Source organism: Apodemus sylvaticus, chromosome 11, assembly GCF_947179515.1.
Source record: "Apodemus sylvaticus chromosome 11, mApoSyl1.1, whole genome shotgun sequence".
NCBI classification, from domain to species: Eukaryota; Metazoa; Chordata; class Mammalia; order Rodentia; family Muridae; genus Apodemus; species Apodemus sylvaticus.
Genome location: NC_067482.1, coordinates 92,343,575 through 92,415,663, shown reverse-complemented (window position 1 = coordinate 92,415,663; position 72,089 = coordinate 92,343,575). Strand labels below are relative to the sequence as shown.

At 40.9% G+C, this 72,089-nt stretch overlaps 1 protein-coding gene across 2 annotated transcripts; it reads right to left on the bottom strand.

Annotated features, from left to right (window-relative positions):
* Positions 1–41,245: 41,245 nt before the first annotated feature.
* Positions 41,246–53,547, bottom strand: C1d (C1D nuclear receptor corepressor). Of its 2 annotated transcripts, XM_052198920.1 has the most exons (6): positions 53,462–53,547; positions 49,470–49,989; positions 45,842–45,988; positions 44,949–45,015; positions 44,586–44,641; positions 41,246–41,948 (listed from the first exon to the last, which is right to left on the bottom strand). In XM_052198920.1, exons 2-6 carry the CDS (start codon positions 49,809–49,811, stop codon positions 41,784–41,786), a joined length of 777 nt encoding a protein of 258 aa, XP_052054880.1. In that variant the 5' UTR covers positions 49,812–49,989; positions 53,462–53,547; the 3' UTR covers positions 41,246–41,783. The 2 variants fall into 2 exon arrangements, with proteins under 2 accessions (XP_052054880.1, XP_052054881.1); XM_052198921.1 differs by lacking the exon at positions 49,470–49,989.
* Positions 53,548–72,089: the final 18,542 nt, after the last annotated feature.

The following is a 72,089-nucleotide window of genomic DNA, read 5'->3' as shown; positions in this document are numbered from 1 at the left end:
AAGAAATTTTCATCTGTCTCCTAAATCATTATCACAATGCTGGCCTATTTTTTTGCTTACTCAGCAATTCATCTCATTCATTCATTCATTCATTCATACATTCATTCCTTTGTTAACTATCATTTCTAAGGCTTTTTAGCCAGGCAGTGGTGGCGCATGCCTTTAATCCCAGCACTTGGGAAGCAGAGGCAGGCAGATTTCTGAGTTAGAAGCCAGCCTGGTCTACAGAGTGAGTACCAGGACAGCCAGGACTACACAGAGAAACCCTGTCTTGAAAAACCAAAAAAAAAAAAAAAAAGACTTTTTTTGACTTGGTTTGTTTTATAGCTTATTTTTAATTTTTAGTTTGAAATAATTCTTAAGATTCACAATCAGCCTCAAAAATAGTACAGAGACTTTTTTATGTACTATCACCCAGCTTCTCTTAATGGTATCATTTTATATATCTTATCAAAACCAAGGAATCTACACTAACTCCACACAGTTAACCAAAGTACTGGCTCTCCTCGGATTTCATCTCATTTTGCACAGACTATTGTTATTGTGCTTTCTGGCATACATTGTTTTCATAAGTGAGGTGGCAGTTATCCGATGTGAAGTGTGTGGCCACACCTTTCATCCAGATATGGCACCTGTCTGTCCCCACAAAGGAATTTGTTTGCCACCCCAGTCCCACCCTTGGTTCAGCCATTGCTTGAGTCCCCATCTCTGTCTCCTTCATCGCTCTGGTATGTTACATGAGTGGAATCATCCAGTCAGTGGCATGTGTTGATAGATACACTGTTCAGTTTTATACTCAAGAGAAATTGGCTGCATCTCCTGACTCTGGGGGTTTTTAATGGAAGAATATCTTGATTAGTTAGTATTTTTTACTGGGGAGAATAAATTTCATCTTCAGGTCACATGGAGAGTTTCACTCATGAAGCTATTTGAGGACTCAAAAAAAAAAAAAAAACTCTAGAGATAAAAGATTAACATCATAATTCATTAAAAGGCTGAAAAGAGTCCCTGAAGTGTGGCACTGGACAGGAGAGAGGTGATGATCCTCTGAGTGGCAGGGGAGGTGGTACCCCAGCATCCCAAGGGGCCAGATGTGAACTCTGTAGTCCTGACAAGAGCCTGAACTTACCCTCTACATTAACAGTTAATCAGCTTGGAAGAAGTATGCCTATAAACGTCAGAGATAAGATCCAACTACTTCTGCTAATCCCTCCTACTCACAGCTGACCAGAAAGAGAGACTGTTTAAAAACTGCTCAGCAAGCCAGGAAAACCAGCTGAGAACCCTTTCAATCAGATATTTTGGAAGGAGCAAGTCGAAAATAACTTTCGCCAAGTTTCTGGATGGCTCCTTTGTATACTCATTTTTAAAGAGTGTCACAAAGCAGTAACTGGAAGGGAAACATGTTTTTCTTTGTTGTACAATAAAGTCTTTTGTCCAGCGAGTAGAGGTGATGCTACCACCATGTTCAGTATGCCCCACTACTTCTCCAAAAGGGCTGCAGTCGGAATGTTTGCACCCCAGTGCAGCTGAAGGCGCATAAGGAAGGCTGAGAAAGCCTGCCTTTGGGCGTTTCACCCCTTCTTTTGTTTGAATTTACTTCTCCTTTCCCACCCTGTCCTTGGCACCAAGCACAGTTCAACAAATCCCGTCCAACTGGCATGGGAATGAAGTCAGCAGGAGCTGTGCCAAGTGCCTCTTGGGCTCTGCTCACCCAGGCTCTTGCAGACCAGCTCTCCACAGAGGACAGCTTGGCTGCTCTCAACGCTTTGTGCTCATGCCAAATAGCTCTGGGGATAGCTAAAGCAGAAACCTACTCGCTCTCATTTTACCCAGCCCATCAGAACAACTTTGCACTTTAGCACCTCCTCCTTCAATTCCTGTAGAGGCGTTAATTCTGAGGCTGTTTTATAGAAAGGAATTCTAAATGAAGAATCTTTGAAAACCAACGATAACGACTTCTGATGGTGGGCAATCTACAATCTCCAGTTTGCTTAAAAAAGCCCACACGTATAAGTTATAGTTTTCTAAAGCAAAGTACATAAAAGTATAAAGACATATCCATTGATATTTCTCAGCTGCAAGGCCACACACATTTACGTCCCACAACCTTGAGTTAGAGTCTCTCCATGGCTCTTAGCTTAAAATTGAAATGATTTTAATCTCTCCCCCCAACAGATACTTAGTAATATCTGGAGGCAAGTTTGATATCCTCAGCCTCTGAGATCCCTTAAGTAAAAGATTGTGCTGTCCTTACACATCCTGCAAAGCATGAATTGGCCTCTTACATAGTACTAAGACTAAGACCCTGACTAAAGATAAGCATAGACTATGAAGTCAGAGGTTCTGAATCTAGATCTTTCCTTCATCGTCAACTTAATCTACTCTCCCATGAGCCACAGCGTCCATTGCCATTCCCTCTTGGTTCCTGACCATGGAATCAAATCCTAATTCTCCCTTCCCTTGCAAACATTTCCACTGTGCCCTCCATAGTAAGATGGTCAAAGGCCCATGGCTCTCTTATATTGATAACCAGCTGTTAGGAAACACAGTTCCTAAGAAAGTCCCTTGCAGGTGGGGAAACTACTTCTTGTAGCATCATGTCAGAGTCAGGGGCTAACATCATCTCCAATGTTACTTCAAATGTTGACTGTTCTTCCTGTAGCCCAAATCCCTTTCCACTTAGTAACTATCTCACCTTCTGGACTTCTCTCATGTATGTGTATCCTGGCTGAAAATACTCTTCACACAGTTCTTTCTGGATTTCCTGATGATTTAACCACTACATGGGATTTCCATCCAATTTTCTATGTTTTCATTACCTGGGACAGTCCACATTTCTCACTTCTAGTATCATAAAGAATGTTGTCCCCCAGTGTAAACAGAGTCCCCTTCAATCTTTCATTACACGCCCTATATAGACTTATATAGTGGCTCAGGGTCTTTACTAATCTCCACTCATCTCAAGCTGAGTCAACACCCCCCAGGTATACCCCCAGTATCACTGAAGCATACAACTCCTTTCCAATCAGTTCCTCAAATATCTTCACAGTAATACTCCTTCTCTAGAGAAAATGATGAAATCATTTCTACTTTCTGTCCATTCCTTCTGCTTCCATTTTTTCTTGACAAGCGTCCACAGTCTACCATTATTCTCTGGTTAATACCTGCCATCTGAAGTTGTCTTCAATTTTTCCATGTGACTAGCAAAGCCCCATCCCCAAAGGAACCCAGTCACCTGCCTTCCCAGCCATCTGTATCTCGGAAGCAGCATTCCAGAGAAAATCACAAAACAAAAAAGACATGAATCAGATACAACACAACACCTGCCCCTCCCCCATATCCCATGTGCCCTCTGAGTCTTGTTTTTCCATCCCTCTGGTCATGTGTTCTGGTCTCTAACTCAAGGCCCCCAGTAAAAGCTATAGCTGTAGCAGGCATACTGACTATGGAAATAGCACGCACTGAGCTATAAAACATGAACATCAAGTTGCTCCTTTCTCACTGATCAAACCTCTTCAGTTATTTATATATGTTATTAGAATACAATCAGAAATTCTTGCCATCAGTGTTAGATGTTCTGGCTTCCCCTGCATTGAAAGGACTTGGGTCTCCTGTACCTTTTGTCTGTGTTGTCCAGTGGGCACCTTGAGCTGTTTTCTTTTTTTTTTTTGGGGGGGGGGTTGGGAGTGGTTATTATTTTTTTTTTTTGTCTCTCAAAGTACCCCTGATCTTTTAAGTATGGAAAGCCTCCATTTAAGAAGTCCCTTCCATCCACAGTGACCTTCCATGGATTACCCTCCTCAACCCTGTTCTCTATCACAACATCTTGTCATCAGAGTCGCTGTTTCTAATCTTTCTTTTCCCTCACACTATCCACAAGGTAACAGTACACTGACCTATGACCTCTTGATATATACTTTTCCTTCTGAAACATTTATCACAAACACTATTAGTTTTGCTATTAATTGTTTATAGTATGTTTTCTGACCAGAAATTAAGTTCCATGAGGAGAAACAACTGAATACTTTATTCAGGGTTGTTTCCCAGATGCCTTGCAGAAAATAACTGCTCATGAATATTTGATGGACATCAATTAGTTTCTTAATGCCCTGGTATGATAGCACACAACGTAAATCCTAGCACTTGGAAGGCAGAGGCAGGCAGATATCTGTAAGTTTGAAGGCAGTTTGATCTATATATTGAGTTCCAGGTCAGCCAAGTCTACATAGTAAGACCTTGCCTCAGAAAGCATAATAGATAAATAGATAGATAAATCACTGAATGAATGTGAATATAAACTTGTCATTAAAAGATAAATGGAAACTAATGAAAAGAAAGGAAGGAATGAAAGAAGGAAAGCACAAATCAATGAACAAACAAATGAACAGAGAGAGAAAGGCAGCAAGGAAGGAAGGACTTTTTCGTCAAGGTATGAAGTGTGGGTGTGGATGGCCAGTCAGTATTTATTAAATGTTCCTGTATGCGTAAGCTTTTGGTTGTTGGGTAGGTATTTGTATGTAGATCAAACTCATAAGGCAATGTAAGGACTATCCAGGTCCTGTATGTAACTACTCTACTATTATTTTGTTCATATGGGTTCCAGGACATGTATCTATGGGGAGAAGAATGACAGCATGGTCAGTAGCAAACTAGCTCTCCATATTGTTCACACAGGAATAGGTGTAACATCTCTGTCCAGTTCTACAGCCAGGCAATTGCAAACCAAACATAACATAAACCACCAGCTCTGGAGGAAAGAGTAGTCTCTTAGCTGCCCATACATTAACCCAGTATGAACACACATGACGGGATACCATTTATCTTTAACTGAGAGTGACACAGAAGGGTTTTTTGGAAAGTGTGTATGGAAAACACAGAAAAATAACAGGAGCATTAGTAGTAAAATTGCAAAGCAGAGTGACTATACTGGACTCAAGTTTTGTTTAAACAGCAGCCATTGTCCTCTTCCCAGATGCAGACACTTTAAAGATTTTCATTGGGTTAATTTGTCTTTCATCATCATATTTCTACACAAGCTCACCCAGTGACTGCATCCTGAACTTCATCGTTCTCACACCAGCAGGATCATTAGCATGACCATTAGAGTATCTAATACCTGGCATAGTGCCTGTACAATAGCAAATAAGTTTTGGGGTTTTGTTTGTTTCGTTTGGTTTGGTTTTTTTACCACAGGGCGTCTCTGTGTAGCTTTGGCTGTCCTGAAACTCACTCTGTAAATCAGGCTGGCCTCACACCCACAGAAATCAACGTGTCTCTGAATCTGGAGTACTACGTAAGGCATGCACCAACACAGCCCAGCTATGGTTTTTAATATCTTGTGTATAGCTGAGAAGGACCATAAAATGTGAGGCCCATGTAGGTTAGAGATAGTCTTAAATATTTACTAGCTGTGAAAATCTTAATCAAGTCATTTTTTCCTTTCAAGCCCAGTTTTCTTACCAACGAAAAGAGATATTAGATTTTCTCTAGCTGTGTCCTATGGCTACTATAAAAGTTAAGTGAGAATCTGATTGAATGCATAAGGCAAAAATTTCATAAGGAGAGTTATCCTTGGGAAATTCTTAAAGCATCTATAAAACATATCTCACCTAGTTTTATATACATAGACTTAAAACTATTACTCCTTTTACAATGGAAGTGGAAGGTGACTGAGCAGCAACCAAAGAAAGAAAGCCAAAGTCTGCCTTCACCTCTAAGAATCTCCAAGAGTATGCACAAAGCTTTGCTTTTCAGATAGTGTCCACTCTCGAGCAAACTTTCTCCTGCTGGTATTTGGAACTGGATCATTTTTGGGTTTTGTATGTTTGTTTGTTTTGTTTTGTTGTTTTTCAAGACAGGATTTCTCTCTATAGCCCTGACTATCCTGGAACTCACTCTGCAGACCAGGCTGGCCTCAAACACAGAAATCTGCCTGCCTCTGCCTCCCAAGTGCTGGGATTAAAGGCATATGCCACCACTGCCTAGCTTGAGAATTACTACAATATTCACCTTTGAATACAAATATATTCATATTTTCCTATGGTTCCCCTAGCCATGAGTTACAGTAACAGGCATGAATTTATTTCTGTGGAACAGGTTCTAAATCCAATCAAGAGAACAGTTGGTTAGCACCATAACTGCCATGCCACTATTGCACCAGTGAATGCATCTTCCCTAAAAGGTTAGTAGTGTAGCATTCAGGGTCCATTATTGGATAAAAAATATCCCAACAATCTATATAGCTTTCCAGTGCCAAAAAAGCTAGCAAGAAGGGGGCAGAGTTTCTTTGTCAATTCAAGTCCTGCAACAGAAGTAGGTGGTCTCTTTATTAATAGGGTTTTACCATCAGTTATGATGGGCAACCAAGCGTAACAGCAGACCTCAGTGAACAATAATGTAAGAGAGGCAACTCTAGCCTGGTACTGAGATTTTTGTTTGATAACTCATACACTCTCAGAGCAGCACCATTCCCATGCAGGGTATGTCTTGAGATTTTTAATAATAAATTTAAGTCATATTTTCTTTTTCAGTAGAAGTATTTACAAATGTCAATAGACAATGGCCTGTTGTGAGGCTTCAAGTAGAATTTTCCTCCATTAGACTTGTGATGGGAACACTAACTTGATCCCAGTATATCACAGACAGCAGAACACTATCTGCAACAAGGATAGGCACGCTATGAAAAGATAATGATTGTGAACTAAAAACTATGCATCCCCTACACATGAACCCTTTCAGTCTGTAAAAAGACACAATAGTACTGTGTATTAGTGTTTTGGTTATTATGAGTTGAAAGAAAAATAAGATCAGAATAATCTTGTTAATTAGAGACTGGAGAGATGGATCGGCCATTAAAGGTTAGGCTCACAACCAACAATACAAGATTATTTATTAATACTGAGCTGGAAAACAGAAAGCACAGGAAACTGATTATAATAGAAGCAGAAATGTAGATATTAAAAACAGGAGGACATGCAAGAGTTTAGGATGAAGGTACACTGAGAAGGAATAGGCAAAGATGTACGGTCAGATGGCATAGAGAGGCTCCATCTCTGAGGGGTCTGATCCACATCCACCGTGAAAGCAAACAAACAAACAAACAACAGCCCAGTCTCAATTCTTCGGCAAGACAAAATCAAGAACACATCAAAAAGATTATCCCTTATAATCAACTAGGCTTCATTCAAGAGAGACAAGGATGACTTAAAATACATAAATCAATAAATGTAATTAATCACATTTTGTCCTAAAGGCCAAAAACAAAAAACAAAACAACAACAACAAAAAAAAAAAAAAAAACATGATCATCTCCAAAAATGAAGAAAAGGCCTTTGAAAAAAACCCAATATCCATTTATGTTATTTAAGAAAAGAAAGCTCCCAGGAGACTAGAGTAGGAGAAAACATAGTTCAACCTAATAAAAGATACACACTATAAACAAACACCACAGTAAACAAGGGTAAACTCAACACACTGCACTAAACTCACAAATAAGAAAATGATGCTCACCAAGCTCACTCCTACCCTCTCTAATACTTGAAGTCTTAGTTAGACCAGCAACTTAATACAGTTAAATAGAATTTATATTCAAGATATATTAAAGATTCTACCAGAAAACTCCTACAGCTGATAAATACTTTCCACAAATTGGCAAGATACAAAATTAACATGCAAAAATTAATATCTGGCAAGCATAATGCACAAGCCTTTAACAGCAGCACAAGTGAATCTCTGAGTACAGAGCCCACCTCTCCTGTACAGTGTGTCCCACTGTAGACAGACCTACATTATGAAGCCCTGTCTCAAAAGATAAAGTCAATAGCCTCCTTATATACAGATGCTGAACGTATTGAGATACCATTCCTGCTAGTCTCAATAAAATAATAAAATAAAGGAGATTGGAATAAACCTAACCAAGGAAATGAAAGGCATTTTCAAAGCAATTTTTAATTTTGCATATTTATTTATCTGTATGTTGTGTGCACATATGCTCACACACATACAGACAACAATGGTACACACATGTGTATGTCAGAGAACAACTTAATGGAATCAGTTCTCACCTTTCACTGTGTATTTCTAGGGTCATTTCTGTGACTTGCAATGAAAACTTTAAAAAAACTAAAAAAAAAAAAAGAAAAGAAAAGAAAAATCTCTTCCAACTCAATTCTTCATAGAGTTAAAAAGAACAATTTCCAAATTCATCTGAAAGAACAACAACAACAAAAAAAAAACAGAATAGGGAAAACTATTCCAAACAATAAAAGACCTTCTGGTAAAAATCACCATCCCTAACCTCAAGCTATACCTCAGAAAAATCATGACAAAACCTTCATGGTACTGGTACAGTGATAGTCAGGTAGTTCAATGGAATAGAATTGAAGACCCAGAAATAAACTCACACACCTATAGTCATTTGATCTTTGACAAAGGAACTAAAACCATCCAGTGGGAAAAGGACAGTATTTTCAACAAATGGTGCTGGTTCAACTGACAGCATGCAAAACAATGCAAATTGATTCATTCTTATCTCCTTGTACAAAGCTCAAGTCCAAGTGGATCAAGGACCTCCACATAAAACACTGAAACAAATAGAAAAGAATGTGGGGAAGAGTCGCAAGCACATGGGCACAGGGGAAATTTTCCTGAACAGAACACCAATAGCTTATTCTCTAAGAACAAGAATCGACAAATGGAACCTCATAAAATTGCAAAATGCAAAGGATACTGTCAATAGGACAAAAGAGCAACCAACAAATTGGGAAAAGATCTTTTCCAATCCTATATCTGATAGAGGGCTAATATCCATTTATACAAAGAACTCAAGAAGTTAGACTCCAGAGAACCAAATAACCCTATTAAAAACCATGTGGTACAGTGGGGCTAGAAAGATGGCTCAGTGGTTAAGAGCACTAACTACTCTTCCAAAGGTCCTGAGTTCAAATCTCAGCAACCATGTGGTGGCTCGCAACAATCTGTCATGAGATCTGATACCTTCTTCTAGTGTGTCTGAAGACAGCTACATTGTACTTACAAATAATAATAAATAAATCTTTAAAAAGTTTTTAAAAATGGGGTACAAAGCTGGGCAGTGATGGCACATGCCTTTAATCCCAGCACTTGGCAGGCAGAGGCAGGCAGATTTCTGAGTTTGAGGCCAGCCTGGTCTACAGAGTGAGTTCCAGGACAGCCAGGGCTATACAGAGAAACCCTGTCTGGAAAAACAAAACAAAACAAAATCAAAACAAAAAAATGTGATACAGAGCTAAACAAAGAATTCTCAACTGAGGAATACCGAATGGCTGAGAAGCACCTAAAGAAATGTTTAACATCCTTAATCATCAGGGAAATGCAAATCAAACAACCCTGTGATTCTACCTCACACCAGTCAGAATGGTTAAAATAAAAAACTCAGAAGACAGCAGATGCTGGCGAGGATGTGGAGAAAGAGGAACACTCCTCCATTGCTGGAGGGATGGCAAGCTGGTAAAACCACTCTGGAAATCAGTTTGGCAGTTCCTCAGAAAACTGGACATAGTACTACCTGAGGACCCAGCTATGCCACTCCTGGCATATACCCAGAAGATGCTCCAACATGTAATAAGGACACATGCTCCACTATGTTCATAGCAGCAATATTTGTAATAGCCAGAAGCCAGGAAGAACCCAAATGTTCCTCAACAGAGGAATGGATACAGAAAATACATTGTACATTTATACAATGGAGTGCAACTCAGCCATTAAAAACAATGAATTCATGAAATTATTAGGCAAATGGATAGAACTAGAAAATATCATCCTGAGTGAGGTAACCTAATCACAAAAGAACACACATGGTATGCACTTACTGACAAGAGGATATTAGCTCAGAATACCCAAGATACAATTCACAGACTACAAGAATCTCAAGAAGAAGGAAGACTGAAGTGTTGATACAAGAAAGTAATCTTCTTCTAACAAACCCAAAAGAAGCTAACCACACAAATATAAAAATAACAGGAAGCTACAATCACTATTCCTTAATATCTCTTAACATCAATGGATTCAATTCCCCAATAAAAAGACATAGACTAACAGAAATATTTTCATGTAAATCTTCAATTTTATCAGAACATTTTTTGTAATTCCTCTTTCAATTCATTTAGTAATTTTTTATGTCTACCATTTATCTGCATTATTTTTCATGATAATCTTCAATTTTAACATGTTTTTCTATATATTTTTTTATTTCATCAGAAATGTTTTCCATGTAAATCTCTGATTTTATCACAAATTTTTTTAATTCAACCTTCAATTAATTTAGAAAGGCTTCTTTATGTCGACCATTTTATCAGTATAATTTGCCATGAAAGAACCAATTTTAACGTGGTTTTCTATATATTTATTGAATTTTATCAGAAATATTTTCCATGGAAATCTTCAATTTTACCTGAAAATGTTTATAATACCACTTTCAATCAACTTAGAATTATGTTCATGCCTACCATTTTATCTGTATAATTTTCCATAATAATCTTCAAATTTAACATGTTTTTCTATATATTTCTTGAATTTTATCAAAAATATTTTCCATGTAAATCTTCAAATTTATCATAAAATACTTATAATTCCACTTTCAATCAACTTAGGAATACTTTTATGGCTACTACTATTACATCTATATAAAATTTTCCACGATAATCTTCAATTTTAACATGTTTTTCTGCATTTTTCTACAATCAGAAATATTTTCCATGTAAACCTCCAACTTTTTCAATAGAATAAAATGTTTCTATTTCCTTTTTCAATTAATATAGCAATGTTTTTTATGTCTACCACTTTACTCTTTAATTTCCATGAAAATTATCAATTTTAATGTGTTTTTCTATATATCTCTATTTTATCAGAAATATTTTCCATGTAAATCTTCAATTTTATCATAAAATATTTTTACTTCCTTTTTTAATAAAAGAACATACTTCTCAAAAAAAAGTTAACGTATAACTTGCTTTTGTAGACACTGAACTATGACTTTCTGGTGACATAGCTATATGAGGTGGTTTATTTTTTCAGAAAAATAATGGGTTTTGAGGAAAATAAAAGGCTTATTTATGAATTATTGCATAAGAAGGAAGTATGTAATCAACAACTGAGGTAACCTCAGAGAGAAAACCTGAAAGCTGTCTCCAAGCACAGCTTCAGAACGAGTCACCTGTTAGCCTGCACCTGCATAAAAAATAATAAAATAAAAATAGAATAAAAAAAAAGTATACAAATCGAGATAACTTCAGCCGTCTGATTTTTGTCGAAAATACACACTACAGAAAAATAAAGCAAATTCAACATATTGAAAAACTGAATGTCCAGCTGTAGATGGGTGAAACTAGATCATTATCTCTCACCCTGCACAAAATTAATCTCTGAATGGATCAAAGACCTGAACATGAGACCTGAAATTCTGCAACTGCTAGAGGGACAGACGGGGGAGTGGCCTACCGAAATACGTGTTGTCTTAGTTAGCGTTTCTATTGCTATAATGAAACACCATGACCAAAAAGCAAGTTGGGGAGGAACAGGTTTATTCAGCCTACACTTCCACATCTAAGTCTGTCACTGACGGAAGTCAGAACAGGAATGTAAGCAGGGACGGAACCTGGAAGCATCAGCTGATGCAAAGGCTGTGAAAGGAGCTACTTATTCACTTGCTTCACATGACTTGCTCAGCCTGCTTTCTTTTTTTTTTTTTCTTTTTTTTTTTTTAGATCTTTTTTTTTTATATCTTTTTTTTTATTCGATATAATTTATTTACATTTCAAATGATTTCCCCTTTTCTAGCCCCCCCACTCCCCGAAAGTCCCGTAAGCCCCTTCTCTTCCCCTGTCCTCCCTCCCACCCCTTCCCACTTCCCCGTTCCGGTTTTGCCTAATACTGTTTCACTGAGTCTTTCCAGAACCAGGGACCACTCCTCCTTTCTTCTTGTATCTCATTTGATGTGTGGATTATGTTTTGGGTATTCCAGTTTTCTAGGTTAATATCCACTTATTAGTGAGTGCATACCATGATTCACCTTTAGAACCTGGGTTACCTCACTTAGTATGATGTTCTCTAGCTCCATCCATTTGCCTAAGAATTTCATGAATTCATTGTTTCTAATGGCTGAATAGTACTCTATTGTGTAGATATACCACATTTTTTGCATCCACTCTTCTGTTGAGGGATACCTGGGTTCTTTCCAGCATCTGGCAATTATAAATAGGGCTGCTATGAACATAGTAGAGCATGTATCCTTATTACATGGTGGGGAATCCTCTGGATATATGCCCAGGAGTGGTATAGCAGGATCTTCTGGAAGTGAGGTGCCCAGTTTTCGGAGGAACCTCCAGACTGATTTCCAGAGTGGTTGTACCAATTTGCAACCCCACCAGCAGTGGAGGAGTGTTCCTCTTTCTCCACATCCTCTCCAACACCTGCTGTCTCCTGAATTTTTAATCTTAGCCATTCTGACTGGTGTAAGATGAAATCTTAGGGTTGTTTTGATTTGCATTTCCCTAATGACTAATGAAGTTGAGCATTTTTTAAGATGCTTCTCTGCCATCCGAAGTTCCTCCGGTTGAGAATTCTTTGTTTAACTCTGTACCCCATTTTTAATAGGGTTGTTCGGTTTTCTGGAGTCTAACTTCTTGAGTTCTTTATATATATTGGATATTAGCCCTCTATCTGATGTAGGATTGGTGAAGATCTTTTCCCAATTTGTTGGTTGCCGATCTGTCCTCTTGATGGTGTCCTTTGCCTTACAGAAACTCTGTAACCTTATGAGGTCCCATTTGTCAATTCTTGCTCTTAGAGCATACGCTATTGGTGTTCTGTTCAGAAACTTTCTCCCTGTACCGATGTCCTCAAGGGTCTTCCCCAGTTTCTTTTCTATTAGCTTCAGAGTGTCTGGCTTTATGTGGAGGTCCTTGATCCATTTGGAATTGAGCTTAGTACAAGGAGACAAGGATGGATCAATTCGCATTCTTCTGCATGCTGACCTCCAGTTGAACCAGCACCATTTGTTGAAAAGGCTATCTTTTTTCCATTGGATGTTTTCGGCCTCTTTGTCGAGGATCAAGTGGCCATAGGTGTATGGGTTCATTTCTGGATCTTCAATCCTGTTCCATTGATCCTCCTGCCTGTCAGCCTGCTTTCTTATCGAACCCAGGACCACTATGGAAGGATAGCACCACCCACAGCGGGCGGGGTGGAGCCCTCCCCCATTGAATGCAAATTAAGCAAACAAAGGAAGCTGGAGATTAAGGAAGCATTTTCTAAATTGAGGTTCCCTTCTCTCAGATGACTTTAGCTTGGGCCAAGTTGACATAAAACTATCCAGCACACACACATGCATGGACAAGGACTTCAGTGACTCCAAGGTTCAGGAAACGTAGTGGACAACTGGCAATGGCACCAATGAAACTAAGAAGACTGTACATCAAAGCAAACTCTCCACTGACTGAGAGGCAGCTACAGAATGGGAGAAAATATCTGTCATCTATACAGATGACAGAAGGTTAACATTTAGAACACATAAGGAACTCAAAATATCTAACACCAAAAGAACAAACAACATAATACTAATGAGTCATTAGTCAAAAAAATAAAGGAATACAGATAGCTAATAACAGGGTTTTTAAGTGTTCAATAGCATTAGCTTCCGGGAAAATGAAAATTAAACTAATTTGAGATTCTTTGTGACACCAGACGAAGAACAAATGACAGCAAACGCTGGCCAGAGGAAGGTATTAATCACTGGTACAGCCACTGTGAAAATCAGTGTGGGGGGTTCTCAAAAAAACTAAAAATATAACTGCCATATAACCCAATTACAGCACTCGGACACACACACCCATAGGGATGTTCCTACAGGGAACATTCACATTCATTGCTGCTGCATTAACAACAGCTAGGAGGTGGGATCAGCCCGCATCTATATCCACCCAAGTGGATAATGAAAATATGCTATATTTACACAACATAATTTTACTCAGCTGTAAAGAAAAGTGAAACTATGGTAATTGCAAATAAATGGACAGAACCAAGAAACACACTGAGTAAGGTAACCCAGGCAAAGAAGGACATGCTACACTTGTGAGTCCTGGCTCCTATCTCACAGATGTGTGTAGATAGCAGTAAAAGCTTCAGCTAGGTATGAGAGTAGGATGAAACAAGGGAAGGTTAATAAAATACAAAGGATATATACAAAAACCAAACAGAAAGGGACTATTTTGTAAGTCAATTAAAAATATTTTTTAAAAGAGAGATACCCTGCATGCATGTATTATGTTGATCATAATAGCCAGGGGTTATTAAACAAAAACGCTAGTTCGAGGTGTGAGGTGTGAGGTAGCACCTCTTGATTTGCTAGTGAGGAAAGCTTCCAAGATCCCCAAAGCAATACAGGCTCTTGCAATTCATCTGGGTTGTCTACTGGAATGAGATGGTAATGTCCTACTACTGAGGACAACACACAACTGTGTAGCTCTATAGACCCAAAAGGTCAACACACAGTTTAGCTCTACAGTCCCAGAAGGTACTATTCAGGCTGTTGGCAGAGAAAAGATATCAGTAGTCTTCTTTAGCTGTGGTTGCTGAGAATCAGGAACACTGGCAGGCGAGGCAAGAGGCGCCCACCTGCGCAATAGCGGCACAACTGTTATGGAGTCAAACAACTCACCTTTTGATCTGATGTGAGCCAGCTCCACGAGAGGGAATTTACATCTAAAGTCCATGGATGGAGAGGTCACAGGCACTAAGGGGAAACCTACAATTATTCTTCTGCTAAGTGGGCATGTTGTCAACTTCTTTCTAAATATGTATATTTATGTCCATAGATAAGTGCTGCTCTCAGCACTGGTCAGGGAAGCTTCTCTATACAGTGGGCAATATTCAATACACAGGCACACACTGCTCAATGTGCTTTTAAAAATAAATGTTGAGTGTTTAATTCTAATAGAACATCTGTATTGCCCTCTTTAAGGCCCAGGAAACACCTCAGAAAAAGGATCAGAAAGAACATAAGAGCTGGGCTGGAGGACGGGAGCATCAAGGCGAAAATGTAGGTGGCAGAGACCACGCTTCAGGTGGCGAATCCATTTGGATCCGCTAGCGGAAGATTTAACTTGGAAAGGCTTATAAATTAGGATGCTAGCTGTTGCGCCCAGCAATTAAGAACCCGTTGATTCTGAACTAAGTTTGTGTGGTGTTTTCCTTCACGCAATGGCTCAACTGGGTTCCAGAAAGAAGGGTACAGTGGCAAAGCGTGGGTTTGCAAGAAGTGCACCCCAAAAGGCTGTGGGAATTTGGAAACGTGGGGCTGGCGTAGTAGTGACCTACCAGTGGGAACTTAGCAAGTCGGGTACTGAGATATCCCTGTCAAAGAGTTCACCAAAGATGAGAACAGGGTCTGATGGTGCCTTGTCAGAGGAGGCATGGATTGCATTTTTTACTATTTCCCGCTACAGATGACATCCAATGTGGCAGAAAGGAATCCACTAGAAATTTATGATTCTTAGCCTATGAGTTAGAAATTTAGTTAGAGATTTGGAAGTTTGGTGAGCAGAGTGGAGTCAAGTCACATGATTCAACCCCCCAGGGAACCTTGAAACAAAGAAAGAGGGCTCTGAGGTCCCTGCTGTGAAAAGAGACAAGATGGCGGCTCTGAGTCAGAGAGCTGGGAATGGAAGCTTCCTACTTCCTGGAGCAGAAATGGATTTAACTGTGAATTTATAAAATCGGGATTATTTGCTTTTAGGATAGATTTATATACAGATTTTGTCTGAATCATGTGGGGAATTTTGCCCGCAGTTGGTTCAGAACTAGGATAGGGAAAATTAGTCACTGGCTTCAAGTAGAAAGCAGCGATAATTACCTGCAATGAACAGGTATTGATGGAAGTCTGTGGCTCCAGGTAGAGAGCGTAACAGGTAGATGGTGTATTAAAGTCTACAAGACACTCTTATTCTTTGTTCATGGGTTCCAGGGGAAATTTTGGGTCAAAATCCTGGTTTGACTAGCTGCCTGCTTATTATGAACAGGTATTAATAGAAATGTGATTGAATTTTTTTATAGTTAGAAGAAGAAAATACAGACTTTCAAGATGAATAATTTTTTGTTTGTTTTATTATTCCTCTGGAAGAGAGGGAAGGATACACGCTTTACTGGTTGCTGCCTGAAGGATATGCCGATTTGGAGAAAGGTTTTGTCTTTGCATTTTTAGAAAAGGTGACTAGTATCTATACACCTTCCATAATAATATGGATCAGATTTGATAAAGGGAGAACTCCACCCCCCAGAGAACAATATTCCATAGAATCAAACAAACAAAAAAAAGTTATCTTGATGATACTAAAGTTCTGTTTTGAGATTTGTATATTACAGAATATACAGCCTTGGTGAGACTCATCATCAGACATGGTGAACTGACCTGCTTAAACTCCTGATGTCTTAGACTTTCAGCCAGATCCAGTCAGGACACAGATATCAGAGACTAATACAATCATTGGTGTGGTCTTATTAAGTCCAACCAACTCACTCATTTTCCCTACCCTTCCCACTCCCCTTCAAAGTTTTCTCAAAGCCCATATTGAACATGAAGAAGTTATGAAGAGTCGTCACCCCAGTTCTCCGGACTTGAGGGTCTAGTAGTCTTCCTGGGGAATTTTGAAAAGGCCATAATTTGAACAAGGAGGAAATAGCTAGCATTTATTGTGCAGCCATAATCTATTTTGGTAGAAATTTTTACAATAGTTACTAAGTTGAAGTCATAATTTCTATTTTGGTACAGAAATTATTTTGATAGAGAATCAAGGTTTTCATTGGTATAAATTTCTTCTACTGATACAAAAAATTTAAAAGTACTAGGCCTGGACCCAGTCCTTCTATAAATGCCATTACAAACTGATCTGAGATGTTTAAGGCTGTGAGTTAAGGGCCAGATAGCAAATTCCTGGATCTGAGTTTATTGTTAGGGTGTTTTCAGATATTTTAATTATAAATAACTGAGGGTAGTTCATGGACAACAGTCCAGATTATTTTACATAAATAGTTGGTTTTCAAAAATGTCAGAAATCCACAGAATGTGACATCTAATGTTATTTCTTCACGTGTTGAGACTAATCTGCTTCTAAGAGCTCCCCATTTGTGGATTCAAAGAAGCATCTGAGCATCTCTACCTCCAGGTGAGGATGGGCATTGTGGCTAGGTGGCCGCTGGGCAGAAATTGCTTTTTCTCCTGCAAATCTGTACCATTCTTGAGAGGACACAACAGATTAGGATGGCCTAGTTTTGCTGAGACAGAATAAGCTAGTCCTTAATAATTCCTGTTTTTCAAGGTCTGTCAGAATATCCCAGGCCAGAAGGCTGAAGATTGATGCTCCAACTTCCTGACTTACTGGGTCTGTATAGATAGGCAGCTGTTTCTATGATTTGTCTCAGTTCTGGAAGCTGTGTTAGGTTGCCTGTATTTTCAGATAACATTGGTTGTTCTCGGATTTCTGACAGGGTTGAAAGACTACTTATAGTCTCATAGCCAACTTGGCTATTTAGCATTGAGAGAACATATTTGAGAAGATAGCTTTCAGATACTATACAAGTTAAAACAAGGGCATAACAGACATGGATTTATAAGCCTTTTTAAGTCAGAATAGATAGCAGAATCTTCTGTTTAATTGTCAAAGATGAAGAACTGGATGTTAGGTGTATCTTATACTTTATAATTTACAAAATGATGATACTTGTGTTCAATTTATAGTTGAGAGGGGTCTTTAAACTGGACAGAAAGGGGGAAATGTGGATTGCTGTCTACACGCAGGTGAGGGTAGGCACAAGATAAGGTGAGAGCCTGTGATTGGACACTGGAAAAGGCAGGCCTCTCAGAATTTTAGAGCGGAGTATAGAGAGTGAGAAGAAGGAAGGAGAGGAAGAGATAAAATGGAGCCTATAGGGGAGGAAGAGAAGCCAGAACCACACAGTCCTGGGGGCCCTCAGTATTGGAGATTAATCAGATAGATGATTAAATAGTAAGTAGGGTGTTTTGCCCATCTCGGGGTGTAGCTTGTAATGTTTATAACAACTGAGTTTTGAGCTCATTGTATGGGGGGTTTGTGGGTTAAGAATTTACTAATATAACTCTGACTGGTAAATCATGAGCCTCTAGAGTTTTGATTTTACCAGGGCTGGGAATGTGAGCAGAATCCACGACAAGATGACCTCGAGATGGGCGGCCACACTTTGGGCTGGCCGGGGCCTGAGAGTAGCCAGTGTTAGTGCGGAGTGGTGCCAGGTTTTAACATTTCCCACTACAGAAAGGTGACAAGGAATACAGTAGGGTCCTGTATTTTGGACATGACCTAGTGGTTTACCCATGAACTCACAGCAGTGACACAGGGCCTGGTAAGAAGACGGATTTAATACAAGGAGGAAGGAGAAGAGAGAAAATTAGGATAGGGATTTTGATCAATGTGTGTGTGTGTGTGTGTGTGTGTGTGTGTGTGTGTGTATGTATGTATGTAAAAATGTATATCCAAGATTGAGAAAGTATAAAATTTTTTAAAGACAGTGCTCCCATCACTGAGCACTACACAATTATGATTTAAAGTATTTTTTCTGAAGTCTACAGCATTCTCCTAACCAAATTTCAATGCACAGCCCTGTGACAACATCAGGTTTCCCGTGAGTGCAGTTCACAGAGGATCTTGGCCTGATCAGTTGGAAATCAAGAAGGATCTTTATGAACTGGGTCTTGGATTTGCTCCACTATATACTGAGCACTAAGCCTCCAGCACCAAGGACAGAGAATGGTTTTCCCCTGGGGTGCTAATGTCACTGCTGCCCAACCAGGGCCTTCCTCAGCTCTCTCTAACTCCCTGCTGGTGTAGATGATCTTCTCTCTCACTGGGAGCAGGGAACTCCCAAAACTGAGGTGGTCTCTAGAATGGGCTCTGGCTTTGGTCTGGTTTGTAAAGTTCCATTTTACTTTTCTAGCTAAGGTAAAATTAAATGTTCTGATGGCTGCTTTTCAGTTTTCCACAGAATTTTCTCCCTGAAGACTCTGGAAGATTGTCCCTGTGTATAACCCACAATACACACACACACACATACACACACACACACACACACACACACACACACCACTACCACTGCTGCAGCCTCTGTTTTCTGATACTCTACTTAAGCTATGTCTCCAGACTCAAGAAGACAAGAAACAAGATATCCCTGTAACAAAATAAAACTATCATTTTGGAGTGTCTGTGATGTCCTTTGTCCTTGCAGTTGCCCCCTGGGTTCAGGCAGGGAGGTTTCAAAGACAAGAGCTCTACTCAGGTAAGACTTGACTTAACCTTTAAGACAAGCTGGTATGAAGCAGAGTTGAAATTTATTAAAAGACATTTATAAGATAGATTTTGTTTTTTGTCAGCACAGGAGCTATTAGACAGGCAGTCAGAGAAGGAACAAGGCATTCCATGGAGCAAGGGTGGACATCTCAAGGGACAGTCTCACTTCATGGTTTTTACAATGGTCATGTGGGAAGAATTTGACCCTTCAAGTGAATGTTGCGATCAGAAAAGACACTTTTATTTCCAGCACTTGAAGTTCATTTTATGACCAATAGCCTTATTTTTTTAATGTTCTACTTCTTCAAATGTTTTCCTATGAGTATTCAGTTTGACACTTTGCATGTCAGGCATGCCAGGTTTACTAATTAGTTTTTCAAAATTCTCACACGTTTAGAATTATTTTCCTCTTTGTCTGATCAATTACAGAGAGGCATAGGCTGAGAGCTCGAGCTAAGGGTTTTGTCTTATATTTTAACTCTAGCTTTGCCTGTTTTGCTATATTGATTTTGTTACTGAACCATTACATATAAAGTTAAAAATCTCTCCATCTCCCTGGTGCTTCAATACTTCATTATCCTTTTCCACCTTTCCTCATCCTTTATGTTTTAGACATTTCCCAAACAGTTTTGGGGTTGGCTTTTCGTACAGTTGGCCATTTTACCTCACTGGAGTATAACATGATTGATTCTTTAGATCAAATCTACTGTTCTTGCCTGTGCTGTTCAGGTTAAGAGAAAGGTTTATATTGTTCCAGCACCTCCATTAAGAAGTTGTGCATCTCGGTGGAGATTTTATGTGATTTGCCTTTTTTTAAAGACTGGGTTTCACTATGTAGCTCTGGATATCTTAGTACTTGCTATACAACAGGCTGTCCTTGAACTCACAGAGATCTGTCTACCTCTCTCTCCTGAGTGATGAGATGTTAAAAAAAAAGAAAAGAAAAGAAAAAAGAAAAAGAAAAAGAAAAGTAAAGAAAAAAGAAAAGAAAAAGAAAAGAAAAGAAAAACATGCCTGCCTCAGCAGTAAAAGACAGCAATGTTAATAATAATTCAGTTTAGAATATGCAGTTGCTAATTTTACCATATGGTGAACAAAACACTTAAAATATTCTTATTGTATATACCTGTTCTGGAAATTTATATACCAGCTCACCATGTATCTTTTGTCTTTGGTCACTTATTTTTTTTGTTTAAAAATACAAGATTTATCAATAACTATTCTCCATCTCTCGGCAGTCTTTTCATTTCTCCAGCTTATCATCTAGGGATGGGACCCGTGAGATTCCCTCCATCCACCTTGGCACGTCAGCTACTGTAGTCACTGTTAGTTCTTGCTTAGATAGACATATTGTTGAGATTTCAGGAGAAAAGCTTCACTGTCATATCTAGAAGACACACCCTCACAGTGGACTGTCTTACAGTCCATCTGCAGGCTTTTCCACAATGCTCCCAGAGCCTTAGGTATAGGGGTTTTTTTGTGCAATTTATATGCATTTTTTATGAATTTCACTACTGTTAGGAAATTCATGGTTCTAATTTATTCTAATTTTGCTGGCATACCATTCTCTTTCCCCTCGTTTGTGTGAGTGTGCATGAATACAGATGAGCATTTGTGCCTGTGTGTGTATGTGTGAGCACATGTGTGTGCATCTGTGTAGTGTACACACATGTATGTGCATGTACATATGCATGTATGTGTATATGTGTATGTGTATTGTATTCATGTGTGTGCATATGCAGGTATGTGTGCCTGTGTGTGTGTGAGTGTGCACATGTCTGTGTATGCATGTGTGTAATATGCACACACGTGTGTGTGGGCTCCTGTATGCATGTACATATTGCATATAAGTGTATGTGTTATGTGCTCATGTGTGTGCATATGCATATATGTATGTGCCTGTGTGTGAGTGTGCCTGTGGGTGTGCACATGTGCATGTATGCATGTATGTATGTATGTGTGCGTGTTACACATAAGGTAAAGTTTTCATTTACCCTCACCACCCCATTCTGCTGTCCCTTCCTTTTCATTCTCTGCCATACATTCATCTTGGTATTTTTACCAACACACACCCACACCTTGCCCCTGACTCCATCAGCCTTGTCAATCCTTTGCTGCCCAAACTATAAGTACTTATACAGACATCAGTCCTCCTACAGACATCAAATGTTGTTTCAGATTTCCTATTCAGGCTTTTTGTTTTAATGATCGTCATTAGCCAGGTTCTCACATTTACCCTTTACCACATTATCAAGAGATACTTGTTTTAAATGTAATGGTTAATAATACCAATCTCTAGAAGCCTCCTGGCATTGTCAGTCCTTTCCCTGTTAGTTCCATCCCTGTCTTTTGTCCAGATGTCCCTGTCTTTTGTCCAGATGTCCCTCTATTACACCTAGATGTCGTATTGGTGAGATTCCTTGGAGATCTGGCAAATACCCATGGGTAATAATATCATGTTCCTTCAAGGAGGACTTATAAATTCTGGTACCCAGGCATACTAGCCATCTGAACATCTGCTGGGATAACTTTCAAATTCACTGCTCTGGCCGTCTACAGTATTACCCTATAGAGTAAAGAAGGTTCCAACTCGAACTGATTCAAAATGTCAGAAAAACTGACCCAAATGCTTTTACAGCCTTAATGGTTCTGTTAGGTGCAAATTAGATAATGGGAGGGTTGGAAGAGATTGTGGCTGTAGCCTTCCCTTTTAACCAATAGCTAATAAAACTAAGGACTAGAATGTTAGCCCTGTATTTGCTGATCAGGTGAACGGGAGCCGAGTCCTCTCTCTCTCTCTCTCTGGTCCTGGGAAGATATGGGGCATCCTACACTGTCCAGAAAGCCATTCCTAAACCTGGTTTCAAGAGTCCTGAACTGTATAAAATTAGTGTATTCTGAGAGATGGGGGGACTGCAGAGAGAGAGGAGAGAGAGAGAGTTTGCAGTACAGCAGGAGACTTTGCAACAACGAAAGGGGATTTCCTATTGTTCCTGCCCTTAAAGCTTTAGAAGTAGTTTACTGCCTGTCCAAGATGGCTACGGTTGTCCACACCCACTTCTGAGTGTCCTCAGCAGCTCACTTGCCCCTTGCCCACTTGCCCCTTGAGAAGGCTCTGCTTTTCTCTGTAGACAGCTCTGCCTGCTTCTACACTGAACCATCTGTTTCACCTGAATTCTTTGACCCAGATCACAAGGTCTGACGTACTGAACGGGGCCCAAAGTGACATCTCACAGACAACTGGATACCAGTAATCCGTCTCTCTGATGTGGCTTCCCACAACATGGCAGTCTGATACTAGTGGTAAACAACAGGGACACTTTGAGTTCAGGGACAGCCTGAAAAAGGGTAATACTAATTTTAAAAATGACCTCTTTACTTCCAGAAGAAAACAAAAGAAGCAGAGTAGCCCGTGTCCAGGACACCATGGGAGTCACCCCTATCTCTAGCTCCTAGACCTGGGGTTCTTTCCTAGGCTTTTAGTTTTCTGTAGCCTTCAAGTAATTTTTATTTGTTGGTTTGCTTCATCTAAGCTTTCTATATTTATTCATCAGAGTCTCAAAGTTACATTGTCTATCAAAATATGATCAAGGGCAGAAGATAAGGTAGATATGATTTTTTGCTAACCTTAAGTAAGAAAATGAAGAAAATCAAATGTTTTCTAGTGTTTTCCAAGTGGTTCTTCATTTAAATCTAAAGAATCAAATATTCATTTGACAAAATCAATTTACAAAGTGTTTAGACAACCAAATAGGTTTATTTGGTTATCTTGTTTTTTATGGTTCCTAGTTATGCTGGCATAGCTACATGAAAATATTAATGTGACTTTCACTTTCTCAGAAATCTTAACAAAATTGTGCTTCATATCCACAAATCTCATTAATATAGCCCACAACACTTATATATATCACAGTGGAAAAAATCTCACTTGTAAATGATTTGTTAAGATTACGACTTTAATGAATTAAAGATACTCAGATTGCTGTAAAATTTTTAAAACTTTTGGATGTCATTAAACAAGGTATTAACCCATGCACTCATTAAAATTTATCATTGCCACCAAATGATAAGGTTTTCAAATTTTACCGGCTGCAAATTTTAATCATTTAAGGAAAAACCTAATTTAAATGAAAAATATCGTTCACGACCAAAATCTGTGATGTCTAGAACTTCATATTAGTGTTTGAGAATGAGAAATCGCTTTTGATTTTTCTGCTCTCTCTCCCTCCCCCATTTGTTCACTGCTGGAAGAGAGCCTAGGGCCGAGCTACACATCTAACCGTGAGGAATTGCTTCTCAATATTTCAAATCCATTCATCACTCAGGAAACATTTTTCAAGTACAGCTGCTCACCAGATTCATGTGTGCACCTAGGTTCCCTTTAAGATATTAAGGCCCTTTTCTCCTTTACTTTGTGATTTATGTGTTATTTTAAACCTTACCGACTGTATCATAATCAGTGAGAATTCCACAATTCTCTGGATCATGAGTCTTTCCAAGACAGCCTCGAAACAGCCTCGGGTCTGCATTATCTTCTTATCTAAAAGGGGCACATGCCGTAGACAGGACATGACATCAGTGCCGTAGACGGGACATGACGTCAGTGCCGTAGACGGGACATGACGTCAGTGCCGTAGACAGGACATGACGTCAGTGTTCGCATCTTCTCACCTAACAAAAACTATAACCTACAGTTAGATTATCCCTAAAGGAAGTCTACACCAGCCGAGACTCCTCCCCTTCACACAGCAAGGTGGGTTAGAAAAGAAGGCCCAGATCTTAGAAGCAGCAAATGAGATGCCTGGCTTGTGACTGGAGACGACTACCACCAGTGATGCATTTTGTACATACAGAAGCTGAAACAGAATGAAAACAAAGAAACTTTTGACAGAGCAGCAGTCTCAACTCAATTCCATTTCAGAATCCACGTCTATCCCCCCAGGGCACTCTTCCTCACCTTGCTTCTAAACTAACGTTGCCTGAACACGTTTTTGTTGTGTGCATACACAAATGTATATATAATTATTTGGGTGTTTTGAAGTATGAGGTTTCTCTTGAATGACTTCAGATAGAATAGGAAAACCACTTAAGTTTTTTTACTCCAACAATTTAATACGCACACAAACACACAAGGAAGTTTAGTCATTTTCCTCCCCATTACCCACTCCCATCCGCTCTCCCTCTCTTGAAGAAACCCCTCTTCTACCTGAGAAGACCACCTCCATGCATGTCTTCTGTGTCTATGTGTGACGCACTGGGTTTAATTATGGCCGCATGCACGAGCATCAGTGGGAGGAGATTTGCTGGAACATGTGCAACTCAGCGGCTACACCACTGAAGAGAGCGGCATTCCTTCTCCCCAGCCACCAACTGTCAATAACACCTCAGGGGGCGGGGCTTCATGAGTCCTTACCCTTTCCATGATGAAGAGCTGACTTTCCTACCTGCTGTGGGTCTTGAGCAGTCCTCCACCACCATGCTGAGTCCTTGAGCTCAAGTCATGTCATGTCCAGAAGACAACGTTTTACAGAGCACCTCCCCTCCCTCTTGCTTTTCCACTCTCCTCCCCAAGCTGGCTATGTTCCCTGAGCCTTGGAGGGGGTGATAGAGAAAATCTATTTAGGGCCTGTCACCACAGCCATCCTGAGTCTGCATTAAGTGCCTCCTGTTGCATAGAAAGGTTCTCTGACCAAGGCAGATAAGCAGCTCGTGTGTGGATGCGAAGGTATTTAGAAGGCAGCTGGGCATTTGGTCCTTTCTGCAAAATGATTGTAGGGAAAGGAAGCAAATAGTTTATTATAGTGATGAGTGGATTGGAGTTGGGAAGACTATGTGTGAGGCACTGGGCCTTCGTGTAAGAACTCAGCAGTGTCTGGAATGAGATGAGTCTTGCACTCACTTTTATGTCTCTTTGAATGGTTTAGTGAGTACGCAGGGAGTGGAGAATCATTCTTTCCTTCTCAGGGTGGGAGCAAAGGAGAGCTGGGTGTCATGGTGATGTCCACCAGGAACTGATTCAGACCACAGGGCTTAGTGGGAGTTTTGTCTCATTGACAAATTCGATCCCTTTTTGAAAAACTGAGGCAGTAAAAGTCTAATGGACTCCTTTGATCTGAGCTCAGCCTTCCTGCTGAGTTGTCTCCTGCTACAGTCTCTCTCGGGGAGCTGAGCCTTGGTGCACAATGACACAGGCTGAAAACCTTCAGAAGTCCTGCTGCTTGGACTATGTCGGGTTGTCTGATTTGTTGATCTGGGGTGGAGCGTGGGCATGGGGTCCATTGGTTTCTAAGCTCCTGGGTTAGCATATGTGGAGAGCGCCCCTTGATGCCATGAACCAATGGCAACACCTCCCATTAGTAACGAAAACCCCAGAACAGAGAGAGCCTTTGTGCTGAGGACTTCTTCTTGTGAATTAACTTCTTTTATGAATTAACTTCTTCTTATGAATTAGTTAAAGAAATTTCAAGTTTCCAATCTAAGAAAAATCACTTTGTCTTAAGGTAGTTTATCACTACCTGATACAATTAGACATTGCCCACGGTCTCACCCACCACACCCTGACCTATCCAAACAGAACAGCATAAAATCAGGTTTTGGCCAAAGAACATCCTACAGATAGGGTCTAAGAACTCAAATGTCTTGAAATAAACTCTTCAACTGTTAACCAGAAAGAGAAGTAAAATAGACTACAAGCTGGAAAACATTAACTGTCAATCAAAGTTTCCTAGTTTAAAAACAAAACATGTATTTTAGTTCAATTAATATAATATTTTAGGTCCCCAAAGCTAATATAGTAATTTCTTCCAAAAGCTCTGACACATATTCATTAACGCTTGTCTGGTCAATGGTGGAAAGCCAGCATTGCTGTATCCCTTATAGACAGAGACTACACAGAGCTTCAGTAATGTATTTAAAGTCAGCAGACACAGACAGAGAAAACAGCTGGAATTCTGTGGTTATCAGTCTTTCTGATATCCTATAGTTCGTATTAGAAAATAGTCTGTTGTTACCTGAAAATGTGGTATAGAAACCAGCAATGAAGGAGCAGATTGTCAAATCTGATGAAACTTAAAATAGCCATAAAAATAACAAAACAGCATTGCTTCCTGGTACATGCATGATGCAGGTCACAGGGCAAAATAACAACAGTTCAGTGGCCCAGATCATACATGTAACCAAAAACCACACAAGCATAGAAACTATGATAACATTCTCTACAAAATGTAAATCCATGCCAGAGAGATGCATCCAGGATTAAGGGCATTTGCTGCTTTGCCAGGGGACCTGAATTTGTTTCTCGGCATCCACTTAGTGTGACTTTCAGTGCCTGTGACTCCAGCCCAAGGGCATTCATGCTCTCTTCTGCCCTCCGTAGCACCAAAATAAGCTTGGTGTACACTCACACACACAGACTCACATAAATAAAAAATAAACACGTTCTAAAGAAATAAAATCAAAATCAAGGATGCCAAACCTAGAGAGACCTCAATGATGGTGCTCCAGAGGGGAGGAAGCATCCTGTCCTGCATCTCTGCAGGAAGCAGCAGCAGGTGACTCGTCTCCTTTCCCTCCCTCTGCCTCCTGGACAACCGCAGCCCCACAAGTCTGCACTTGGCTTCTCCTTGGTTTGCTTTGCTTTGCTTTGGTTTTAGTAACTCACAAGCTTTCAAGTAAGCTAAATAATATTTTCTCCAAAAAAAGTTCTTTAAAAAGGAAAGAAAATAAAACTGCCCATCCACAAACAGGCAAGTGAACCAAAAAGAAAGTTTTCAAAGGGAAAGAACCAATTCTCTCTCTCTTTGTTTAAGGTGTTCAGTACTCCTAGCTATCAGGCACATGCAAATCAACACTACTTTCAAGACACCAGTACACCTCAGTCAGAACAGCTATAGCACCAACAAATCTGACAACACATGCTGGAGAGGATGCTGAGAGAGGGGATCTCCTGTTCGCTGTTGTTGGGAGTACACAATGCAGCCATTGTGGAAGTCAACTTGGAGATTTCTCAAATGATTCAAAACGAGACTCCATGTGACCCTGCTATTTCACTCTTAGGCATATACCCAGAAAACCCCACACCCTACCACGGAGATAGCTACACCCCTTGCTTCCTGACACCTCTAGTTCACTTCAGCAAAGAACTGGGATCAATTTAGTTGATAAACAGGTGAAATCATGATGAAAATTATATGTGTATGTGCATGTGTGTATGTATAAATGAATATTTGTATTCACATGTATGTATGCATGTGCGTGCACATGTGTGCATGTATGTATGTATAATAAATATTATTCAGCTCTAAATAAAAATATAACCACAAAATAAGCAGGAGAGGGCTGGAGAGATGGCTCAATGGTTAAGAGCACTGACTGCTCTTCCGAAGATCCCGAGTTCAAATCCCAGCAACCACATGGTGGCTCACAACCATCCGTAACAAGATCTGACGCCCTCTTCTGGTGTGTCTAAAGACAGCTACAGTGTACTCACATGCATACAATAAATAAATCTTTAAAAAAAAATAAGCAGGAGAATGGAATGACATAGAATGTATATTAAGTAGCAGTCTCAGCAAAAAGCTGCATGTTCTCCTTCATATGTAAAATCTAGCCAATTTGTGTGTGTGTATGTGTGTGTGCACGCGCGCGCATGTGAAATGTACATGTGGGTAAAGTATAAATGCAGAAAAGAGACCGAGAAAGGCTCCATATTAGAGGGAGACGAAGGACTGAATGCAGGTAAAAGATCCCTCAGCCATGACAGAGGATATAAAGTTTTGTTACTTCTAACTCTGCTGTAGACTTTTAGAGGTTGGGATGGATAAATACATTAAAATTCACTCAGTAGTGAAAGTCTGAGATCCTGTGTGAGGCTTTAGTATGGCTACTCTGTGTAGAAGAGGCTCACTGAGATGCATTGACTCTGGGTTGGTTTAACACCAATATGTGATTTTTTTTTTATTTGCAAGGTTTTTATTGCAATGTTCATTTAAAAAGAAAGATTATCCTAAAGTGCAGTTGAAATTCTTAAGAGAATGGGAAGGTTCATTTTTATACAAGCAGATTTCAATTGTCCAGAAAAAGGTAATTATTTTTTTAATTTTGTAGCCAACTATAAATGATTACACATTTTTGAGGCTTCATGAACAACTTAAACAAAAAAAAGCTAAGCCTTTGAAAATGTGTTGTGGAATCTTCAGGGACACACTGTGGTGATCAGTGTTGATTGGCAAGTATACAGGATCTAAATTCACCCTGGGAGACCGGCCTCTGGGCGAGCCTGTGAGGGCCATCTTGATCGCAGTACTTGGAGTAATCCTATCCACCTACTGCGGCTGGCACCATTTCCTGGCTGGGATCCTGACAACATAAGCAGAGAAAGGATCTGAGCAGCAGTGGCATTCACTGCTGTGGCCTCCTGCTTGTGCACACCACGTGACCAGCTGCCTCCAGCTCCTGGGACCTTAAACTGTGAGCCACAGTAAGCCCCGCCTCCCTTAAGTCACTCCTCAAGGCATTTTCTCACAGTAAAAGGAAAAGAAACCAGCAGGCACACACTACTCAAATCTGCCCGGTAAGTAACTTTCTAAAACAAACTCCTATCTAGGAATAAAAGCATCAAACTTTATTTTTCTCACGCTATGGTGTTGAAAATAAATTATAAAGAAAGGTAATTCTCTACCAATGTTCCTGGACATTCAAACTCTCTGTTCTATAAATATAAAAATAGACTTCACAGAAATCCTGGGGAATATTCCTGGTACTAAGAGAAACTTCTTAAAGAACAACTTTAGATTATGGTTTCTGTGTATTAATAAAATACAACTTTAACACTTAAGGTAGCAAATATTCAGTCACAATATTTGTCTGGGTTTTGTCTGCTACAGTTACACGCTCTGTGATTTATATTTTGAGACAGGGTCTCACATATGCAGGATGGCCTAGAATTTACTTTGTGATGAGGACGACCTTGACCCTCTTGTCTCTGCACCAGTTTTTTATGCAGTGTTGGGTTTCAAACCCGAGGCTCATATATGCAAGAAACCACTCTAGAAACTGAGATGTATCTCCAGTCCCATAAAGTTTTAATTACTTTATTTCTTCTAGCTTCCATGAAATCCAAAAACAATTTCTTCTTCATTTTTAAGTACATGAAGCAAAACAGACGAACTGTGTTCTTTTGCTGCCACCTAGTGGTTCCCATCAGAAAATGCAACCATGATAAATCAGATGGTGAGCATTACTGTGTAACTACATAAAAATGACACACGTACACATTCTTAAAAGGCAAAAATAAATAAATAAATAAATAAATCCTCTTTCTTTAATGTAAAAAAAACCTGAATGAGTAACTTCAATTTGAGAATAACACTTTGTATTGCCCGAAACTCTCCTGTATGCTAAGTTCATTTGAACACAGGTACACCAAGCTTCCTCCTTTCTGCTACAATAAACAGGAGCAGACAGTAAGTAGTAAAAGAGACTTATACTACCCAACTACATTCGTATTAACTGTTCCATCAAATGATAATTACAATCTAATTTATTAGAAAACAGATTAAAAATATGAATCTTTGTCAATGGTATATTTTCTATAACCAACTCACTCTATATGACCAGAAGGAACAGGAACCTTTAAGTCCAAGGAATGAATTAATTTTCTGAGAGAATGATGATATTTAAGATAAGGTCACTTGTGGCCCAGGTAGCCTTGAACTTGCTATGTGATCAAAAAGCCTGATCCTCCTGTCTCCACTTCCCAAGTTCTGGGATTACAGGTATCTGGGATGCCTTGCTTCGGAAAGAATTGCTTTGTTTTTGGTTCTGTTGTTGTGGTAGTGGTTGTGGTGGTGGTGATGGTGGTGTGTGTACATCACAACCTTGAGTGTCAGTCAGTCCTCATGCTGTAGGAGGCAAGCTTTCTTCTCTTTACTACTGTGTGTGTGTGTGTGTGTGTGTGTGTGTGTGTGTGTACATCACAACCTTGAGTGTCAGTCAGTCCTCATGCTGTATGAGGCAAGCTTTCCTCTCTTCTTTACTGCTGCAGTGTTGCAGAGCCCCAACCTTTTTAACTTCTCCCAGCTCTGTGTCGTTTCACCATCAGAGAGCTAGGGCTACAGACACATGCCACTCTGTCCAACTTTATGAAGCGTCTGAAGGATTCTAACACAAATCTTAGTTCTTGTGCGCCAAGCACTTCACCATATTCCTAGCCCAGAACTTCTTTTGGAGTGTGCGATGGGTGTGGTTTGCCTCCTGAATGGGAAAAGTGGCCAGAGCTGGAAAACCGACTGTCCAACACGGTTTTTAAATGGTTATTCTAGATTCTTTTCCCCCTTACTGATAACATAGTAAAGCTCAGTTCCAGCAATGGGATAGAGTTCCAGTTATGCTTGGAAGTTAGTATACGCACTTAACCATGGTGACCAAGTTAAAGCTACCCAGACGGGCCTTGAACCTGCAGGGCGCCTTTGCTAAGTCAGCCAATGGCTTCCGGGAGAGGCTGAGGTGCTCCCCAGCAAGTCTCTTTCACGCGTGGTTCATTTAGAAAGCTTCGGCCAGACAGGTAAGGGCAGCACTTCCACCGTGGACTCTCACGTTGGTCTCACTCAGCATCATCTGGGACATATGTCTGTGTCTGTTACTTTACCTGAAGTAGAAAATTGAATCCACTCTAGCTGGCTTGTTGGACCACAGGGATGATAATACAATGACTATGATTTTTGTCAACCACTGCAAACCACTGGGTGCAGATATGACAATAGGCCATGAGGCTTTGACGGAGGCAAGCATGGGCATAGCCTAGTCACCTGGGACCCCAACTGAGCTTGGGCAGCACATACCACTTTCTAATACACTTAGCAACCTCAGCTGTGCATCTGCACTTGCAACCCCGCAAAATGTCACTTCTCCACTGCAACTCCCTAGTAACCCTCCTATCTAGAATTTAGAACATGTCCTGGAACATATACAGACAAGGAGCCGATCCAGCCTGGACAGGATTTGGGTGTGTGCACAATAAGGCAAACTGTGCTCTCTGAGTGAACTCTTAGGGAGTTCCCCATTCACCACATTATGCCTAAGTATGGTATATGTGCACATGAGTAGAGACAGAAGCATCCTGTGAAAGGACACGTTCCATGAATGAATCTACATAACCAAGCCTGTCAATCAATCACGAGAAACATCCACACTCTGCCCCTTAGCTACCAGCTCCTCCTGGACCCCATGAGAGGAAGCTCAAACAATAAGCGATGCTCTTAGGCACCCAGGCTCAAGACATCTGCTGCTCTCTTGCAGTCTCCTGCACTGTCCCTTTAAATAAGACTCCTTACTGCCTTGCTATTTGTATGGACCGTTTCAAGTCTTTGTATAAGATGCCAAGAACTTGGAAACATCCGGTCCAGACAGGACCACTGGCGACAGCTGCGAGCTGTGAGGAGACACGGGTGGAGTGTAAGTGCTTATTGGTAAGTGAAAGCAGCCAATCTGAAAGCGGGACACGCAGACTCCAGTGAGCATGCGCAGAACAAGTCCCACTCAGAGCAATCAGTGGCTGCAGTGTGTCCTTATTCCATTGTAAGCCACCTCAAGTACAAGAAAAGCACTGTGCCTGGGTCTCACCTGTGACAATGACAACTGGATACCTGAGATAACATTTATTCTAATTCGAGATAACATTTATTCTAATTCGTTGTCTCATAATAAAGAGCAAGAATGCTCAAGTCGATTGTCAGGAATAACAGAAACAGACCTCTCATGCTGGGAACAAATCCAAGCACCCTGCATCTGACAAGCATGTATATACATTACATATACATTATATATGACACATATATAATATGTAAATATATTATAAAATATATATAATATTGTATGTATACATTTGTGTGTGTGTGTGTGTGTGTATATATATATATATATATATATATATATATTCATTCACTTGCAGAGAGGAGGCAGAGGAAAACCTGTAGGAATTGGTTCTTTCCCTCCACCTGTCAAATCACAGGGATCAAACTCTGGTCATCAGACTTGGGGGTGAGTGCCCTTACCTGCTGAACCATCTGCCTGCCCCACAGGCAGACATTCCAGCATTGTGCTACATGTCTAGATCTGAGTAAACTGTTCCAGGTACCAACATCTTAGTACACAGACCACAACTCCATTAAATTTTTATCATTAAGAAATTTAAGGTTTCTACACCTCATTTTAAAGCAAACTAATTATATTAGTTAACTTGGGACTTTGGTGGTGGTCTTTGTTTGTTGTGCTTTGAACCCTTATTTTATAACAAAAGTTAAAAATAAAATATCTTAAAAGTAAATCAAATCACATTGCAGGACTGGAGAGCACTTGCTGTTCTTTCAGAGGACCTGGGTTCAATTCCAGCACCCACATGGCGACTCATCAAAAATGTAGGCATATGCATGCATGCATACACACACACATACACACACACACACACACACTAAACGCATGCACATGAACAGACACTAAGTGTAAAAAAGGAGGAAAGAAATTATGTGCAACAAAAACACTTCACACAAGCATAGTATAAAGTGATATTCTACTTTGCTTTCTGTTGCTTTGATAAAACACTAACCAAAAGCAAGTTGGTGGAGAGAGGATTTGTTTCATCTTACAGGACTGAGTGCAAGAAGCCATGGCTGGGGCTGGAACAGGAACCTGGAGGTGCAAACTGAAGCAGACACCATGAGGAGAGCACTTGCACTGAGGGCTTGCTTCCCAACAACTTGCTTAGCTTGTGTTGCAGCACCACCTGCCCAGGAGAGGTGCCACCCATAGTGGGCTGGCCCAGGGGAGGTGCCACCCACAGTGGGCTGGCCCAGGGGGAGCTACCACCCACAGTGGGCTGGCCCAGGGGGAGCTACCACCCACAGTGGGCTGGCCCAGGGGAGATACCACCCACAGTGGGCTGGCCCAGGGGAGATACCACCCACAGTGGGCTGGCTCAGGGGAGGTACCACCCACTGTAGGCTTGCCCAGGGGAGGTGCCACCCACAGTGGGCTGGCCCAGGGGAGGTGCCACCCACAGTGGGCTGGCCCAGGGGGAGATACCACCCACAGTGGGCTGGCCCAGGGGGAGATACCACCCACAGTGGGCTGGCCCAGGGGAGGTGCCACCCACAGTGGGCTGGCCCAGGGGGAGATACCACCCACAGTGGGCTGGCCCAGGGGGAGATACCACCCACAGTGGGCTGGCTCAGGGGAGGTACCACCCACTGTGGGCTGGCCCAGGGGAGGTGACACCCACAGTGGGCTGGCCCAGGGAGAGATACCACCCACAGTGGGCTGGCCCAGGGGATGTACCACCCACAGTGGACTGGCCCAGGGGATGTACCACCCACAGTGGACTGGCCCAGGGGGAGATACCACCCACAGTGGGCTGGCCCAGGGGGAGATACCACCCACAGTGGGCTGGCCCAGGGGGAGATACCACCCACAGTGGGCTGGCCCAGGGGGAGATACCACCCACAGTGGGCTGGCCCAAGGGGAGATACCACCCACAGTGGGCTGGCCCAGGGGGAGATACCAGATACCACCCACAGTGGGCTGGCCCAGGGGGAGATACCACCCACAGTGGGCTGGCCCAGGGGGAGATACCAGATACCACCCACAGTGGGCTGGCCCAGGGGGAGATACCACCCACAGTGGGCTGGCCCAGGGGGAGATACCACCCACAGCGGGCTGGCCCAGGAGAGATGCCACCTACAGTGAGCCAGGCCCTCTGCCTTTCATTAGTCAAGGAATTGGCCCACAGACAAATCTGATGGATGCAATTCTTTAACTAAGGCTCCTTCTTCACAGGTGACTCTGGTTTATATCAAGTGGACAAAAACTAATCAGCACAACGACTCTTTTGAATGTTTCCTGCAGATTCAGGGCAGTTCATCAAAAGCAACCAGAGTGTTATGGCTTCAGGAGAGCAGAACTAAGCTGTGAAAGAATTAAAAAAATCATGAACACTACTTCCAAAAGTAAGTAAATTATTTCCATTTCTAATTGAAGAATAAAATTTAGCTATAAATATTTTTAGCTATGTTATATAGCTGGACAACTCCAAATAGCAACTTGTGTCAAAATAAAGTGTTAAGTAATATCAATAATTAAGAAAGCATGGTTGTTAGTCTTTATTAGTGCTTTCATTGAACTTTAAAAGTTAAGCAATTAAACAAAATCCCACAGTTCTGATTTTTAAAATTAGAAGTATGCTTGGTTGTTGATAGTATAATTTTTTAGTCTTTTTATTTCACATCATCTCTGACATGTAAGATTTGATGCCAAGTGATACCAGACATTAAAGAGTTGGCTTCTACAACCCCGCTGGGCTTCAATGAGATACCAAATGATTACACACGTTCTATGAACCAGTTCTTAGGAAACTTGAGTTCAGTAAAATCCCTCTTTCAATTTAGCATTAAGACAATGAAAGATCTCATGTTTACTTTCAGATAAACTTAGGAAAATTGGGCTGGAGAGATGGCTCAGAGGTTAAGAGCACTGACTGCTCTGCCAGAGGTCCTGAGTTCAAATCCCAGCAACCACATGGTGGCTTATAACCGTCTGTAGTGGGATCTGATGCCCTCTTCTGTGTGTCTGGCAGCTACAATGTACTCATAAATAAGATAAAACTTAGGAAAATTACTAAATGTTTACAGACTGTACCTCATGTGCACATAGACCACTCCGCACGCATGTGCGCACATGCACAACAGTGGCGTATCTGCCACCTCAGGGCATTCCATGACTTCCCTATCACTGACTGGTCTTATTGCCTACAATTGGTTTGTACCTAATCGTAAGGCGGCTTTGGACAGAGGCTGTTGCTGGTCAGCACAATTGCGCTCCTTGAATGAATCAAGACAACGCTCTCTCATGGCGAACTCTTTCAAACACTGGCTTTTATGTTCATGAAGACTACTTATGTTATCATTTGTGTTTTGTCTGCTGGCTCGTTCTAAAGACTAAAGTTGGTAAAGGCATTTAGAATTCTAAAAAGCAAATAATTAGACCCAAATTATTAGAAGGAAAGGCCTACTTCTGAATTCTTTAGTTCTGAACTAAACTCAAAGGGTGGGACATAAGTGGGTGCACACACACACACACACACGACATGCCACACCACATGACAACTGAACAGCACACTATACAGTTTAAAATTTGGAAAGAAGCCCTTTTAAAAAAATCTATATCTAGCCAGATACATTTCATGTGGGATTTTTACAGTGGCATGTACTCATCAAACCGTACAAATCACACACACACACACCTGCATACAATGCTTTAAGCATTTATTTTCATTATTTCAAGCTTACTGCTCCATTGTTTTAGGAAAATGTCATATAATATGGTAATGTGAAAATATGAAGGTTTCTCTTCAAAGAAGCCTAATGGGGTTTCACTACCTTCAGAGTAATGACTTTTCTCAACTAAAATAACAAAGTTTAAAAGATGGAACATTCCATAACTGACAAGATGTTAGAAAGGTTTGAATGTTTTGGCCCCTGACTGTTCAAGACAGAAGTCCTGACATCTCTGCCCAAGTTAACAATGTCCCTAGGTTTATACTTAGTAAGGTGGAAGTGTAAACTTACACCTGGTCCCTAAGGTGGCACGGCTTTTTCGGAATTACACCTGCACCTCATATCAAGGCTCCTCATGCATACATTCCTACACAAGTACTGTTTTTATCCATTTCCCTTCATCTGATGGCCTCTGAACTTGTTTCCAGGACAGTGCTAAGACTTAGAAAATACACTAAACACCTTGTGAAGATTAAATGTACAATAACCCCATTCCAAAATAAGGTGACATTATGAGGAACTGAAGCTTAGGTCTTCCATATATTAACCCAGGGGAGGGGGGAAACGGGGAGACAAGGCCACACGAAGCAGCCATTTGCCAGTTGTGTTGTGGATTGGGTCTAATGCTACTTATGTTAATTTGTGTTGTGGATTGGGTCTAATGCTACTTATGCTAATTTGGTCCCCAAAATTTACACAGGAGTCTGCATGTCTGCATGTAAGATTCTAAAGGTCCCTGCCCGAAGTTGGCTTTGATTGCTTATAATTAATTAATTAATTAAAAACATTGTTGGTGGCCAATGGCTAGGCAGGGAGATAGAGGCAGTACTTTTAGGATTCCCAGGCAAGGAACACAGGAGGGAGGAGGGAGAGGCATATTAAACATAAGGCTTCCTGTGTGTCTTTCATTCAAGCATCCAGAGCACTGAGGCAGTTCCTAGGAAACTCTGCCACTGACATTTAGAGCAGATTCACCATCTAGAGCAACACAGTTGGAAGCAAGGTGTAGCTCAGTGGTAGAATACTTGCTTACGTGTAGTAAAGCCTAGGTTCTGTGTCAACAATAAAAACAAAAAGCTAGCGTCTCCCAAGGACTCCCACGCCAGAGCTAACTACTGAATCTCCTATGCCTAAAATAGAATTTTGCACACAGCTAAGTACATTGAACAAATGAGTGAAGAAATGAAATGAGACCACTCGAGGAAAAGGCAAAAACTGGAAACCAAGAGGATGGCTGGGCTGAATCATCACTGAGGTTGAATATTGCCTTCCTTCATGGAATTAGCAGAAATTAAGATTGTGCCCTGGAAAAACTCTAAGATACTCTATGTTCTTTGAGCCTCTGACAAAGAATCAGAATCACAAGCATCAGAACCTCAAAAGTACCCAACAGATGTCTTTGTATACTGTGTGTTTACATAACCGCTTCCCTAAAAACAATACTGAGACAAGGGTGGCAGATGACTTCAGTTTAAATAGCTCAAGGTCGGAGAAGAAAAGGCATCAAATACAAGACCACCAGCCTGGTCCATTACAGTGCAGTCTCTCAGCAAGCCAGCGATTCAGGTCTACACTGGGGCATGGTCCTTGGTTAATCTTTTTTAATAAGCAACCCTTTTTTTTTTTTTTGATAAACCCCAATATGAACCGGACTTCATAGTAACATGAGAATAATAGGCTTCCGTTTGCAGTGACACACGTTATCTCAGCAGATAACACCCACACAAGGAAACCGGCCTGTTCCATTTCTCCTAATCGCCTCATTCAAATCCTCTCCCCACGGATTTCCTGGATATGTGGCTTTAAAGTGCTGTATGACTATAAACTTTAAATCCAAGCCCTGGGTAGGACTACATTCATTATGACAGCGGCATCTTGAAATGTTGAATTATTATCTTCAATTTCCTTCAGTCATTTATCGTAGCTGCCAAAATGAAATGGTGCACCTTAAAGGCAACACTAAACTGAAGAGCGAATAATAAAGTCTCTTCAATGTTTCATTTATAAAAGCTTATTTCTCCACCATCACATTTTGTACACCATCTGAAATATATATCACTTTGTAAAGCTGACATTTTGCAGACAGTGGTGCTGCCGAGATACAGAACATCGAAGCTTACTGGAAGGAAGGAGTAAAACCCAGGATCATCGGTCCACCTTTTAAGGACCAGGGTCTGGAGAGATGACTCGGTGCCTAAGATCACACCCTAATCTTGGCGACCACACAAGTTCAGTTCCAGCACCACGGCTGCTCACTACTTACCGTCTGCCTCCAGTTCCAGGGGATCCAACACCCTCTTCTGGCCTATTCGGGCACTGTGCACGTGATACTCACGCATGCATGCACAAAACACTCACACAAATAAAATAAAAATAAATCATAACGAAACAGAAATTGAATTGGCTGTGGTGGCATCCACCTGTCCTCAGCATTTGGAAGGCAGAGGCAGAAAGATTTCTCTGAGTTTGAAGCTAGCCTAATCTTCACAGCAAGTTATAGAACAGCCAGGGCTACATAGTGAGAACTTGTCAAGAAAGAAAATGAAAGAGAAGCAGGAAAAGGAGAGGAGAGGAGCAGATATGAGAGGAGAGGGGAGGGGAGGGGAGGGGAGGGGAAGGGAGGGGAGGGAAAGGGAGGGGAAGGGAGGAGAGGAGAGGGGAGGGGAGGGGGAGGGGAGGGGAGGGGAGGGGAGGGGAGGGGAAGGGAGGAAAGGAATGAACAACCAGAACCAGAACTGGCTGGGAAGATAGATGGGGTTACAAGTCTATAGCTTTACTGTAGCTGCCCCTCTCAGTGACAGCCTCACTACTTTGGGATATATTTTAAATTGTGTTATAACTGAGGATGGAGTGTTTCCTAGCATGCCTGAAGGCACAGTTCAACATCCAACTCCAGAGAGAGAGACAGAGAGAACAGCAAATGTGTCTAACTTTAACTCTGTAAAGACACAACTATCGGGCTAGAGAGATGGCTCAGAGGTTAAGAGCACTGACTGCTCTTCCAAGAGGTCCTGAGTTCAATTCCCAGCAACCACGTAGTGGCTCACAACAATCTTCAATGGGGTCTGATGCACAGTCTTCTGGTGTGTTTGAAGAGAGCAACAGTAAATACATAAATAAATATAAATCTTGAAGAAAAAAAAAAAGACACAACTGTCAGTGACAAGATTCTTACTAAATAACTTATGGTTTGCCGGGCAATGGAGGCGCACACATTTAATCCCAGCACTTGGGAGGCAGAGGCAGGAGGATTTTTGAGTTCAAGGCCAGCCTGGTCTACAGAGTGAGTTCCAGGACAGCCAGGGCTACACAGGGAAATCCTGTCTCAAAAAAAAAACAAACAAAAAACAAAAAAACAAAAAAAAAAAACTTATGGTTTGTAGCTCCAAAACTCAAGTCTTAGATTTAGAATGTAAGGAAAGAGGGATATTCACATAAGTAAAGTATAGCCACTGCATAGCCACACAAGCTAGGATGCTACTGAGATCACTAGGAAGAGCCACTGAAACATGTCACGCTGTCAAGATCATTAGTGGAGCCACTGAGAGCCCTGGACAGTGGACATCGCTGGGAGAACTGTGGCCCAAGGACACGCTTAGCCACTGTGCTGTGAGGGTCAGTGCTCCTTTGCTTCCTGCTGTTTAACAGTGTTCAGAATTACGACCCAAATCCTTCTCAGTAATACTTTGAAAAATTACAAGTTCCTGGAATATTTTTGTATTACATTTTAAGGTAATAGAATCATAAACAATCAATTTGATAGTATTTTTCAATAACCTACTTAAAAAAAAAGCATCTACCTTCAGCACACTGTCCATTTTTTTAAAGTACTCATGTTTCTAAACAATTTTAAAAGTTGTAGTGTGTCCACTCTACTAACTTAAGTAGATTTTTATACTTCAGTTTCTTAAAAACTGATCTACATGTTTTAATCTTTAAAATTTTATTTAACATATTCTACTTCCCCCTGTGTATGTATGAACAAGAATTTTTAATTTAAAATATTAAAAGGTTTCATGTCTACATATCTACAACTGCTCCAATATGTTGATTCCCAAGAAGATTAATAAAACATGCAACGAACACCTACCCTTACAGAACAGCATTACTGGGAATACACTGTTACCAATAAGTACTCTACATTTACTGAGAGAACCCAGCACCTTGTATAGTTCTGGCTAAGGCCAGTGAGAGTAACTTCCTATCATCTCTGGGAACTCTGAAATACTGAACTGAACTAAGACTATACTGTTCCAACCGCAAGGTGGTGGCCCACGCCTGTAATCCCAGCACTCTGGGAGGCAGAGGCAGGAGGATTTCTGAGTTCGAGGCCAGCCTGGTCTACAGAGTGAGCTCTAGGACAGCCAAGGCTACACAGAGAAACCCTGTCTCGAAAAAAACCAAATCCAAAAACTCAAAAAAAAAAAAAAAGCCAAACCAAACCAAACAAACAAACAAACAAAAAGACTATACTGTTCCATAACACTTTAGAGAAACAGAAGGAGAGCTGCAGGCATCATCTCTGAACACAACTGAGCACAGTGTGCTTGCCTAATAAACTGTCACAGTTCCTTGGTATGTTGTAATAATTATTTCAAATTCTATGTAATAATATAGAATAGACTCAAACTCTTTTATTTCTACAAATATATGCTGAAAGAAATAGTTAAGGATATCCAATTTAGTGGGACATAAATCGGGACTTTCACAAACCTTAGTTACTGATTTTCTGCAATTGTGAACATTTTCATTAAAAGTTCTTTCTTTATGAAATTTAAAGAGAAATACAAGACCCAAGTTCCTTTGCAATGAATAACAGTAAGAATGCATTCTACAGTTATCTTCATAAAGCATTTATTTCTCTAATGAAGTTACTTCCGCTATTATCAGGGAATTAAGATGGCGCAGAGTGAAATAACTACAGATGTTCATAAATGTTCTTCCACTTCACAAAGTATCTGCTATCAGAGCTGAGATTTTCTGCATCTTTTGACTTATTCTTTGAGTCAGATTTTAGCATGCCTTACAAAGCCCAATATAACTTCAGACCATTTCCAATATCCGCTACCGAATCAAGAAATTCATATATTCAAAGTTAGTTAAGAAAAATTAATCACAGACAATTTCAACAACTCTAATTCTCAAAAACAAAAAAACTTGGCTATTCTTGGCATTGCTATACAAGACAATGTGGGCCTAGAGAAGCAAGATTATATGAGCTCAGACCCTAAAAAGGTTTAATAAGTGGAATTCATCATAACAGACACTCTGGAAAAATAAATCATAATGTAAATATAATTTGATTCCTCCTAAGGGGCAGTATTTAATAAAGAAGATGGTTCAAAATATCTACAAGCTTAGGAAATACTTACTCAGAAAGATTCTAAGGGTGAGAGCAAGAGAACAGAGGGCCAAGGCTCATAACCGTCCTCCTGGGTGGAGTGCTCACAGCTGCCTCATCTGCAGGGCATGTTCAGTCACACAGTGGACAGCAAGAAACAAGTGAGCTACACGGCCACAATATTCATTTAGAGGGAATCAAGCCAAAGCCAGTCAGGACACACAACCTTATTTTCCGTCAGCATTAATGAGAACATTTTATTTTAAATGGAACATGAAGAATTAAAGTACAGCCTTAAGGTTTCAATTTTGCACTTTGAATATCCAGACAGCAATTACTAAAAAAAAATTCACAGAAACATGTTGAACTAACTGAACAGAAAACAGAGTGGGTATTTAAATAAGTCATTGCATTTCTCATCATTACTGAAAACAGATGTCCTTATAACTCCAGTCTACAGACAGCACACTTCATAATATCATTATTCACTTAAAACACTACAAATGTTTACAAAGAACATTTGGATTTCACAATTGCTCATAGAATGTCTTACAATATTAAAACTATCATGATGCTTTATATGAAAATCAATAAAGACAACGTAATCTTTCTCAGCAAAAAAAAGATTCAGTATCACAAATTTAATGTGTAAATTTATACATGAATTCAAAAAGGAATCCATTTAAACACTGCACGGTCACAGAACTACACTGTAAGCTGATAAAATGATGTACCTTTGAAGCCATGTACATCAAAACCCAAAGATTAGTGTTTACTTTTCCCTTTATTAGCCGCTCTTGGTGTGTTTTTTGGTTTGGGTTCCCAGAGTGCATTTTTGACAAATCTCGAAGCAGCACCTCTGTCCAGCTTGGCGGCCTTCTTCTTGTCTGTTATTTCTTTGACTCTGTTCATGTAGACTCTGATTCTTTCCTTAAAAAGAAAAACGAAAGGCGGTCATTTCCAGAGCTGCCCAGCGTCCCCAGGTCCAGCATGCACTCTCAGCGACAGGCAGCAGGGAGTCACCAGTCAGTCCACGGTGCTAGTGAGTGCATGTGCTAGCATAACCGTGTCCCAGCTCTCCTGGAGCTCACAGTCCAAGAGAAAGACGAATTTTATTTTAAAATTCAGTGGGCATGGGGGTGCACCCCGAAATCCCAGCACTTGGAGAGCAGAGGCAGGACTTCAAGATCAGCCAGTCTGCAGGCTTGGGCTACACATGACACTGCCTAAAGACAGCAAAGAAAATCAACCAAACATTGTAAAAGTGTTCTGAACTCTTCCAGAAAAAAGTTCACACTAGGATATCACTATAGCAATAAACAATAACTGGCTTATATATGGCTCTATTGTTTTAATCAACATTAACCTAAATTCTCATTTTAACTATTTTGTATTAGAAGAATACATTCTAACTCTGAGGTCTCCGACACTGTGTCAACAAATTAACCTCTCCCATCATTTTTCTAAACAGAAAATGGGTGAAACATTATATCTATTTTACGTTACTGTCGAGTGTCACATTAAAAAAGTATCACATAAAATGAAAATATGAGATCTTTTATTCAATTTTATAATCCTGACTGATAAGTATGTAAAATTTTCTAATAAAATACACAGACTTTAAAGGTAAGAAACAGAGTCAGCTTCTGGAGCGCTTTGAATCTGCAAGAGTATTGTCAGAATAAGTAACTCTTATAGGTCAAATGGTGAAATAAAGGTGATGAAAACCATAACACAATAAATGATCACTGCTTAGGAACAAACAAGTTTCGTTAAAGTAAAATGTGAACATAAACAGTAAAATACAGAACCTTACAATTGCTTCATTATCAAACCCAAACTGCACTATAAAACCTCTCCTGTGAAAGAAAAGACCAACAGCAGCACTAGCACCCCGGCCCCGCCCCACCCCTACCCCACCCTCACCCCACCCCTACTCCATCTCCACCCCCATCCCACCCCCATCCCACCCCCATCCCACCCCCATCCCACCCCCATCCCACCCCCATCCCACCCGGCCAGTCTCAGAAGACCCGCCCTGCAACTGCTCTGCCTAAGAGCCTCCACTCAGCTCCTCCCACTCTTCTACTCTGTCAGTCTTTCCTCCCCTCGCCATTAAGATTGGACACTTTATCCAGAGACTCCAACTCACTCTATCTGCTCTGGGTTTTTTCCCCCATAAAATGCTGTTTTAGCATCCTGCATAGCCGAGTGCGCAGTATTTATCTTATGGTTACTGTGTTTCCACTCCGAGTGGGATCTGCCACACCTCAGATTTTTCTCTGAGGCATCGTCACTGAAAACAATGCCTGGTCCTTAGTAGCCATTCAAATACCACTGAATAAATAAGGTGACTGTTTTCCCATTTGTGATACATGACAAATATCAAATCGATTTCCTCTAATTCTGTAATCAATTAGTAATGTCTGTGGCAAGGTCAAAACAGGGAATACACTTAAGAATGCTTTAAATTTGCCAATCCTTATCCAGAAAATTAATGTGCTCTCTATAAAGTAGATTCTGAAGAATGAAGATAAATGATCTTATCTTTTTATAAATACAATATTGAGTATTCTAACTTTGTATTGAAAATAATTTCATAAAAGGACACTTAGAAAATGAGACACATAACCTGTACTTCTTAAAGACAGTAGCATAGGTAACCTTTCTTAAAAATTTTTTCACAACTGTTACATTTAAGCATAAATTTATTTTTCCCTCAAGAACTTTAAAAGAAGAAAATATCCTGGTCTATACTTTTTTTTAAATATTTTACATTTGAAATAAAGATGCCTGGATTACTCCTTTTAAGTGAATTACCTATGCTTTACTAAGATGTAACTAACCTACATTACTGACTACTGGAAGGCTTGAAAACAAAGATACAATTTCATGTGTTCCACATATACATGTATATTTTATGTGCACAAAGAATAAATTTATTAAAACTCTTATTCATAAAGTCAAGTCAATTAGGTAACTATAAGTTTCATTTCTATTTTTCTCCTCCCAATTGGATGATTTGATTTAATATTTGAAGTCAGCAAAAACTCCAAGATATTAAATCTTATTTGTACCTGATGTTGTACTTATTCATCTAAATGGGATACAGAGACAAACCTAGAAGATTTATTACAGGTTGTAAATATGTCATTGATGCAGAATTACTGGACAGTATACATATAGCTGGTGCCAAAAAAGCTTTTAGCTTTGTTGCTGAACTGAATTCTTTACTGCTGAGAAAATGAGTTAATGGAGAAATTTAAAGGTAGGGGAGAAATTTCTCCATCTCTGCTAGTAAATCAACTGGAATACACTTTTAAGAATTGTGTAAGAGGTTTTTTTTTTGTTTTTTTTTTTTGTTTTTTTTCTGAAGTAGCCCTGGAGATGAATAAAATTTAAAGAATTTATAGGAAAAATAATGTGAAAGTTATAACTAATTATTAGAATGATGCCACTCTGCTCAGTTCTGTTCTCCTAATGATCAGTGTGAAGCCTGACACCACATAACTGGAGCCTGAGAGGTGCACAGCAGACATAGAAACAGGGATCAATCACGCATCTTACCAATTCCTGCTTCACTGGATGCTCCTTGGGGTTAACTCCTTGAGTTGCCAAATAAACTGTAAGAGAAAGACCGCATGAAAGAAAGTGGTGTATATATAATAGTAAGAGTATAATAATAATAATAATAAAATCCTAGTTATTCAAAAGGAAAGTTGCATAGTTAATTCAATTTCAAGTGATCTACCCTCTATGAAATATTAAATTATGTATAGCTTACAGGCATCCTGTATTGTGACATACATGGAAAAAAACATACAAAAAATAAGATTACTATAAAAGACAATTCTGTCAACTGCTAGCTCTTAAAAATCACCTTTGATATAGTAATATGCTTTCTAATGAATTACAAAGTAACATACATACCCCAAAACATGGAATTTAAGGTGTATGCAGAAACTAAATCCACCTTTGCTTGTTCCAGTGGGTCCAACTAGTAAAACAGACAAGAAAGAGACAAGACAGTGAGACACACAACCTTGGTAAACCGCCAGATGACGCTTTCAGCTGCTTCCCGCTGCAAGGCCAGAAAGTGAGCTTTTCTCACTTCCTATAATTCAATAACAAAATGATCTAGAAATAATTTGCACAAAGTTCTCTTAACCAGTGATTCTTTTTGCTTATATCTGAAACTACATTTTAAATGCAACCAAAACACTCATGAATACCCTCTCTGCTCTTCATAGGTTCTTTTTTTCATTGATACACATGAACACCCAAATATAACTAGTGATTTATTTTTTTGCTAAAAATAAAAAAACCCAAGCAAACAAAAACATGCTTCGGATATCATTTCTGATGAAACAAGAAATTCGTATAGTCCAAGATAAAATATTCTAAATTATTATCAATTTCAGATTTATAATCTAGACTTTTATATCAAAAGTAATTATTCAATATAGGCATTGTATATGACTCACTTATATATAAGATGCACAACAAAATGCTTAGGTAATTCTAAAGTCAGAAGAACCAATTTAATTTACTATTCTTGTATTGTACCGTTTCCAGAAACCGATAATATCATTAAAATACATAAAACATCAAAGTTAGAATCTTTCAAGAGCAATGTTGTATGTGCCTTGCTTTTCAAAATCAAGTTCCCAATGTAGAAGCTTTGCAGGATGTTCTGGCTAATTCCACTCCAACAGTTCTTCACCTAAAACTCCAGCAGAAAGACATGGCCAGAGCTAAATGAACATTTCTTCCTAATGTTCTCTCTTATGAAATTCGTCTGTAGATTATAGATTTTAAAATACCTTCTGCAACAACTCGTTTCTAGAAACAGACATCATGGTCTTCAGCATGTCATCCACAGCACCCAGGGAGCTCTCCAAGGCTGTTAAAGAATCATGAATTTCTACAGGATAGTCTTCATTCATTTCTTCACCTGCCATTGTGACCAACTGAAAAAAAAAAACAAAACCAACTCTCAGAATTCATATTGGAGACAGAGTTTTAGGAAGAAAATGAAAAGACCATTTACTTTTGAGTAAGGTAAATCAGTGCAAATCTTAGCATGCAAATCTAGAGAAGCCACGCCCCCCCAGCCTCCCTTCCCAAAACGCATGGGGGAGAGAGGGACGAAGCCACACTGGCCACACACTAAGTCCTAGAGACTTTCACAGCTCTGACAACACAATCACAACACCACAACCAATAAGCTAAACCCATGTTCAACTGGATTCAAAGGTACATGCACTTAGGCCATAGAGCGAGAGGCTCAGATCCAGGGGCCCTTAGCTACAGGCAAGTTCAAGGCCAGTCTCTGCTCCAGGAGACACAATCTCAGAAATAAAAGTAAATGGGAGTGTGTTTATTTTTTAAAGCATTCTATTGAAAGCAAAGATTTTTTTTTTTAAAAATTAAAGTCTGATAAATATATCCTATAGTGTATACTGAAGAACTTAACAAAGAGTTTCTCTAAAAATTTTAAATTTTATTTAGCTTTTTAAAACTTAGGTGTTGTTCTGACCATTCCTTGTATTAAATTAAAAAAACAGAAAATCTTTATCAACTAACACTAAAACTACTTTTCAAGTTCAAGCTCATATATGAACTTATAGTCCTGAAGCATTTTAATAACAGCTGAACGACAGGAGCTGGGGCTGTTAATGGAAGCAGATACTTAAGCTTTCAGTGTTGCTACAACACTGACTCTGTTACCTTACTCTGAGATCATCCAATCTCTCCCTGGGTTTCAAATTTTTTATTCATAAAATAATCCAGTTGGTCTAATTATCTGTAGCATTCATTATCAAAATTATGGATAATTCTGTGTGTATGAGATTATAGATATATAATATCATTTATATCTACTGAAGCACACAGTGATGAAAATCATCTAACAGCATGAACCTACTGTAAAGAAGTAGTCTTCATAACTAACAAGGACTTATATGGAGCATTCTAACAAAGGTAGACAGTGGTTAAGTCACACATTGAAGATTCAGTTCATGCGGTATCCTGTACAGTTGCTGATGACTCATAAATCTAACGCAGTCAACAAAGGCTGAAATTCTGATTATATTACAAATGTTGTAAATTCTTTACAACACTCTAAATTCACTGGTGGGGGAAAAGAGCAGCTGCTTGGGAACTGAACCAAGGGCCTCATGAATGCTAAGTTGCACCCTACCTCTAAGCTATACACCCCAGCCTCAAAATATAATCTCCTCCAAGTTGATCTGATTCTTTAAGATATATTCATGTGAAAACACATAGATCAGGTCTTAGTCCAAATAGGACATATCTGCCGCACAAAGGAGCCTCTTCGAATCAATTTAACAAATAAGCAGTGACTACACATAACTTCCAAAAAACAAGCCAGCCATTTATAAAAGAATCCAAGCAACCAATAAACATAAAACTACTCAGCTTCATCAAAGAAACCACAGAACAAGATCCCATCTGCCATGGGTCAAACAGCATCTAATGTAAGCAGAGGTGGCCACTACCAGGCCCTTTTCACCACTAGCAGTTTGATTTAATTAAGCATTTTCTGAATTTGATATTCCACTTCAAAATCAGTAAATTTACTTCTCAGAAATATAATTTTCCTTTTTTCTTTCTTTTTTAATAAAAAGGAAACTAATAATTTATTATGGGTACTAGGACAGAAGATAAAATATTGACTGGGTTTATCTATACAAAACCACTAATAACTTAATTATATGTTTTAACTGTCAGTGAACCTGTGAAGCTGTGACAGGTGATAAGTTTAGCCCAATAATTACTTCTAATAGATATACATGTAAACATTCTCTGTTGTAAACTTCCATTTCAATTTATGATTTGAATTTTATGTGTGAACTTGTGAAAAACTTTTACCATGTGATAATACATTCTGAAAGATGTAAAAGTACTGAGGACAAAGAGAGGAGTGCGAAGATTTTTTCCCTTATCCCCCTTTTTCATTCATTCTGGTTTTCCCTCTTTTCTTAGAGAGCTTTTTACAACTTAGCAAATTTCTATAATCACTTTTCTTTTTTTCATGCACAAAATTCTTCAAAAAAATTGTGCATTTTGTATGCTATGTTCAAAGACAAAAAAAATATAAAATGTGCACAGGCTATATCAAACAGAAATCAAATGTATGCAAATTTGTGATAGTCACTGCAACATCTCATTAAATATTACAAAAATGACTGTGTTCCCCAAATCTGAAAAAAAATCCCAAAATCCAAAATGTTCCTAAACGCTTGAGACAAGGTATGTGCACACCATCTCCCTCAGGTGTGAACAGAAGTGGAATAAATGTGCCATCTGGACTGTGACACAGCTCAGTGGGTAAGGTCACTTGCAGCCAAGTCTCATAACCTGAGTTGGATCTGATCCCCTGGATCTACATGGTAGAAGGAGTCAGTCCTGCAAGTTGCCCTCTACACGTGTACTCATCCAATGCACATTATATGATATACCTGTATGTATATATATACATATGCGCCTCTAAAATAAAAAATATCTAATTTTTCCCATACTGAACTGGTCTTGCACTGTGCATTCTTCATTGTTCAGAGACACAGGCACAATGGACAGGTGTCCTGTGATGGCCAGCCTGTACAGACAACATTCACACTCCATGACTGGTACTCGCTTTAGTCCATGCATGTCAGCTCTACCAATCTGTAATCTTTTAGTATCCATGGCAAGAGAAGTTGCATCTCTCAATAGAGTGTGCAGAAATTCTTCAAGTGGTCCACAGAGACCCTCAGATGCCACAGCTCTGCAGCATCTGCACCACTACAGCATGGCTGCAGGCACTCTGTCCAGGCCATGTCTGGCATTTGGTGTCCTTAGCCCAGGAATGACAACCAGGCCCATACCACATTCCACAAGCTTAGAAACCCAGGCGCCATCACTGAGAACTGAGATCAGCAGCATCTGCCACGGCAGTCCACTGGGTGGATTGTGGGACAGGCTATGTGCTGGAGACCTGTGTCCTGGTCCTGCCCTTGCTTCAGGTGGTGATGCAGATGCAGTCTGATGTCCAGGTTGCCCACAATGGAGCAGCACTGTGGAAACTTCTGTGGTGGTCCACGGGCAGGAATTTTTTGTCCTGGCATTGTGGCATAAGTGAAGACAGATGGCACGATGGCGGTGGGAAGGCAACCATCCTTCCATGGCCTTCACCCAGAAATGACCTCAGCATGTCAATCTATAATGTTGCTGTCCAAACCAAAAAGAGAACTACCACAAAACCAAAGAGAACTACCACAAAACCAAAATCCAGTGAAAGGACAGCCTGCTTTTAATCAAGTTTCAGAAAGCCTGGTCTCAGCAGACGCACCAGCCAGGTGTAAAACATTCTAGAAAACACGGAGGGAAGCAACAGTCAGCCTGGCCTTCTGCTTTTGCCCCAGGGACAGGTTACTTGGTCCAGCTTACTTTGGGGATGTCGTAGTGCTCTGTGAGCGTGTCCAGGTGTCGGTTGAAGTCCTCCACTCTCTGCTTGTGGGGTTTTGATGCCTTCTTCAGGATTCTTTCCATTTGCCGCTTCTCCTGCATCTTTTCGAAGGCCACCTGCGCCGGCGTGCGCTGGTCCAAGCAGCGCCTCTCCTCCTCCTCCTCCTCACTCTTCTTGCTCATTGTCCCCATGGCCTCCAGCATCTTAGCCTTGTCTTTGTCCTTCTTCTTCCTCCGCTTTGTCACACCAAGCTCTGCCACGCCTTTCAGCCTCAGGGGACCCTTCTGGACCTGCTCATACGCCTCCATAGCACCAGCCACCATGATAACTGTTCAACGTGTCCCTTTTTCTTCCTGTGAGTTCTACTAGCAGGTTGAAAGTTAGAGCCACACAGTTCACTCTGCAGTCCGACTACCCCACTGATGGTCACCTAGGTGTTTCAGCTGGTCTTCTGCAGATGTGCTGGCAAGTAAACGCAAGCAGGAGAGAAGAGTCCAGAACCTAATTTCCACATAACATAATGTTAACAGGCATCCACTACAATATTTTTCAAAGATAAGAACACCCTGCATGCCTATTAATACAGATGGATTAAATAAATTATGATCTATCCAGCCAATACAGCACACTGTATAGAGAAAAGCTCTAACACAGTTTTTAAAGATCCCTAAGACATGTCAGGAAGGAAACCCCGAACAGCACAAATAGTAAACCTCATTTACTTCTTCCCTTAAAACGTCCGTGTCCACATGATACTGCCATGTGTGAGCATCACTGCCTGTGTGTACCCAGTCCACCCTCATGGTTCCTGAGTCAGGGGCATGCTTCTTGTGCGGCTTGGGTACAATTCATGAAAAGTCCTATGTCATGCAGTGGTCCCCAGCTCACGACACTCTTAGGAGATAGCTAAACCTTTAACATGCTTAAGAAGCCCTGCCTTTAAGAGGTACTATCGAGCTGGCAGTTTTATGGTCATATTGAGGTGGGGGAAGTTCAAGAAGACTGTGGATTTTATCTCTCTCTCCACTCTCCTCTCCTTCCCTCCCCTCCCTTCCCCTCTCCTCCCTTCCCTTCGCCTCCCCTCCCCTTCTCTAGGCCCCCCACCCCACCTCTCCCTGTCACAAGTGCAGCAAGGACAATCAGCCATGGACTGAAACTTCTAAAATGAGTCCAATAAGCCTTTACTCTTTTTATCTCACCTTTTTGTGGCAGAAAACTAACATACATACATGTGAGTTTCTTTAAACATACAAAATAAATTGTTAAGTGTGGCTATTTCCAGGAAAGGAATGAGCAGGGAAGTGTGAGAGTCCCCTGTTATGCTCTCTGTACTGTATAGTAGGAGATTGGTGGGGTTAGGATGTAAGTTTGTAAATAAGAGCTTCGTGCGTTTGACATTTTAAAATTTACTGAAGATAACAAATGCTTATTTCCCACTTCTTAGCAGCTATAATCAAATCTATGATTCTTAACCTCTATCACATTCAAAGAGTCAAAATGTCTTCTTTTCTCTGGAGTTGAATTTTCTAGCAAAATAAAGGTATATTCCTCCTCACTCTCACTGCCTCTTCTAACTGAGCTCCTGTGTGGCCATACGTCCCTCCAGCCAGTTCAAAGCTGCTGCCACAAATCCAACCTTCCTTTCTGCCTGCTAACCAATTCTTGAGTTTGGAGAATCTTAACATCATGTCCCAAGTTTGGACTTACTACAAAGTCACTACATGAATCCAGGAGGGAAAAAAAAGTATATAGAAAATCCAGTATACACTTAATTTATTTTTAGAACAAGAGATGAATTTGCAGGTTTTGCCCCATAATTCTATTCCTATAATTACATTTTACACAGCATTACCTTAGAAAATAATGGTGAAATTTATATATAAGTTCTCAATACTACTACTGTCTTGGCCAAACAATGATTCTAATGTTACCTGTAATCTTCAGTATAATCTGAGAAGATACTAAGCTTCCTTTTCTAAAGTGTACTAACCTTTAAAAGCACATCATAGAAGTTAAATGGCTATATGGATAAAGCCCATGAACACACAAACACACACATACCACCACCACCACCACCACCACCAAGCTTGAAGACTGGAATTCAGATCTCTTGTGTATGGAGGGTGCCAAAACATGGAATCACCTAGCAGTCTAGCTGAACTGGCTGAAGCCGACAAGTCCCAGCTTCAATAAGAAACCTTACCTCAATAAGCAAAGTGGACAATGATGGAGAAAAACAACATATTTGGGCCTCTACACACACACACACATGCACATACACTCACATGAGAACACGCACACTTGCATGAACACCAGACATAAACACACAAAAAATACATATACAAAAGTCTAGCAATAAAAAGTATTTAAGTTACAAGGGTGCAGAGACGGCTCAGCAGTTAAGAGCACTAGTTCATCTTCCAGAGAACCCAAGTTTGGTTTCCTGCAGCCAGTTTGTGCAGCTCACAACCATCTGTAACCCCAGCTCCTCGGGATCCAAGTCCTTCTACTAGCCTCTGTTGGCACCCACATACATGTGCCAAATACACAGAAAGAGACATAAGCACATACACATACATACATAGAAACATTCTAAACACATAAATTACAAGGGGTGATTATGACTGGAGCCACACTGGAATCAACTTCTATCTGATGCCTTTTCAAAATGAAAGACAGGAAGCAGCAAAAACTATCTTCTCAAAAATGTGGGGTTTATGACAATTACCTCTAAAGTAATGATAATACATAAGGTTGTGATGCACACAAAATATCAATAAAACTCTTAAAGTAGTACTCCATTAGTAGAATGTTCAAAGTATTGGCTCATAATATTAGTTATTGTTTTAAGAAAGTGGAAATAGCAAAGAGGTGGTAATCCAATGAAGAATATTTAGAGCCATACGTAAAGAGTTAAATGCTTGAAAACAAGAGCTACTGTTTATCCACAGAATTTTTAAAAGTTAAAAAAAAACAAGAGAAAACTGCACCCCTATAGGTACTGGAAAGCATCTACATCTCTGATTTGGGAATTTCATTTCTATTACTTGAAAACAACAAATACAGAAACTGTTCACATTGTCATCTTATCTTGTAACAAAACAATTCAGTCTATCAATTCCACCATCCAGGAGTAGTTTTCTAACGTTCTAAAAGGTTAGCTGTCATTTATAAATAAAAACTAATGTTGATACTTAGTTCTGTCTACCCTTGGTCCAAACACGTTAATAACTACACCACAAACATCTCACTAGGGCAAATACGCCATTTCCAAGCCAAAACTAAATTGTAGTCAACACATTTTAAGTCACTAAAGCTATCTTCCAACAGAAATCTGAGCCACGATTTTTCCCGGATCACAATGAAAAATTATTCTCTTAACATAATCCACTACAACAGGAAGCTGCTGGCCCAGCATAGCGTCGCACTCCTTTAATCCTAGCATTTGTGAGAGGGAGGCAGATCTCTGAGTTCCAGACCAGCCTGTTCTACAGATCGAGTTCCAGGACAGCCAGGGCTACACAGAAAAACCGTGGAAAAGGAAAAACAAAATTAAGGAAACCCTTTTTTCCAAAAGGGCTAACACTGCCACCGCAAGCATTCCGACCTTGGGCGGAACAGTAAGGGCTGCACAGAGAGTTACTCTTTCCACCTTCCATTTTGTCTCCGTTTGGATTTGGAAACAGCTAGAAGCAGATGGAGTTGGTGTTTTACTTGTCGCTTTTCAATCCTTGAAAGGCCACGTTAACAATCGAAACAAAAATGAGGAAGACAGTATTGACAGGGAAACTTAAAGGCCAGAGCAAGACAAAGCCCGAGAGCCGCCATTGGCAGGCTCTGAGGACCACGCTAGAAGAGAAAAGCCCCGCTCGACTCCTCCCAGTCGGCCACAGTACGGCCGTGATCCCGGGGTGCGGGAAAAGAGACTGTGACAGGAGCACGACAAGCACCCGAACTCAGCTTTGCACAATACCTCAACACCGTGGACGCCTGCCTCCCGGAAAGAGGTCGCACGATGATGACGCCATGACACGGCTTCTGCCTGCCGCGCGTGCGTCTTTCCCGGCCTGGCGCGTGCGCACTCCAGTCCCGTGGCTTGCCCCGCCTCTGTTCATCCCGGAGCTAAAAGCCGTGGTCCTTTTGTGATTTCTTTGTTTGGTTCACGTACTGATACGTTTATTTTTTTAATTAACTATTTTATTTTTTACATTCCAGCCGTTTCCCCCCGCCCAGGTCCCCCACCCAGTTACTCACACCTTTCTCCCTCCCCCTTGCTTCCGAGAGTGTCCTCCCCTTCATCTCCCCATCCCCCATCCCAGGGGCCGCAAGCCCCTCGAGAATTAGGCGCATCTACCCCAAGTGAAACCTGACTATGCAGTCCTCTGGTACACATGTGCCGGGAGGCGGGGGAGTGAGTGGCGCTTGGATCAGACCATGTATGCTGCCTGGTTGGTGGCTCAGTCTCTGGGAGCTCCCTGGGGTAGTTAAGACTGCTGGTCAACTCCTTCTACCCTTACCCTAATTCAACCATAGAGGACTCTGACCTCAGTCCAATGCATCTGTCTCAGTCAGCTGTTGGTAGGGCGTCTCAGAGGACAGCCATGTTAGGCAAGGGACTTAGGTCTTCCACCAAGGTGGCAAGATTGGGGAAGAAGGCCCTGGCATCTTGTCTCGATTAGGCTTCTGCAAACTGAATGTTCCTTACATCATTGTTCGGTCTCTGCTTTGATGGACGCTGGGCCCAGAGGTCTGTGTGCCTCAGATTAATCTTTTGAGGGGTTTCCCTAGTACAGTGCCTGATACCTGGTTAGCGGATAGCTATGAAAATACAGTTTAGAAAAATTAAATGGGCATGTAAATATATGCAAAGTCCAATACCAGATTTGTGTTATTTTTGTTTTCGAATGGGTCTCACTGTGTGTACTATAGCTGGCCTTGAATTCAGGATTACTAGTGCTAGGGTTACAGGCTGTGCCACCACTCTTAACTGTGTTCGATAGTTTTATGTAAACGTGACAAAAGTCTCAATCACAATTAAGAAAATGCCCCATAAGATGAGGTTGTAGGCAGTCTTGTAAGGCTTCTGCTTAGTGATTGACAGGGGAGGGCCCAGCCAATTATGGATAGTGCCTCTCCTGGGCTGGTGGTCCAAGGCTGTAATAAGGAAGCAGGCCGAGCAAGCCATGATGAGCAAGCCAGTGAGCAGCACCCCTCCATGGCCTCTGCATCAGCTCCTGCCTCCAGGCTTCTGTCCTGCTTGAGTCCCTGTCCTTACTTCCCTAGACAAGAACAGTAATATGGAAGAGCAAGACAAATAACACCTTCCTTCCTCGACGTGCGTTTTGGTTATGGTGCTTCCCCGCAGCAATAGAAACCCTAACATACTAACAATATTTATTTTGTATGTGTGTTGTTCTTCTTGTTACGAGCTGTGCCACCATTCCTAACTTAAGTTGTTTTATTTATTTTTAATCTACACGTGTGTGCCTGCAAGTGCATGCGAACATGCCCTAAGAGGCCAATAGAACTCACTGGATCCCCTGGAGCTAGAATTGCAGGTGTCCCCGAGCTGCCTGAAATGGATGCAGGGCACTGAACCTCCATCTCAGAACGAGCAGAAAGCCCTGCTAGCCACTGAGCCAGCTGCAGCCCCTTGCTCTTTAAATGATGACTTTCAGTATATGTAAATCACATTCGATTGGTATAGCAGGAACAAACACTACAAAAACTACATTCACTCCATTGTAACAAACACGAAACATTACATGCCTGTGAAGTCACTTTGAGCAATCATCCTGTGAGCCATAAAGTTCTTAAATGGTGTGATTTACTTCTACTCTGTTGTGCAGTTGGCAGAGGTTACTACACAAAATGTTCCGTTGCCTCTCTCTAATAGATAAACCACTTAACACAGCTACACTGATAGAATAAAACACTTTAAAGCTGTTTCAGCACAAGGCAGTTCTACCATTTGAGTCTCAGCAATGGAAATCAAGTCATCAGGCTTAGTGATAGTCACCTTACCTAGCTGGGTCATCTCATAGGCCCCCTCAAATTAAGCATTCATCTAAGATTAAACATGTGACACTATACCTTCAATATTCATCATCAATCTATGCAGTTGTCAGTTCAAACAATTTATCATTTGGCTGTGTGCCAATCACCAAGGATCAAAGGTGTGTGCTAATCACAGATTTTACACATTACCAGGGCCACAATTTCTTAGCATTAAACCATCTCAAACTATTATTACTAGTATGACATTTTGTAAAGCTCTTGTATTTTGATTAAATGCACCATTCCAGTAAATACAATACTTTGGCTTTGTGGTGGTTTCAAAAACCCATGACAAGCCCAAAGTCGATGGATGGATGGATGGATGGATGGATGACTGATAGATAGATAGATAGGTAGATAGATAGATAGATAGATAGATAGATAGATTTAGATTGGTGGATGGATAGATAGAGGATTTATTAGAATGACTTTCAGGCTGTGGGCCAGCTAATCCAACAATGGCTGCCTGAGAATGGAAGGTCCAAGCAAGAATCTAGTAGCTGTTCTGTCCACAAGGCTGGATGTCTCAATTGGTCTTCAGTATATGCTGAAATCCTTAAGATATGGGCTCTAATGCCAGCAAAGGAATCATACTGGTAACAATGGCAAGAGCAGTAAGGCAAAGATCAAAAACTTCTCAGCAGAAGGTGTGGTCCAGATTAAAGGTGGGTCTTCCCACTTCAAAGATCCAGATTAGAGGTGGTTCTGCCCACTTCAAATGATTTAATTATGAAAACAATTCAGTCAAGTAGTGCACACCTTTAATCCTAGCATTTGGGAGGCAGAGGCAGGCAGATCTCTGAGTTTGAGGTCAGTCTGGTCTAGAGAGTGAGGTCCAGGTCAACCAGGGCTACACACAGAAACCCTGTCTCAAAGAAATCCAAAGGGAGAAAAAAATCACAGATGTGACTAGTCATTTGGGTTTTAGTTAATTCTAGATATAGTCAAGTTGACAAACAAAAATAACCTTCACACCACTCTTGGACATACATGCAAAGGATGCTTCATTCTACCACAGAGACACTTGCTAAACCATGTCCATTGCTACTCAATTTATAACAGCCAAATATTGGAAAAAATCTGGATATCTCTCATCAGAAGAATGGATAAAGTAAATGTGTAACATTTTATACAATAGAGTCTTACTCCGCTGTTAAAAAATGAAATAATGAAATTAACAGGTAAATAGAACTAGAGAAAATCATCCTGCGTTAGGTGTTCCAGACCCAGAAAGACAAATATGGCATGTATTCCCTTATATGTAGTTGTTAAGTGGTAACCAAGCTATAATCCATAGAAGTAGAGGGTAGGTGTGGCAGATTGAATACTCTTGGCCCTATTAGGAGGTATGGCCTTGTTGGAGTAATTATGGCCTTGTTGGAGGAAGTGTACCATTATAGGGGTGAGCTTTGAGACCCTCCACTTAGCTGTCTGGGAACCAGTCTTCTCCTAGCAGCCTTCAGATCAAGGTATAGAACTCTCAGGTCCTCCTGTGCCATGCCTGCCTAGATGCTGCCATGCTTCCTGCCTTGATGATAATGGACTAAACCCCAGAACTTGTAAGCCAGCCCCAATTAAATGTTGTCTTTTATAAGAGCTGCCTTGGTCATGGTGTCTGTTCACAGCAGTAACACCCTAAGACAATAGGTATAGAGTAAGGGACAATGGGGGACAGACAGATCTCATTAGGTAAAGAAAATAGAACACATAGTTATGGGTGGGGTCAGGGCTGGGATAAGAAGATAAAAGTAGAGAGAGGAAAATGAGAATGTATGAGGGAATAAAGATGAGACAACCAAAACTGAGGGTCATTTGAGGGGTAATATGGAAGCCAAGTACAGTAAAAGCTTCCTAAAATATAGACATATATGAAGGTGATGTAAACGAAATAGCAGGGAAGATTGTCGTAGGTTCTCTAGAGTCACAGAACTTATGGAATATCTCTATATATTAAAGGAAATTATTGGAATGACTTACAGGCTGCAATCCACTAACCCAATGATGGGCCGCTGTGAACAGGAAGTCCAAGAGTCTAGTAGTTACTCAGTCCCACGAAGCTAGGTGGTTCAGACGGTCTTCTCTATACCCTGGTATCCTGAAGAAGTAGGTTTCAACAGATGTGCTGGCAAGTCACTGCAGAAAGGTAGAGAAAAAGCAAGGCTTCCTTCTTATGTAGTCCTCCAGTGGTGGGTGTGGTCCAGATTAAAGGTGTGTACCACCATGCCTGGACCTAAACTGTTCTTTACTTGGCTCTGTCCCAGGCTGACCTTGAACTCAGAGATCTGCTTGCCTCTATCTCCTGAGATTAAAGGCACAGTACAGCCTCTCCTGGGCCTAAGCTTTTCATGGCCACTATGCCTCAAGACCTAGATCAAAAGCCTGTGTCTTCCAGAATCAAGACCTGGATCACAGGTGTGCCATCCATTTCTAGATTCTTGTTCATTCCAGATATAGTCAACAACTAGGAATAGCCATCACAGGGTTCAGAGCTCCAACAGGCTATTTCTTGTCACCAAATGAAGCTTCCAGTACAGGATCAGGTTACATCTAGTTGAGTTGTTGGTCAAAGAGGATCCCATGGGAACCCCCAAACAACCCAGGCTGTTGCCAAGACTATAACATGCTCTTCCACAAACTGAAGGCAAGGCCCGTTTGCTGAAAATAAAACCTACACAACTCAATGAACACAAAGATGGCTGTGGGAAGGGGAGACTCAGTTTTCTTCGGGTAAATGTCTAGGAAAGGTTACCCATGCTTCAGTCAATGGCCTATACCAATGCACCTATGAACAGCATCTTAGTAGCAACTTAGTAGGTTCAAAAGTAAAAGTTCATTAAAAGTAAAAGTTCATTAAAAATAAAACGTCAAGAATTGGGAGAGAAGAGAGGGGAAGGGAGGAGAAAGGTATTGGAGAAGTAGAAATTGGGATGGATTTAATCAAAACATTACATGCATGTATAAAATCCAGTTTTATTTTTAAAACATTTTGAAGTGTATTTTATTTATTTTTATGTATATAAATGGTTTCCCTACACGTATGTCTGGTGACCACAGAAGCCATCAGATCTCCTGAAACTGGAGTTAGAGATGGTTGTGAGCTGCCAGGTAGGTACTAGGAATCAAACAGCCAGTGCTCTTAACCTCTGAGACATCTCTTTGAACTCATGTATAAAATTATTATACAATAAAAATAATTTAATTTTTTAATTTGAATAAATTGAGTTTAGGACCTGAGAAGATTTTTCAGTTGGTAAAGTGCTTGCTGCTAAAATAAGGACCTGACTTTGCATATCTAGCAGCTACATAAACTACCAGGCTCATGTCTGTAATCTCAGCACAGAAGCGGATATGGGATCCTTGGGAGTTGCTGGTCAGGCATTCTAATCTATCAGTGAACTCTGGGTTTGATGAGAGACCTCAGTTCTAAAAGTAAGAGGGAGAAAACTGCCATGCTTCCCTTTAAGATCTCATAGCATGGTTCCCACCTATAAAATAAAAACAAGATATTTATTGGCCTAATGAAATAAATGTCTGTATTAATCAGAATGGACACGTCTACTTCAGATAGGCCTGTGTTCTTTGCAACTCTGCAATATTCACATCAAGATCCATCTGAATTTACTGAAATTAAAAATTGATGCTAAAGGAAAAAAACTGAAAATGCTTGTTCCGAGAGCTGAAGATCTTGTGCCACAAACGGTGTGAGCCATTTATGATGCACCTACATACACTGTGCCTGAGCCTGTGAAACCATGATTCCTTGCCGACACTACAGGGAAAATGAGAATTGTTACAAAGGAAAATCATAAAAGTGTGGGATGACACTAGACACTGAAAGGCCAACCAAGTGGTGGGTGTCCACGTGACCCACTTGTCCTTGGCCACCGTGTGTTATTACATGGCCCACAGGTCCTTAGCCACAGTGTGTTTATGTGGCCCACTGGTCCTTGGCCACTGTGGTTTCATGTGGCCCATGGTGGCCCACTGGTCCTTAGCCACCATGTGTTACTACATGGCCCAGGGGTCCTTAGCTACTTATGTGTATGGCTTAGAAGTATATCTCCCCTTGATGTTGTTTGGGTTAGGAATGGTTAGTAAATACTCAAAATGTGAGCATAATTTTCACCTTTATTATTATTGCAAACAAACTCAATGTCTCTGAACTATTTATTTTAAGAACATGTTATTTCTAAGACATGGGTGGTGAACTGTTTTTGAAAAACTACTCAGAAGGTCTTAAGTGTATATGACTAGAAGGGTGAAAACATCCCTTCTTATCATGTTTTTGTTTTTCTTTAAGCACCTGAAAACTCCCCAGAAGCATAAACTCTGTGTTTTGTATGTGAACCATGACCCCCACAAGAAATTGATCAGCCAGAGTGGGTGGTGAAAGGGAAGAGATCACACAGAAGTTATTTAAGGGATTTATTTTAGCATGAAAGCAATTTGTGAATGAATCTGAAAGTATGATTTAGACTCCCATGTTGACTTGGACCTAAGATTCATGATAAGTGAGTTCATTTATCCTGAAAGACCCTGTAACAATTCTAGTTAGTACAGAAAGTAATTTACTAAACGACTGGTAACTGTACAATCAAGCTGAGTACTAATTGCTCTTGAACCCTACCTTCTGAAACCCTGTATAGGTCCCATTCAGCTTTTCTACATTACACATTAACCTTTTTCTAGTCTTCACACTTGTGACTGTAGTTCTCTACTTATCTGAAAGCTAAATGGCTAAAGTTTGGAGGGAAGGACTACATTTCTCAATAATATTTTTCATACTTTATTCTATAAGGTAGATGCTGTATTTTTGTAAACTCGAGGATGTGCAATGTTCTCTCTCTCTCTGTCTCTCGCTCTCTGTCTCTGTCTCTCTGTCTCTGTCTCTGTCTCTCTCTCTCTCTCTCTCTCTCTCTCTCTCTCTCTCTCTCTGTGTGTGTGTGTGTGTGTGTGTGTGTGTGTGTGTGTGTGTCTCCCCCCTCCCTAGGCACTGGGATTTTTCAGCTTTTTGAGTCAACCCTCTGCTTTGCAGAATGCCCTTTTCTCTGTATGTCTGCTAGCATGCATTTCCTAACCCTCAACAAACACCTTTCCTCAATTGTTAAATAAATAAATGATACCTGTATTCCTTATAAGAACTTTCACAGTAAAATTTCCACATTTTAGGTTATAGATCTGTGGGTTTCATCTCTCTCTATGACTGTCTTCCACCATGCGTCCTTTCCTCCCATGAGCAGGTAGTGTATATTTTCCAAACCTTTGACTCTGAATTTGACTACTTGAATTGTTGTGACCAATAAAATAACAGACAGAATACAGGCTTATGAATCAGTGGATAATGTGTTGGGCTTCTGTCTTCCCCATGAGTATGTTAGGTCGCCACAATCACATCACAGCAGGATGGGAGACATGGAAGCAAGCCCAGTTATCCACACCTCTATCAGCCCAAAGCTGACTCATAGCTGACTCATAGCCCATCTCCTAGCTTAATGTGTGAGTCCAGCTACAACCAACAGGTCGGACAGTTTAGAGAAACCTTTCTTCATGAAAAGTAAATGTACAGATGGTCCTTGACCTAGGAATTTTGTCCTGATAAAACTAAGATAACACCCACAACTCAGGAGTGACGCCTCTATAAATAGGAGGACATTTATCTGTGTAATGTATTAGCCTGTTCAGCCTCAGTAACAGAGGACCAGAAGCTGGGTGATTTAAACAACAGAAACTTTCTCCACATAATTGTAGAGACTAGAAGTCTGAGATTTTCTCCTTTAGAAGTTTAAGGGAGCCCAGGAGACACTGTTTTCTCCAGATACACAGAACCATCAACCGTCTTTCTATGAGAAAGTCAGGCTGTGTCCCGACCAAAGCCCATTCATCTTTGAGTGAATCATCATCATGTTGTAAACTCTGGAAGACCTTAATTAAGGAATAAGAAATACTGGAGCATTTACGAGGCTGTTATGACATGCCTAGTGTGCCCAGGGAGTGTCACTGACATGAAACCAAGTCTTCCCAGACTGCTCCTGCCTGTTTGATAACAGTCAATTAGATGGGCCTCCAAGGAGACTTTGTTCTTCCAGTTTTTAGTGTTAAATAACTTCTTTGTCTGAGGGATTTGTCTCAGGCTCTGAGGGCAATTCTAAAGTTAAACACAGGTCATCTTGCTCACCCTCCCAAGTTATCTGGGAAAACTTGGGCTGGAGTTTGTGAATGTGATCTCCAGGACCACAAAGCAGCAAGGGCTTGTATTAAGTACCAACAGTTGTCCTTGGAAGTTTTGTTTTGTTTTTTATTTAGTTTTATTTCACTTGCATTGGTGTTTTGCCTGCATGTATGTCTATATGAAGATGTAGGATCCCCAGAACTGAAGTTACAGGCAAGTGTAAGATGCCATGTGGGTGCTGGGAATGAAACCCAGGTCCTCTAGAAGAGGAACCAGTGCTTTTAACTGCTGAGCCATCTCTCCAGCCTCTCCTCAGAAGTTTTGTGGATAGATTACTGATTATGACAGAACAGTTACACTTGAAGGAAAGCCAGGGTATTTGAATTTTCACGTTCATGATCTCACATCGCTATTCAAATGATTACTTTTTTCTACCTGTCTTTGTTTCTTAAAACATTGGCCAGAGTTCATATATGTAGGTGAATGGAAATTGATTATATATTATTATCTTTAGTAGTATTGTTTAATAATAAAGTAGTGGGTCGTTGTAGTCACATCATCACATAGTTTTAAATTAATACACTAAGCATGAAATGTGATTAAAATAAGTAATCCTTCTGAACAAGAAAGTGGTTTAGCAATCTATTCCATGTTACTCAGGAAAGAAAACAGTCAAGAGAATATATAATCTCAGCATAGAAACACAGTTCTCACATCAATGGGATGAGAAAATGTATATGCTGGAGTCAAATGTGACCGAGTGTTGCGCTGAAATGTTCATGAACCCCAAAAGACCACCAAGGAGCCAAATCCAATGCAATCCCAACAGGGCCTCTTTCTCCAAGCTCGAGCCTGGGCTCAACCCACTACCGACCTACAGAACAGTTTTGGTGGAGTAAAAGCCCTGAACACTCGGTCAGGCAAGGTTCTATTGAAAATGGCAAGTGAGGTAAGCATCTGATTGGGGCTGTCCCGGCAGCCTTTAGCATAATTGGCTGGTGCTGGGAGCCAAACCATAAACTTTCCTCCTGCTTTCCTCCTGATTGGTCATTGTTAGGCAGGGGGTGGGCTTGTAACCTGGTGATGCAGATTTCATGGGGGAATAACCTAGAGACTGGTGCTAGACGCTGGATTTGTTGTTTAGGGTAACCTGGAGACTCAGATCTTGTTGTGGGTAACCTGGAAACTGGTGCTAGGTACTGGCCTATTAGTTTACTTGAATTCAAACTTAGGTCAAGTTCTCTAAGATGGAGTCTGAACCCAAAAATTTTGTCTCTCATAAGACTCTGGAACACAAAGTAAGCTTTTAAATTATGTGTATGCAAGTGTGCCTATTACAGATGGTTGTGAGTAGCCCAACATGAACTCAGATTATCTGCAACAAAGAGCATGTTCTTTTTTTTTTTTTAGAATATTTTTTTAAATTTTTTTTTATTCATTTATTACATGTAGGTACACTGTAGCTATTTTCAGACACACCAGCAGAGGACATCAGATCTCATTACGGATGGCTGTGAGCCACCATGTGGTTGCTGGGATTTGAACTCAGGACCTTCGGAAGAACAGTCGGTGCTCTTAACCACTGAGCCATCTCTCCAGCCCAAGAGCATGTTCTTAACTACTGAGCTATCTCTCTAGCCCTGAAATGTTTAATATCCATTTATTTATTTATTTATTTATTTATTTATTTATTCTGTGTGTGTGTTGGTCTAATACGTATCAAAATGCTCCTTTAGGGAACAGAAGACAACTTGTTGGAGTTGGTTCTCTCCTTCGACCATAATGGTCTCAAGGATGGAACTCAAGTTGTCTGGTTTTACCCACTGAACCATCTCAGAAGCTGTAAGTTTCAGTTTCTAAAATTAGAGTTAAATGCACAGGGGGAAAATCCTCAAATACTTCTGTTGTGCCAGGGAAGTGTTAGTGATCCCCAAAACTCATAGAAGGGTCTTTACTCTATTCGAGCTAGCTCAGCCCCTCCCCCCCAATGCACCACCATCACGAAGGATGGTTTTGGTGGTGGGGGAGCCCCAAATGTCTATCCAGGCAAGACTTTATAGTAAACAGCAATCAGGGAGTACATGTGCAAGCATCTAATTGGAAACCTATTGTGTCCTTTAACATAACTGGCTGGTGCTGAGAGTCATATAATAAACTTAACTTCTGCTCCCTTCTGCATTGGTGGTCGTTAGGGGGTGGGGTGGGGGGGTAGGGGTGGGGGTGGGGGTGGGCTTGTAACCTTGGGGTGCAGGTTTGTTGGGGGAATAACCTGGAGATACTGGTCTTGTTGAGGGTATAATCTGGAAATGCTTGTCTTGGGGATTTTAGTCTAGAGACAGGAGCTAGGCTCAAATTTTGTTGGGGGGTAACTTAGAAACTAATGCTAGATACCACCCTGTTAATTTACCCGAGTTCAAATTTAGGTCAAGTTCTCGAAAATGGAGTCTGAACTTAAAAGCTTTGGCATCGGGCTGGAGAGATGGCTCAGTGGTTAAGAGCACTGACTGTTCTTTCAGAGGTCCTGAGTTCAATTCCCTGCAACCGCATGGTGGCTCACAACCATCTGTAATGGGATCTGATGCACTCTTCTGGTGTGTGTCTGAAAACAGCTACAGTGTACTTACATATAATAATAAATAGATCTTAAAAAAAAAAGCTTTGGCATCTCACTTCTAAGTTAAGTTTGATAAAGAAAATAATTAACAACAAAAGAGGGAGTCTTTAACTCTGGAGTCAGACTCCCTGCACTTCAACCTATGTTCTAATATCAGCTTCACAGTGTTGGTTGAATTATTTAAATCTGTACAAGTATCTTTTATTCACCTGATGTAATCATCTTGCAGGCTTGCTACCTCTGTCTGCTAATCTATGCCTAGTCCTTGTAACTTCTAGCCTCTGTACAATGCTATCTAGACCTAGAATGTTTTCAGCCTCTGAGATTTGTTGTTGAATATAACCTTTCTATTCTTTATGATTCCTGGCTGACTGGTTCAACTCAGCTGTCCTGGCTCACATTCCTCTCCAACTGACTGATTCAATCTGCCTTCTTCTGAATTACTCTGATTAGCATCAAGCTAACTGGAATCTGTTCTAATCTTCTGGCTTCTCACTCTTCCTGTTTTACCTGTGGGTGGCTTGTTCTGTCTCTGCAAACTGCCTCTGTACAATTGTCCCAGTAAAACCGCACCCCGCCCCCATCTTTCTCTGCTTAATTTAAATAGCCTCTCTCTGTTTTCCTGAGGTTTGGGCATATCCTATTCTGTGAAATCTTTTTCTGATTTGGCACTTTGTCTGACACTCAGACTTTACTTTCAAAGACGGATGTTCCCTTCTACAAACCAACTTTACCTTCACTGTTTTGGATTAAAGGTGTGTGATAAGTGTGTGTCTGTTCCAGCCAGAAGGATTAAAGGTGTGTTCTAAGGCTGAGCCACACCATAACTAGAAACAGGTTTTTCCAGTAAACAACTCAATCTCAGTGTTCACAGTCTGACCTAATATCCTACAACATAAACCCTTAGTCATTTCTACTGCCTCACTTCTAAGATATAGACAATCATGGTGCTGAATCACATGTTGAAAGTCTTGTGGAAAGGCCCTCCCAGGACAAGGAGAAACCCATGTCATTGAATCAGCATCAGTACACACATGTGCAGCCTTATTCCATTCCTATGTCCGCAGTGTCTATCTCAGTTAGTGTTCTGAGGCACATGACCAAAGCAACTCTTATAAAAGAGAGCATTTAACTGAGGCATGCTTTAGAGGTTTAGTCTATTATCACCATGGGGGGGGGGAAGAGAAGCTTCAAATCCCACCCACAACGGCATACTTTCTCCAACAAGGCCATACCTTCTGTGGTGGTTTAAAAAAGAATGCAGTGGTGGTACATTCCTTTAATACCAGCACTTGGGAGGCAGAGACAGGCAGATTTCTGAGTTCGAGGCCAGCCTGATTTACAGAATGAGTTCCAGGACAGTCAGGGCTATACATAGAGAAACCTGGGGGGGGGGGGACCAAAAAAACAACAAACAAACAAACAAAAACAGCCCCCGTAGTCTCATAGATTTGGGCGCTTTTTCCCCAAGGAGTAGCACTATTAAAAGGTGTGGACTTATTAGAGTAAGTGTAGCCTTGTTGGAGGAAATGTGACACTGGGGGTTGGTTTGGGGGTTATAAATACTCAAGCCAATTCCCAGTGTCTCTTTGCTGCTGCCTGCCAATCCAGATGTAGAACTCTTAGCTGCCTCTTAAAGACAACACCCTGTCTGCCTGCGTGCTGCCATACTTCTTATCATGATGATAATGGACTGAACTTCTGAAACTAAAAGCCAGTCCCAATTGAATGGTTTCTTTTATAAGAGTTGCTATGGTCATGGTATCTGTTCACAACCAGAGAAACACTCACCAAGACAGAAGTTGGTGCCAGAGACTGGGGCATTCCTTTGACAGGCGTGACCATGCTTCTTAGTGGAATGTGGACTTTGGGACTTTGGATTAGGAAAGAAGTTAAACTCTTAAGTGGAGCTTAATGGGCCATCCTAGTAGTGGTGCTGAGAGTAATGTTGGCCTGGCTCAAGAAATTTCAGACAGAAAGAATATTGCTGAGTGGCCTCAAGACCATTCTTGTGATATTTTGGCAATGAATATGACTGCTTTCTACCCTTGCCTGAAAATATGTCTGAGGATAAATTAAAGAGTTTGAAAGAATGGCATTGGCAGAGGAGATTTCAAGATAGCTTAGTACTGACTGTCCGGTGGTTATTAGTAATCACTCGTATGCCAATCTATAATGAAAAGGAGCAAGCTGAGCATGGAAAAATGAAAAAAAAAATGTACACGTTGAGGAGAAGGGGGACAACCAGGAAGTATAATGGAGCTAGGTCTAGTGCTCAAGGAAATAAAAAGTTTAAAGTAAAGCCTGATGCTAAATAGAATAAAGGGAGTAGTAACCTCAGGGCAAGACCCAACACAGCAAAGTTTCCAACTTGCAAAAAGGAATTAAAGAAAAGCTTGGGAAGTGAAGGAAACCAAGAAAAACAAAAGGCTTGTTGAAATGCAGTTGAAACAGTCTCTCCAGACAGAGAGGAGAGGCTCATGAAACTCATAAAGGAAACAACTCAGAAGTCCCAGAAAATTCTTGAAACTATCAAGATTCACAAGGCTCTTCCCCAAGATCACGAATACATTGGACAACTGCGGGGATCTGAGGCCTTTTGCCAGCCAACCTGCCTGGTAGAGATTTTCTAACAGGGTGCCCATGCATATACAGAGAGTTCCAGAATTGCAGCTTTCAGATGTTGTCACTTATGCTAGTATTGGCTCTTTGCTGATGGCATTCCATCTGAGATGCGAAAACACTTGTTGACATTTCCCCAAGAAAAGTCACACATCATACTTATGCTACAGTTGCCTAAAAGTAGAGGTTATGAGATGGTTTAAAACTAATTTTGCCTGGAAAACTAGAAATGTAATTATAAAGAAATATGGCAAGGAAGTAGAAAGCCAATAAGAATTTTCTGAACAGTACAGAAAAACTTCTCACCAGTGATAGAGCCCTTGGCAGAAGAGTATAAGCACAGTTTAGAAGGACATGAGCATAGGGCTGGTGAGAACTGAGGAACGATGAACTGGGACAGACAGGTCTGACAGCAGGCCCAGATTCTTCAGTCATCCACCCTGGTAAATCACAAGACACAGGCAGCAATCAGCAGTTATGTCAGAGGCAGATCCCCTGAGTCAGCTGTAGTGAGTTCTATTTTCCACGTGTGCTTTGCTCTTCGTGGAAAACCAGTGACTACGATGTCTGTCATATTCGATATACTCTTTTTCTTATCTTCAAGTATAAAGCATTGAAAACTTTCATAGAGACACCAAGAAAAGAAACACATACACACACACACACACATACAAGCTGACTCCAGAACTGGCTAGTCCCCACCCCTCAAGCTCAGATCAAAGCTACTTCCCTTCTGATGAGATGCTTTTACCTTCAGTTCCCCTCCTTGCACTACCCCATTGTGTTGTTGGTTTTGTGAGTTCTTTTGAGACAGGGTCTCAAGTAGCCCAGCCTAGCCTCAAACTTGCTGTTTCTGTGTAGTCAAGGATGACTTTGAATTTCTGATCCTCCTCCCTCTACCTCTTAAATTCTAGGATTAAGGGGTATGTCATGTATGTGGTGCTGGATTCAAAACTAAGGCTTTATGCAGGCTAAGCCGTTACTGTTTAAGATAAGCTACAACCCAGCCCCGATTCTTCTTGACTCCCATATAGCATACACCACACACTTGACAGCTGATAAAATTCTGGTGGACCTTGGCTCGTCAACTATTATTTTAAGTTCTTCAGCAAGAGGTGAGCATGTCTCACGCATCCCAAATCCTGAAGCCCTGCTGCAAAATGATAAGTGGATTCTACTGAGCTTGTATTGTGCGCCTGCAGCATTTCTGAAGCTATTGAATGCTGAGCCTCACAAGCTTATAAGACAATTATTAGGAGCATTCCATACAGAAGAAAAAAGAAAGTTCAGAAAGGAAAGGAACGTGTCCACAAGCTATTGGCTATGAAATAGAATTGGGATTTTAATCTATACCCTGAAGGCTCTAGAGCCCACAAGATTATTCACTACACGAACCCTTCCTAAATATTGATTAATTAAACACACACAGAATCCCAGTGGCATAGCAAATGGACCAGAATTGGTTAGCTTTGGGGAAGTCAGATACTTCTTTATAGACTGACGGATTTTGTCTGAGTCCAGACAGAGAGATTAATCCAAATTTTCCACTGGTACATTTGGCCAAAGCATCCATAGACTCTGTATCTTGTAATTTACTACACAACTGCCTGTGTAGCATCCACATTATATTAGTATTCCAAGTAATCTAGAGATGATTTACAATATGTGAGGAGGAGCTAGGTAGATTTCATGCAAATACTGTAGCATTTTATCTATGGGACACAGACAGATGGGGAGCCTCCCGGGACCATTCCCTAGATACTGTCAGGATGGCTTTGGATAAGGTTACTTTCTGGAATAAGGTCATTTCCGTCTCTGTGCTCCCCTCTTGGATCACCACCACGAATCTCGGCTTTTGGTCCCAGCCTTCCAGAGGTCTGTTTACATGGTCTCTGCTGTCTTCATCTAGCTGAAAGGGAGGCTGACATGCGCAGATCTCGTCATGTGCTCCTGATATTGAAGCCACAGTGCCTACATTGTGTCTTGTGTAGAAACCCAAGGCCTGCCTAGCCACAGCAGAGACAGCCTGCATTATGACGTGTTAGTCAGCTCTCTATCACTATAACGAAATATGCGACACAGCCTACGTATGAAGTAAAAAAGTTTACTTTGGCTCACAGTTTAGACAGTCAAGACTAAGTTGGTGGCCCTGTTGTTTTGTGCTTCTGGCAGTGGCAGCATGTTGTAGTGGAATGTATGATGGGAAAAAATCAGTACACATTGTAGTCTAGGAAGCAAGAGAGAGGGAAGAGACTAGAACCCCACAGTCTTTATGGAGGGCACACCCCAGTGATTTCAGGCCCATGTTCTGGGCCAATAGGACAGTTAAGAGTCCTATTGCTTGTCATCTTACCAAAAAGCTGCGAGAGTGAAATCAATAAAAACTCCCAGGCTAGTACAGCTTTAGTTAGAGCTAAGGCAATGCAAAATCTTAGTCTGCTTCAACCTTTCCAGTAGGATCATTATTACTTATAGAAACGATGAAGCATGTGAGCTAAGTTATCAGGCCTGGGAGGCTCTTGCCTTTCCTCGTGCCAAGGTTTCAGGCTGCTCTCAGCTTCCTGGACACATTCACACTCTGGGCAGTCTACTCTTTTGGGGTCCCTTTTACACTATCTCAAAATGCCATAGCACCTTCCCGACATGGGAGCAAGTCTTTAACACATAAGCCTTTGGAGACACTTGTCTAAACCATGAATTATCATTACAGAAGAGATTCTAATCAAGTCTCTCTAGAGGCAGGCTAGCAGTTTTCCCTCTAACTTGACTCCTCAGCTTCAGTAACCTAAACACACAGAAGATTTCTCCTGTCTAAGACAGGTTGCTGACCAGGCCTGGAGTTTCCTTCAGGTCCTCGTCCTCCGATAGACTGTGGCTCCCAGGGCTCTCCTTGGTCTGTCTTCTCAGGGCTCTGCATTGTGATAGCTTGGGAATCCAGAGTCCCCGTCCCTGGGGCGGGGGGGGGGGGGGGTCCACAGCATTATGTTGGAGCATTGTTCTAGAGCCTGGCTTCTGTCAGGTGTGGGTCAAATCAGGACTTAACAGGATCCAAACCTCCTTATTACAAGAACGAACACTCCTGAGAGTGAGTGATATCTCCTACCAGATAAGGGATCAGCAGATCAGACACCTTCTTATCTGCTGCTAGAGAGAGCCAGAGCTCTGCTCCTGTTGCTACCTGGCTCACGCACCTCCCCTCATTGCCAGCGAGTTGGTCTCTCTTGTGCAGCTGTTCTCAGATTCTACCTACTTAAACCAAGAGGTTCCTCCATTTTCAGGGCTGAAGGACACCTCGGGATAATGTAGGCTTTCAGGGAGACCATGGGATTTATATCCAATGAGTTCAGTCTATCTCCAGACAAATGAATTGAAGGGAGTATCTCTGAGGCAACTTCCAGAGCAGACATCCAATGACAATGAGGAGCTGAAGCAAGATTTTAAAAAGGGATAATGAAGACGACTGGTACTGAAGTCAGTGTCTTCAGCTTCCTGCGGGTTGATTAATGGGTTTCATCTGAGCTGGATGGTCCACGGCGCCACAGGGCAAGTTGGGGTTTTTTAATCAAGCTTGCTAGTGTAGGAATGGCTGTAAAGAATACAGCTCTTTCTCACTTAAATCTGGAGCAAGGAAGATGAGGAGAAATCCCAGCATCCTTCAGGAAGACAACTGCTGGTGTGAAGAAGTCCTCAATTGAAAAACTTGACTAAAATCAGAACTTCCAAGTAAAGAAGTCATGAGGGGGGATGAAGGAATATCATTTTTATTTTGTAAAACAATCACTTGCTTTAAAGTCAAAGGTAAGTCTTTTCCTTAGGATGAACCCATCATGGTGCTAGACATCAGATTGGCTCTATGTGGCAAAGCTGTAACTGTTGTCTACTTAGTGATTCCATTGCATCAGAACAAGCACAGATGTTATATGGGCTTTTTCATGAGTTTGTATTTTAGGGAGATCCTCCTTAAGATAATGTATTTCTTGTGGTTCAGTTTGTTTTGTGTGCTTTCTGGGAATTAAACAGTGTAGATTTTTCCAGCTGGATTTAAAAGCTTAAAAATCATGTTCTTTTTGCAGTCAAAGGTCTGCAATGGAAGCATCACCCACAAGGAGGCAGTGCACCCTGGTATTCAGGTAAACTAAAGCCTGGGTTTCACACCATCATCTCTGGGACTGAACATCACCAGGGCACAAGTGAGAGGGGCAGGTCACAACCCACAAACATTACTGAATACCGTGGCTCCCAAAGACTCAGTAGTTATCAGCAACTTTTTGGCTGTTATTAGGGTTGAGGTGGGAATAAAAACTCTGTGCTGTACACCCCTTAACCACCCTGGGATGTGCTTTTGAAAACTTCAAAGCCCAACCTCATTGACACATTTCCTCCAAAAGGCCACACCTACTCCAACAAGGCCACATCTCCTGATTTTTTCAAACAGCTGTTCCTTTTTGACTCAAATACATAAGCAAATGGGGACCACTGTCATTCAAATCACTACACTAACACTATTTTTGTTTTTAATTTTCAGTAGTGTGTGTGTGTGTGTGTGTGTGTGTGTGGTCAGATTCCCTGCAGCTAGAGTTACAGGAGGTTGTGAGCTGTCTGATGTGTATGATTGAAATCCAAATTGGTCCTCTGGAGGAACAACATGGACTCTTAGGAAGGAGTCATCTCTCCATCCCTATCATCAACACGCAATAGAAGACAATACTGTAAGCATGAATACTAATGACTCTGAGTTTAAAAGAGATTTAGAAAACACTAAGAAATATTTTTAAAAGAAATAAGCAAAAATTTTAAAGTGAGTTAAAGGGTCAGACTATGGATATTAAGAAACAGGAAGCCAAAGCCAGGCGTGGTGGTGGATGCCTTTAATCCTAGCACTCGGGAGACAGGAGGCAAACTGATCTCTGCCAGTTAAGGCAGATTTACACAGCAAGTTCCAGAACAGCCAGGGCTACAGAGAAATCTGAGGCAGCCGAGTATAGCGGTAAACACTTGAGGTAGAGTGAGGTGATAAAAGTTCAAGGCCAGTCTGGGTTCAAAACATAAACAAAATATGCTTGGTACTAAAATAAGGTAGAACAAACCAAATACCGGGAAGAGAGCCTAGCAGCTGGTCAGTGATGGCGTCTCCTTCCC

Excerpts from the sequence above, each read along its gene's own strand:
- C1d (XM_052198920.1), bottom strand. The coding sequence starts at position 49,811 with ATGGTGGCTGGTGCTATGGAGGCGTATGAGCAGGTCCAGAAGGGTCCC. Across the intron at positions 45,989-49,469 it reads AGCACTACGACATCCCCAAA|TTGGTCACAATGGCAGGTGA; the intron begins GTAAGCTGGACC and ends TTTTTTTTTCAG. Across the intron at positions 45,016-45,841 it reads GAAACGAGTTGTTGCAGAAG|TTGGACCCACTGGAACAAGC; the intron begins GTATTTTAAAAT and ends CTGTTTTACTAG.